Below are 65,369 nucleotides of genomic sequence, written 5' to 3'. Positions count from 1 at the left end.
CTAATCATGAGTACTAATACTAACTTTCTTGTAAATTACAGTATCAGAATATCAATCTAAAAGTATTTCTTCCCTCCTTTAGTTTTACACCCCAAAGTCTAGGTAGGGTCCCTTCTGAGATGCTTTCTCTACCCCTATCCTTTCTTTGAATTGAAATTATATTTATCAGATGTCTGTCTAGACTGCAGCTCTTCTTCCTGTCTACCAAGGTAATTCTCACATACCATTATACCAGCTCCCTGATAGTCCATAATGGTCAGTAATACATTATTTCAACTTGTGTTCCTCTCCCTGAATTTTAATCCCGAATATTTATCTGTTTCACTAAATCACGCCCACCAAAACATTTAAAGCAATTACAAATACAGGGAGAAAGAGGACACATTTGCCTGATGCTTTTAAGTCTTGAAAAAATTGTGGAAAGTGTTCCATTTAGTATCCTCTTTGCTGTTTGCTGTTCATATGCCCTCCACCCAAATTTTAAATCCTACTCCTGGATGCATGTTTAAAAATGCTAATAAGAAAGATAACGCCAAGTTTTCTGTACTGAAAAATATTGCTGCTCCTTCTATTTTCTATTGTTGACATATTCTACTGTAGTCCATTTATTATATAAATCTAATGTTGCCCTTCATTTTCCTCTTAGGAATGTAACTAATTCAGTTTGTATGTATTATTTCAGAAAAGCACTTTCCTGAAATTGCAGTAAATAGTTCATAGTTGGCATTTAGTTTAGGAATTGGTCCATTTGATTGAAGTTTCTCCAGATCAAAAGAAAGGTCTTTCATTGTAGAAAGATTGATTGCCTTTGCAAATTGAAAATCCTTGAGCTTTCTGCTTCCCCTACCATGGCTGCCAAGGATGTTCCAGGCCACTTAGGAGGAACCAAAACTTTGAATGGAGATGTTTCTCTGCCATTCCGTTTGGAAAAATACAAGTTAGTCCCATCAGTGTCCCAGCAATGTTCCTACAAGATACTTTCTCAAGTTTCCCACTCAAGCCAAGAGAATAGCCAGTCCATCGAAGTTGCCACAGTCAATGGGGAAGGATCAAGGACATGGTGCATAGGGCAAATGGCTGGCAAGGGATGCCAGAAATGAGCCTGGTCTTTATTATCTGATCATAACAAATCAGGATCTGGTCAAACCAATTGTTCTCCACTTTAGACAACACCCCATGTACAGGTAGTTTTTGACTTACAACCACAAACTGAGCCCAAAATTTCTGTTGCTAAGTGAGACCTTTGTGAAGTGAGTTTTGAACGATTTTAAAACATTTCTTGCCATAGTTGTTAAATGAATCATTGCAGTTGTTAAGTTAGTAGCATGATTGTTAAGCGAATCTCGTTTCATCATCGACTTTGCTTGTCAGAAAATCACAAGAAGTCGCCGGGAAATTGCAATCGTCATGAATATGAGTCAGTTGCCAAGCATCTGAATTTTGATCCCATGGCCATGAGAATGCTGCAATGGTTGTAAGTGTGAAAAATGAGCATAAATCACTTTTTTCAGTACTGGTGTAACTTTGAATGGTCACTAAATGAACTGTCGTAAGGCAAGGACTACCTGCACATTCCAAGCTAGCTGGAGTAACGGTTATAGATGGAGGATATCAAGTTGGTGAAGGCTGTGGTGGAAGCTTACTGCCTTTCCTCATTGCTAAATTGAAGGGTTGTCTAACTAGGGGTGGGGTTCAGCTGATTCGGACAGGTTCATGCGAACCGGTAGCCCGGCACTATCCTGTCCTATTTAGCTGCATTTTTTAAAGCCACACACATGCATGCAAGTGCGCGTGCAGAGTGCATGCGCAGAAGGCCATGCGTACACTCACATGTTCAGTGCTGGGGCGAACCGGTTGTTAATTCATGTGCCGCCCACCTCTGTGTCTAACCATCCTTAAGCTGGCAAAATGCTATGCAGTACTAACAATGGAACTTGCTAACTTACCTGGACATCTCGCTTCTGCCTCTGTTGCCTCTATCCCCATTCATTGCAATCTCAACTTCAAGATAATGGGTGGGAATGCCTAACAGATGTTACCCACTTCCAGGTTTCCATCAGGAAGAATCAAAATAAGAGGGGAAAGTGCTACTTTTAACCCTGCTCTAGCTAAGGATGAATTAGGCCTGTCTCACCGGGTTAGAGAGGAGATGAAGAAACATCACAGGGAAATGGGGTGGGGTGGGGTGGAGGGGAGAGATATTGCAGGCCCATGTTAAGGGCAGGTAGAAAAAGGTTGTAGGTATTGGCCCACCAGCGGAGCTGGTGGCAGACTCAGACAGTGAGGAGATTGGGGAGGAACATGGGCCAATCCTGGAATACGGGGAAGGCTTTGATGAGTGCTCTGCGTCGGAGGCAGAGATGGGGCCAGGGCCGTCTGACAGTTGTCAGCTGCCTTCGAAGTCAGACATCAGGGGGGCAGAAGAACAGCTGGAACCTGTTCCCAGTGTGCGCATGCGCAGAGCTGTCAGGAGAAGGGAACAGCTAAGGAACAAGGGTCGACTCAGGAGTAAAGCCACAGATGGACGGTGAATGGCCCCTCCCATAGGGAATAAAGAGGAGCAAAAGGGGAGTGGAGTTTGCAGGAGACAATCAGTTCACTTAATTGGTTCATGACTCTCAGAGACTTCATGCCGAGTTTTGAAGATATCAGCCTGGCAGCTCTCCAAGCCAGATAAGGTTTGTGACTGTAAATTCTCCCTTGAAAGACTTTGCTGAATGTGAATGAGAAGAATTCACAGTAACTTAATAAACCAAATGACCAAAAGTGCTCATGAATTTGCAGCTATTCTATCCATTGACTGCAGGGAGGCTCAATTTATGACCACAAATTGAGCCCAAAATTTAAGTTGCTAAGACAATTATTAAGTGAATCACTGCAGTTGTTAAGTAAGTAGCATGGTGGCTAAGTGAATCTGACCTCCTCATTGGATTTGTTTGCCAGAGGGTCGCAAAAGGAGATCACATGACCCTGGGATACAGCAACTGTCATAAATATGAGTCAGTTGTCAAGTGTCTGAATTTTGATCATGTGACCCAGGGGTGGGTTCTACTTACCTTTACTACCGGTTCTCAACAGGGCCGCATGCGTGTGCTTTTCTGCACATACGCAGAAGGGTCCTGATGACATCGGGGTCGATGGGCGGAGCCTCCTGCCGGTTTTACTACCGGTTCTATAGAACCAGTCTGAACCGGGGGCAACCCACCACTGATGTGACTGTTGGGATGCTGCAATGGTCGTAAGTGTTAAGAGCCTGTAGTACAGTGGACTAAAGCACTGTTATTAACAGATTAACATCTGCTACTTGCAATTACTGCAAGTTCAAATCTCACCAGGCTCAAGGTTGACTCAGCCTTCCATCCTTTCAAAGGTAGGTGAAATGAGGACCCAGTTTATGGGGGCAATAAGCTGACTTTGTATAAATATACAAAAGTATGAAGGCTGTTGCTTAACGCATTGTAAGCCGCCCTGAGTCTCCGGAGAAGGGCGGCATATAAATTAAAAACAAACAAACAAACAAAAAAAAAGTGAAAAACGATCATAGGTCACTTCTTTCAGTGCCATTGTATTGATTACATTTCTAATAACTGAACCACACTCTCTCTTTCCACATACAGTAAAGACAAGACTCATTCATTTAGACCTTTGTGAAGTTTTATTTCAAATGTAATTTTCCCCATCGTTTGAAAAAAAAAAATCTTTTTTTATTACAAAAAGGAAAATTTGGAGGGAAAAAGAGAGAGAGAGGCAGGTCAATAAATACTTGGAAAATACTCAAAATAAAATAACATTATTAATAATATTAATACAATAATAACCACAATGACAAAAACAATAATTAATAAAATGACCCAGACTGGGAACAGATAAATAAAAAATAATAACTTACAAGGATGAATTCTAACGACTTTATAAATATTAGGGATTATGAAGTATAGGGTTATTGGAAAAAGAGAAGAGTTAATAACAATTTCATACAGTAATAGGGAGCCAAATGTTGATGGAGAACAACTACTATTATCCCTGATCAGTGGCCATACTGCCCAGGGAATGATGGGAGTTGTAATCCAACAATATTTGGAGGCCATAGGGGCCTATTCTTGCATTAAAGAATATTAAACAAGAAAACCCTATTTAAAAAAAAAATATTATTATTCTGAAAGGAAGGATTAGACTTCTGTTCTTATTTCTGTGTTGCACGATCCTGTTTGAATTCAACTGTGTAGTGTGGGATATTATTGCAATTTTTAAAATTCTTCTGAATTTGAAGCAAACTTATTTGGTCTTTCTGCCCAGTTAACTTTCCGATGCTGACTAGCCTAACAGAAACACAATTCAGCCAGCAGGCGGTGCTGCTGCTAAAGGAAAGCAGGAATTCTCTTATTTATCAAGGTTTTTATTTGGAAAGTGGAACATAATTTCCTATAACCTCAACTTCACTTTCCTCATTCTCAGGTAAATTCCTTTGAAGTAACAAAAGAAGAACTGCATATTTATGTGTAAGAGGGTATTTTTAGAACGAAAAGAGAAAACTCTGAGATTTAATTTTATATACTTCTAAACAAATATCTCATTAGGAGAAAAGTGACCCAAATGCCTAAAAAAAGTTTTTTTTTCCCTTATCCTGTTGAACTCTTTCAACTTTAATTGCTTGTCCAGTTAATTGAATCTCCATAAATGTGCATATGAGTAACGGTATAGTTGCTTTTCTAAAGGGGGAAAAATATTTTCTTTTGGTAAATGCATGTTTGAGAGAAACAGAGCAATGTCTCTCCATCTTGTGCTTTTCTTTAATGGATTTATATTTGTAAATTAGTCCTCCCCTCTCAAAAAAATATCTTGCCAACAACCTTGCAGCTGCTCTATTAATTTTGTGCGAGGAGCATTCTTTTAAGGTTAATAGGATCAAAATGCTAACTAACAACAGGCTGAAGATATTAATTCTCTGTTGATTATGGCTACAGGTTTTGACCTGCATTGGATATCCTGTAATGGATACAGAGAAGTCAGTAGGGGGTCTATTACTGAAATGAGGATGACAGGTTGAGAAGGTCCAGCCTCTCCAAAAAGAGCATTCTTCTTCACTGCAAGACATACCTTTCCTCCCTTTATGCTCCAGAATCTCTTTTGAGGTATCCAGTATGCCTTTATGCAGGTTCTTATGGAGGAGCCCTGGCGGTGCGGTGGTTAGAATGCAGTATTGCAGGCTGATTCTGCCCACTGTCAGGAGTTCGATCCTGACCGGCTCAAAGTTGACTCAGGCATCCGTCCTTCCAAGGTTGGTAAAATGAGGATCCAGATTGTTGGGGACAATATACCGCCACTGTAAACCACTTAGAGCAGAGGTCCCCAATCCCCTGGCTGCGACATACTACTGGGCTGTGAGCCGTACGGAACTGGGCCGTGGAAGCGGCGGACAAGCACGTGCGCACGCATCCCCACTTGGGCAAGCAGAAGGCGAGCATGTGTGTGCACGCTTCATTTGCACAAACGGTGAGGGGGTGTGCCCACCGCTTATGCAAATGGAGCTGCATGCATGCGCTTGCTGATAGTTCACTTGGAACTACCCCCTCTACCCACCCACCCCGCCAGAAAGATTGGGGAACTCTGTAAAGCACTATGAAGCGGTATATAAGTCTTAGTGCTATTGTTATTCTCAATTAGCAGAATAGCAGTGACTTTCCATGGAAAAGCTACCCCTAACCTCATGCCCTCCGCTTATGTTGAGATTAGAACTTCCACAAATCCCAACCAACATGTACCTGCACGTCAGAAAGGCACCAGGGTACATATCAGACTAGACATATGGCTCCTCCTCACACCACTCTTCCCAGCATAAACTGGGAGGGCAACATAGATTGTGTCCCTGCAGGCAAGATCAATAATGGCCCCAAAGTTGTGTCTGAAACAGGGATTCCATCACTATTATGGATAATACTGCAAGGATTCGTAAATGATATCCTCCAAGATGGGTTTCCCTCTATTTGTCACAGTTCGATGCACATGTCCGAATGAGTTATATTCTATCAATGGAGAGCAGGAGGGTTTAAAAATTTCCTTGAAAGGGGGGGTAGCATGCTTTCCCCAATTATTTTTCCAAGCCTGCAGGGAGAAGATAAGATGATCATTTTGAGGGAATCGAAAAAGCTGTCTCTTCTTCCACAACATCCCCACAATGTGGAAAAGTTATGAGTGGGTAGGCAAATCTTCTCTTTTCCCACTCCACTGCACCTGCTAAAAGAGGAATCTAGTCTCATTGCTTTTCTTTCCTTCTTTGAGCCCTCCTCCATAGGGGATATGCAGCTAAGAGTTCCTGGTCTATGAAGAACATCTCCAAAACATCCTGGACAGTTTTGTTTCTTGGTTTTTCACAACTTGTTCCGGATCAAGACCAGCACTCGAGCTGCCCAGTCTAAATAAAGGTGAAATGAGTGGACAATGGCATGTCCAGCCTGGACAACAGACCAGTGGGTCCCATGGGTTGGGAGGGTTGGAAAAGCGTCATTGGGTCTTGTGATATTGAGTTTCGTCATCTGGAGAGGAAAACAACAAGTATGAGATGAATTGTCCACAGGAAGAATAGCGAACTCAATTTAGACAACTGTCCCCAATGATCATACAGCTAATTTAGAGCTGGCATATCTGGAGTGCAAAGATTCAGGAAACCACTAGATGGCAGCAAAATGATACAGAAAAATCAGAATACTTTGCTGCCACCTGATGGCTGCCTCAAGGTTTGCAACGCAGATATTATTGTTCTGAGCACACTTATTCCAACCTTACCAGATGTTCCAGTCTTCTAAGGAGGCGTTCAAGCCGAGTGTGCACTGTGCCAATATCATGTTCCATGGGCCGCAGCCATGTTGCTGACTTTTTCAGCCACTCAAAATGCCGTTGGTAGCTTTGAAAATCGGAGGCAAACCGGACTAGACCTGCAGAAACCTGGAGGAAGGGAAAACCGGAAATTATGAAGGAGAATGATATCGCTGCCTTATTCTTGCCTCGCAATGGAGAAACTGAGATGTTAGGGACATGGGACAGCAACTGGTTTGATTTGAATCTCCAAAGAAAATGGGAAAGTTCTCCAAGGAAAAGTTACCAAAAGGAAAAGAAAAGTGGAATGATGATGAGGCAGCCTTTCCCAGCATGGTTCCTCAAATTCTCAGCAATAGCTATGCTGTTTGAGCAATTCTGGGAGTTGAAGTTCATATATCTGAACAGTGTCTAGTTCAGGGGTGTCAAACTCAATTTCATTGGGGGTCGCATCAGGGTTGTGTTTGACCTTGGGTGGGCGTGGCCAGGGTGGGTGTAGCCAGCTTGACATCACTCATATCAAGGGTGTCTATGGCCCGAGTGCTCTGCCAGAAAAAATGGGCTCCCAAGCTCCATTTTCAACTGCGATGGCTTCCTACAATCTTCTGCCAGCAAAAATGGAGCTCAGGAGTACTGCATGGGGCCCTCATGAGCTCCGTTTTCGGCTGCGATGGCCTCCTGCAATCCTCTACCAGCGAAAACGGAGCTCGGGAGGGCTGCACACGGAGCTCCATTTTCATTGGCAGAGGCATCGTGGGCCAGTCCTTCCAATTTTCAGGGTGGCCCCGCAGGCCAGATTTAATCACCCCACAGGCCAGATCTGGTCCTCAGGCTTGAGTTTGACACACCTGGTCTAGTTAGAGAAAGCTGCTGTGAAGCATCTGAAATTATCACCCACTGGACTTTCTACAAGTGCTTTCCAGAGCTTCCAAAATTATGTTGGAATACAATTCACCCCAACTTGGAACATAAACAGAACCATTATTCAACATATTTGGAGGGACCATGGTGAGAAAATCAGAATTCTCACTGAAATCCTTATATTCCAATCAGACAGAAGATGAACCAAACTGATGCCCTCTAGATATTTTGGACTACATTACTCCATCCAGGACAGTCAGAGTGCATCAAACTGGGAAAGACCGGCTTCTGGAAACAAGCTATTATGCCCCAAAGAATCTTAAAGGGGCACCAGAAAAAAAATGGAAGCTGTTTTTACCTGAATGTTGGCAAGTTCTACAGCATTCATGGATAAAACTGGCAGCGTTTCAAGCTTGTGTTCACCATCTGCTGGGAAGTGTTTCTTCTGTACAGGGAACACAAAGAGAGAGAACTATGAAGGCAATGAAGGCAAGAAAAGGAGACCCTACTTTTAAAAGGAGGACTAATTTAGCATAATCTAAACAATAACCCAAACATCCTCCAAATTTAAGATAACTGATTTTTATTAGAGGCTAAGTGGCGTTTTCTCCTTATTCTTCCTAACACATCTGCCTGCTGATCCATCAGTAGAACAAGTCTCTGGAAAATGAAGAGAATGGCACCAAATTTGGTATGATGGGAAAAACCAGCAAAAGAAAGATTGAGGTCAAAAATAGGCTGAATAAGGCTACAGGAAGGGGAGAAAAACAATGCAGAAAATGTCTCTCCAATGCACCTCTATAGGAGAGGCAGCTGGGCAGTGGCGCAGAATGCTACCAACTGCTCCATTCTAAGTCTACCCACTCCCTGGTCATATGATCCAAGAGTATATGCAGCCTGTTCTGGGTTTCGTTGTGTGCATGCACAAGCACACATAGGCACAAGGTTTTTGTTGCACAGAAGCAAATATTGAAAAAAAATCCAGACACAGTCTCTGCAGTTTTTTGTGTACCTCAGTATTTCTCAATCCTAACCCTACCTTCAAGTTGCTACAATTGAGAAAAACTACCCTGTCTTAACAAACTCTGTCTACCTTTCTACTGCTCTGTGAACAATTTCCTGCCTTTATAGAAGGCAACATTCTTTCTTATGTTTGATTGCACAATCAGCCAGATGTTTACACTGAATTTGGCATTTTCATCTACCTATTGAGACTTTCCCAAAGAGCTGGGATAGGCAGATGTTGTTTGATGGTGTTTGAAGAATCGTCGCAGGATGGAAGCTGTTCCAAGCAAAGCTGCCTTTTGCAATTGGCTGATGGTGAGTTTGTCAATGCTGATGGTGTTAAAGTGGTGCGCCAGATGTTTTGGGATTGCACCCAAGGTGCCTATCACTATTTGGTACTACTTTTGCTTTCTTTTGTCATAGTTGTTCTACTGTGCTTTCATTTTCAGGATTTGTATTTTGTGATTGTCTCAAATTCTTTCTCTTCTCTTCTGCTGTCTCCAGGTACGGCAATGCCCACTATCCAGATTTTTATATATTTATAAAGGCTGCTTCCACTGTTATTATTATTCCATTGTTGTTATTATTGTTATCTCTTCACAACAATGTGAAGTCACAACTGCCACTTCTTTACTGGTGTTGGTCTTCATACGCATTGAGTGTGGATTAGAAGACCTCCAAGCATGTCCCTTCCAATTCTGTTATTCTGTAAAAATGGTTCTGTAGAATTCTTCCCCATAATTTAGGATGTCATAATGTATCAGCATAGCATATCTGCAGATCCAAGCTGTGTTGCCTTTTGCAATTGACAGATGGACATTTTGTCAACCTGCATATTGTCTAAGTGCCATCCAAGATGTTTTTGGTATGGCATCCAGCGTGCTGATAACCACTGGGCTCATCACAGCCAGTTTATACCATAGTCTTTCAGTTTCGATTTTCAGATCTTGATACTTTCCAGTCTTCTTTGTCTTCGATTCTACTACTCCCTGGTATTGCCACATCAATTATCCATGCTTTCTTCCTCTTAACCAGTTATATTTAATCTGGTGTGTTATGACCCAAGATATTGGGTTATAGACCCAAGTCTATAGTAGGAAATCCCACAATATTTTAACCTGTTCATTTTTTACTATTTTTTCAAGTGATGTTCCCATCAATTTTTCATAATTGGTACATGATAATTTTTATAGAGATGTTCCAGTGAATCATTTTGGTCACTGTGTTGGTTTATAATCAATGTATGGAATCTTGCATGACTTGAGTACAAGATTTACTGGGTTTTTTTCTGCTTCTTTGCATCATCATCATCATCATCATATCCAATGGACTCTAATAGGGAAGGCTTCTGGACTTACAAAGTGATTGGAGAGGGTCTTGGTATCAGTTAGCAGGTTTCTGGTCAAGGCAATAATGGAATCAAACTCCATCCGGGGGTCTGTGGGCTTTAGTCTGGGGTTAGGTGCAGCCCAGAGTCCTTCATACAGACTCAGTAGCATCACTACAATCTGACACACACCGTCTGCAAAGGAAAAGAGAGAGAGAGAGAGGCCAAGGATGGCGGTTAGAAAGCCAGTGGCTGAAAACCAACTTTTCCAAAACATCACCTGTATGTATATATGGGACTACCATCTCTGGATAAACCACAGGAGAGACAGTCAGTGGTAATGACTCATAAATTGGGACTATTCATGAAGCTATTGTTGGGTGTGACACAGACTTTCTTGTATTGGTGAGCTGATTAACATTTGTAGAGTGATGGGAAACTTCCATTTCTGAATTCTTGAGAGTGTGAAATTTACTTGTAAATTCTTGCTCATTTCTTTTATAGGGGAAATCTGTTTTTCTGATTCAGCGGGGAACAAGGGGCAGCCTCCTCTTTCCCTGAGAGTTAGACTTTGAAGTGTGTGAGAAAGAGAACAAAGGAATGTCTATACCTCTGTGAAGGGTATCCATACCTTCCTTTTAAAAGTTGGAAAACATTTTAAAACTCTATCCTGATTAGCACCTTGAAGAGATTCCATTTATTTATTTATTTTACTATTCTGGACTCTGCTAACTCACTTTTGACTGGTTCTCATGGCTTAACATGAATCCTTAAAGTCAGAGAATTCACAAATAAGGAACTATCCAGAAGCTTGGGAAGAGATCTTTGGCTGGGGGCAGATTTCTAAACTTGTTGACCTAAAGTTACTTTTTCAAAAAGCAACTGGACTTTCTTTGTTTTTTGCTTGAAGAGGTTTTGCTTTTCATCCAAGAAACGTCCTCCGTTCTGAAGAAGCTCCTTGGATGAGAAGTGAAACCTCTTCAAGCAAAAACAGAGAAAGTCCAGTTGCCTTTTGAAAAAGCCCTTTTGAGACAACCATGACCTGGATGACTGAGAATCTCCATAGACATAAGACTGTTGACATTCATTTTCAATGCCTCCACTTCTGCAGCCCTTGGATTGCTGGCTGTGTTTGCTCCAGACGCTTATTCTGAATGAACATGATTGAATCCGCTCTGATTTTTACATGCTACACTGAGTGGTGAGTTTGCAAAACAGAATACAGGTAATTCTCAACTTACGACCATTCCTTTAGCAACTGCTTAAAGTTACAATGGCATTGAAAAAGTGACTTACAACCGGTTCTTGCACTTATGACCATCACGGCACCCTGTGGTCAACTTATTGTGGTTCGGATATTTGGCAATCGGCAGATATTTATGATAGTTGAAAGTCCCAGGGTCACATTATTGCAACCTTCTCAGTTGGCTTCCAACATGCAACGTGGAAACAAGCAGAAGGCCATGAGTCAGCCACTTGTTGTCTCGCTTAACGACCATCAGAAAAAAGGTTTCAGTCATGTGACGTCTCACTTAATGCTAGCATCGCTTAACATTGAATTTTCCGGTCTCAATTATGGTTGTAAGTAGAGGACTATTTGTAAACCACAAATAATGAACTAAGGTTAGTGTTTTATCCGACTGACACTCTTAGGCTTAAAAATGGATCTGCAAGGTAGGTTTAATGCATAGACCTGTATGTGTACTTCTCCATTCATCTAAGGCCCCTTTCATCCTCTAAGGCTAAAGGATCAAGGCCCATCTCCGTATGCTTTTGTCAAATGAAACTGTTTTCTAGTCCTGTCCTTTTCTCTGACACTTTGATGGATTAACATAGTGCCTGCAGAATTTGATGTTAGTTTATACACATTTTTTCTCCTGGAATCTAACCCCCACCCCTGCACCGACATTCCTTCTTCAAAAGATCTCTTTCTTCCACTTGGTGAGAGAGAAGTGTCAAGGAATATTTTAAAATATTTGTGTGTTTGTCTGGGGCCTTGAGGTGATCTAATCCCTGCAGCCAGTTCCTGGTTCAAAATTTTTTAAGCTCCTAATTAAGTCTACTCAAAATAAATCCTGTGATACTGCTGTATTCTATGGCTAAGTTCACCCAACACCCTTCATCAAATCAAATCAGTCTTAGCAGGTCCATTCACACAACACCTTAACAGAGTTAGCCTTGAATATGTGGTTGCGTGTCGCTTTGCCCTCTGGGTGAACCGAGATCATTTTGGTGAGTTTAGGGTGCAAACCTAGACTGTGGTTTAATACAATAGCCAAGTTAATGCTGCCTATTAATGTCATTTTATAGATAGGTCACAGTCACACTGAGGTTGGTTGATCGCAAATGAGGTAAAGAAATGTGAAAAGACCAGAAAATGGAAGAACAAAATCTCTTATATGATCCTTTCAAAAGGTAACACCATACAGGGAGGCCTTCATTTACCACCACAATCGGGTCCAGAATTCCTTTTTGCTAAGCAAGGTTGTTAATTGAGTCATGCACAATTTTATAACTTTTTTTGCCATGGTTGATAAGTGAGTCAATGTGGTTGTTAAGTGAATCATGCAGTCATTAAGCAAATCTAGCTTCTCCTACTGACTTTGTTTGTCAGAAGCTACCTGGGAAGGCCTCAAGTATGATCCTGGGATGCTGCAATTGTCATAAATACATGCCCGTTGCCAAGTACCCAAATTTTGATTCATGTGATTGTGGAGATGTTATCAGTGGTGGGTCGCTCCCGGTTCTGTCCGCTTCTGTAGAACCGGTAGTAAAAGTGGCGGAAGGCTCTGCCCACCCGCCCGGATGTCATAAATGACTATCAGCGCATGCGCAGAAGTGCGCGCGCACCCGTGCTCCCATTGCGAACCGGTAGTAAAGGTAAGTAGAGCCCACCCCTACTGGTTTCAAATTTTTTTACTACCGGTTCTGTGGGCGTGGCTTGGTGGGCGTGGCAGGGGAAGGATACTATAAAATCTCCATTCCCGTCCCAATCCAGGGGAAGGTTACTGCAAAATCCCCATTTCCTCCCGATCAGCTGGGACTTGGGAGGCAGAGAATAGATGGGGGCGGGGCCAGTCAGAATTTTTACTACCGGTTCTCCGAACTACTCAAAATTTCCGCTACCGGTTCTCCAGAACTGGTCAGAACCTGCTGAAACCCACCTCTGGTTATGATGGTCATAAGTGTAAGCCTTACATTACTTTTTTCAGTGCCATTGTAATTTCAAACGGTCACTAAACAAATAGTTGTAAGTCGAGGACTACCTGTACTGCAGTAATGTGAAACTGATGACTTTTCATAGTTTTCTAAACTTAAGCAAGAACCCCCCCATCCCATCCCACCCTCACCCCAAATCCTGCTTCTCTCTGAGGTGCATTTCACTGGAAGAGCATCTGCCAAGACAGAGAGGGAGCATTTTAAGACTAAGGGTGTCTATGTTCAGTTTGTGGAGGTTGGGGGGCCTTCAGGGGACTTTCTGAGGGTTAGGCTAGGTGTGAAAACGGCCTGCCTGGGATGTGGAGGGAACTCAGGAATGGCCTAGAGGTGCCCCTCAAAAACATCTGGCAGCGCTTCTGAACATATGTCTGCTGGACAGGCAGGGCAGAGAGAGAAGGATTGTTAGGTTAGGGAATTCCTTTCCTGCAAGAGAGTCATCCCGGCGCCTTCAACATGAGGTAAGGAAAGAAAAGGTCTCTTCGGAAACAGTGATGCTGGGTCAGGAGGGAGGGTGAAGGAGGGGGTGAGTCAAGGTGTTTTCATGGAAAAGCTATCCGGTGTTGTGTTAGAGAGCAAAATGCATATTTTCCCCCTTGCCAGGAGCAAAGGCATCGGCCTGGATTTCAAAGATGGTTGGGGTTTTTTCGTGCCCTTTTCTCCGCCCGGCCCTGGAGCTGAAACGCTTTAAAAAGCATGCTTCACGGCAAGGCAGATTAACCAATGCAAGTTGGTTGCCAAGTGCCCCAATTTTGATCTCGTGACCATAGAAATGCTGTGATGGCCATGAGACAAAGGATTGACTTTTCTTCAGTAACTCTGAATGGTTGTTAAACGAATTATTGATAGTCATGGACTATCTGTACACTTGAACGCAGGAGGAAATTTCTTATGCCTCAAAAATCTTTTCCTCTTTATTCTCTCCTATTATGCAACAGGAGAATCAGCCTCCCTTTCATAATATGTTTAGGTACCCTGTTTCCCCAAAAATAAGACATCCCCTGATAATAAGCCCAATCGGGCTTTTGAGCGCATACGCTAAAATAAGCCTCCCCCTGAAAATAAGCCCTCCCCGAAAATATTTAAACGCAGAGCTGGAAATCAGGTAAGATGGCAAGAGGAGCCCCATCTTGTTCCACGTGCCCCAAAATAATAAGATCTCCCCGAAAATAAGGCCAAGCGCTTATTTCGGGGTTCAAAAAAATATAAGACAGGGTCTTATTTTCGGGGAAACACTGTAGATATAAGTAGCACTTTCAGCCTGCCAGTTAATAAAAGAAACTGCAAACTTCACCCAAGTGCAAAGCACTGGGTGAAGACAGTCTGGGGGGAAAGCATGGAGAAGGGATGAGGGTTGGCTCCAGACAACATCTTACCCAGGTTGCCAACTCACCCAGCAGTACTAATTAAAGTGGGATCCACAGCAGGTGGAATAAAAACACGATGGCCTCAGTCCTCCTGAAGTTTTTTGACTCCTCTGATCCTAGAGAAATTTGGCTCAAAAGGGATTCTCTTTCCACACATGCCATGTTGATCTTCTCAATATCTCCTCTCCCTCCCACCTACCATTCTGGGGTAACAGCAGGCCTTGGGCTAATCCCAGAAAAGCAGTTCCTCTTACGGCATCGTGGTTTCTGACGTCATTGTCTTTACACTATGTCCAAGTGGAGGCTTTTGGTCCCTGTTTTACAGTTTTGCTGGCCATTGGATTGGAAGGAGACCAAATTGCTGAGCTTTATTGTAATCTGCTTGGATAGAATAGTTAAGAAAGGCAAGGCGAAGACGCTTTAAAACAAATAGATACTTGAGGGTAACAAGAGTAAATTCACCCAAGGACCTGGCCAGTTTGTGTTTACCCTGCAAACTTAGGAATGAGCAGGCCTCAATCCTGCTGCTGGCTGCAGGACTCAGCTAAATGGCTTTCTTGAACACCGTTAAAGCCACTGACTCCCAAACAATTTTCTTGAGTCAAAACGTTAATGGGTATTAAAAGGTTGCATTATGCCCCTTTGCTCATCATGGAGACCTACACATAAATATGATTGTGTTTGCATTTAGAAATTAATAGGTAGGATGCATAAAATCAGACATCCAGGAAGAAGGGTGTTTGGATTGAGAGAAACAAAATAGACTTAGCCAAACTGGGCAGCTATGGCAAAAGAAGCAGTTAAAAGAAGGGTTGAGAAGTATGGTGAGTATATTCTAGTTTAATGAAAAGAAGGACTAGGAGTGACATGATAGCAGCATTCCAATATTTAAGCGTCTACCCCAAAGTAGAAGGGGGTCAAACTATTCTCCAAAGCACCTGAAGGCAGGACAAGAAGCAATGGATGGAAACTAATCAAGCAGAGAACCAGCCTAGAACTAAGGAGAAATTTCCTAACCTTTACAACAATTAATCAATACAACAACTTGCCTTCAGAAATTGTGGGTGTTCCAACACTGGAAAATTTAAAGAAGAGATTGGATAGCTATTTGTCTCAATAGGCTTCCTGCCTGAGCAGGGAGTTGGACTAGATAGAAGACCACCAAGATGCCCTCCAACTCTGATATTCTGTTAAGTATTGCGGCCAGATTAATCTCAGGTAGAATAGGATTATATCTGACAGGATGGCAAATGTAGTCTTTTCACCCGATCTAATTTACAGAGACAGCCAATTGCAATTCCCTGGAGCAAAACATGTAGAAATGCAGTTGCTAAGATATTCCTGTTTGGTGCAACATGGGCATGTGAAACTCTGTAGGTGTTCACCTTAAAACTTTAAATTTGGGTGGCTCTCTAAGCAACGTAAGGTTGGAAACATAACAAAGAGTTGCTGGCACTAACGGATTAACACATTTTGTGGCTGTTATGAGAGATCAGTAAATGAACAGACTGGGCCTGGACAGTGAGTGGCTGTACAGATGTTCTGGACCTCAAGTCTACCCAGAGTTGGTTAATGGTTAAGAACTAGGTATTGGCTGAAGTACAGTACCAAGCAACTTGAAGCCCCTGGTTGTTCTCCTTCAGAAGACATGGACAAAGAGGTTCCCACCATGCCAAGACAAACCCAAGATTTTGTTTTCCATTCTCCCCAGGCCAAGAGACAAAGACCTAGCAGCATGGGACAGAAGAAGGTGGCATCATGTGGTGCAGCTCTGAGACCTCAAGGAAGGAAGGGAGGGTGATTTTTCCCAGCATTGGGATTTATAGGCCTGGCTTAGCTGGATGAAGTCTCGTAAAGAGGATCGAAGGAGTGAGGGAAGGCGTCAGAGGCCCTGAGCTGATGCAGCAGATGGCTGCACGAGCAACTCCAGCTGGGCGGGCACAACCCCTCCCTGCAACAGCCATGTGTGCAAGGCTCAAATGTGCATGTATTTCTGGATACCTTCCTTTTTTTTAATGGAGACAGGCAGACATGCACAGAAGGAGCCACAGAGAAAGGCACACAGCCACATAGGAAAGCACATATACCCTGAACCAGCTCCTAAGCTATACATGCAAATTACAAGTAGTCCTTGATCTAAAACCACTCATTTAGTCACCGTTTAAAATTACAATGGCACTTAAAAAAGTGATTTACAACTTGTCCTCACACTTGTACTCAACGCAGGGTGCCCATGGTCATGTGATCAAACTTCAGATACTTGGCATCTGGCATATATTAAGGATGGTTGCAATGTCCCAGGGCCACGTGATCCCCATCTGTAACCTTCCCAGGCAGCTTCTGACAAGTAAAGTCAATGGGGAAACCCAGATTTGCTAAACGACTGCATGATATACTTAACTGCAGTGATTTGCTTAACAACCAAGGCAAAAAGATCGTAAAATCGGATGTGACTCACTGAACAACTGCCTTGCTTACTAACAGAAATTCTGGTCTCAGTTGTGGTCATAAATCAAGGACTACCTGTATAGCTGACTTGGCGTCTTTCCTTGCAAGAGGCACACTACCTCACACACACACCATCATTGCACAATTAGCACCTTTTGCTACCCAGGTATGAGATGCAGGGGGGAATTTTAAAAAATCAAGATTTACGTCACAATCTTCCCCTTCTTTGACATATGTCAACGCATGTAAAACAGGGTGGTTTGGGCAATGATTATAGGGGTCTGGCCACTATTTAAACTGTTTCCCCCCTCCCCTCAACACAGGTGGTCCTCAATTTATGACCACAATTGGAACCAGAATTTCCATTGCTAAGCAAGGTTGATTTAGCCAATTGTGTCTGACTTTACAATCTTTTTTGCTCTGGGTGAAAGGAACCATCTTTATTTTTAAAAATGTAACATGACTCAGCCTCCCATCCTTCCGAGGTGGGTAAAATGAGGACCCAGATTGTTGGGGGCAATAGGCTGACTCTGTAAACGGTTTAGAGAGGGCTGTAAAAGCACTATGAAGCGGATATAAGTCCAAGTGCTATTGCTATTGCTATGTGCACACATATACACACTTAGCACACCTACCCATATTCCCTTACCATAGGGTTGTTGGGTTGTTGTTTTTTGCAACAATGGTAGGACTATTTAAATGTACTTGGACTATGTAAATGTCTGCAGGGAGGGTTTGAAAAAAGAGAAAGAAAGAAGATAGCGACTCTGATGTTGCCATTGAAGCTTCCTCTGTTTGTCATGTGTGTGGCTGAGCGATAATTGCAATGTCACAGCTGCCACCTTGAGGGTTGTTGGGTTTTTTCCTACTTTTTTGACCCTGCATACCCTGCAAAACACAATTTTTAAAAACTCCAATATACCCATCAAGCACGTTCATTGAGAACTGAGCTCCTCATTACACAGAAGCAGTAGGCAGCACAATTTAGGTTAAGTCAACGTGGTTTAAAGACTGTAGCAGTTGCCAACCATCAGAGGGAAAGGACAGATCCTAAAGCTATTAGTCAGTTGGGAAGGCGACCAGGGAGAGAGAGGTGAGCCAGGGAGAAGGATTGACATTTTTAACATCTATTTCCAGAGGCTATGGTAACAGGCAGCTGGAAAAAACACACAGTTAGGCCTCTTTTATGTTGCTGAATTCAAAGGCAATTTTTGCATTTCTTTATGCAACTACAGACCAGAAATGCAAACAGAAAACAGTTTGAGAGGCAAGTGAAATTAAAGGTTTTTTCCTTATTGATTTTTTTTTTAAAAAAGAAGATGTTATCTTTTGCTTCTAATTTCCTGATTGAGGGTGATGGGGAAAACCGAGGACCGGATGAAGAGTAAGTTCAGGCTCTACAGGTTTTGAACTAATAAAAATTCTGATAGCTGCTCCATCTTGGACAGATAAGGTCACCCTTGGGAGGGCACTACAGAAACCTTAGTCATGGTGTGAAGTTACAACTTAGGGCCCTTAGGCCTCCAGGTAACCCATGGACATCCTCTCCCTGCCCTGCAATCTCTTTGCCTGTAAATACTTATCAGAGAAATAAATGGGAACCAATTTTGCAAAACTAGCAGAGGGATTGTGGGAATCCAATTCATCTGAAAGGCACCAGGTGAATGAAGATTGAAGAGATGATCGAATGGGTTGCACACAGGGAATTCCACTTTTCTATCGTACCTGGATACTAAAATTCAGACAGAAATGTTTCATTCTGAAGTTTAGTTTTATAGTTATGAAGTTTTAAAAGTGCACATAAGAATGGAATCTTTTACTATCTCAGACTTTTGATAGTTTCCTAACCTAGTTCATTTTTGATTACTGTATTTGCACAGTGTTAGGCCAGGCCAAAATGAGGGTGAATTGTTTGAGGATTTGTGTGCTGCGTAAATCTAGTCCAGTGATGGCTAACCTTTTTGCCGTCGCGTGCCAAAAGCGGGGAGAGCGTGGGGGGGTCACGCACGCACGTGCCCACACCCATAATTCAATGCGCCACCCCCCCATCATGCATGTGCACGCGACCCCCCACACTCCCCCTGCTTTTGGCATGTGATGGCACGGTGGGCCCAGTAGGCCCATTTTTCGCCCTCCCCAGGTTCCAGGGGCTTTCTAGGAGGTTGGGAAGGGCAAAAACTGCCTTCCCCACCCCATCTGGAGGCCGGAAAAGGCCCATTTCCTGACTTCCGGTGGGACCAGAAGGCCCATTTTCGCCCTCCCCAGGCTCGAGGCTTTCTAGGAGCCTGGGGAGGATGAAAACAGCCCCCCCTGCCCCCGTGGAGGCTCTCCAGAGGCTGCAAACAGCCCATTTCCCGACTTCCAGAAGGTGCTGGAGCTGAGCTAGGGCAAGCTCGCGTGCCCACAGATATGGCTCCGCGTGCCACTTGTGGCATGCGTGCCATAGGTTTGCCATCATGGATCTAGTCCATGTTCTAAGAATCAGATCTCAGAAATATCAAGGAGACCAACTCCAACTTGATCTTCTCCAGCGTTTCAGTAGAAATAAAGGATTACTATTTTTATTATATTGTTGGTCACACAGTCAGCTAAATGCTTAGACTGGATTTGGCATTTTGGTCCACCTATTGAGTTTTTCCCAAAAACAGGTAGTCCTTGACTTACGACTGCAATTGGGACGTGACTTCCCATTGCTAAGCAAGGCTATTGTTAAGTGAGTTGTGCCCAATTTTACGACTTTTTTTTTACCATAGTTGTTAAGCAAATCACTTCAATTGTTAAGGAATCACATGGTTGTTAAGCAAATCCAGCTTCCCCCATTGACTTTGCTTGTTTGAAGCTCACAAATCATGATCATATGACCCTGGCACACCACAACTATTGTAATTATGTGCCGGTTGCCAAATGCCTGAATTTTGATCATGTTACTATGGGAATGCTGCAAACAATCACCAAGGCAAGTTATAAGACAATTCCATGTTTCAGAAACAGAGAAATCACTATCTGCTATTAAAAAAAGACGGACAAATTTCAGGGGCTGAATTAATGGAAATCAGGCTCTAACTGCAGCATGCAAACTTAGTACTCTCTCTTCTTCTGGAAAACTCAGCAACATGCCCCTGTGGTTGTGTGGGTGTGTGAAAGGGGAGAAATGAGTTGGTGCAGTTTTTATTAGACACTTGCTAGACTCAGATGTTTACAAGGGGCCAGATTATATCCTTCTCTGAAAGTATCTCAAAGTTCCTACCTAGGTTGCTAATTGCAAAATGACCCAAAGCTTGATAGAGTCCTGCATAATGCCCTTTGAATGGGGGTGCCAAGAATGGGGCAAACTCACTTAACAACTGTCTCACTTTGCAACAGAAATGTTGGGCTTAATTGTGGCCATAAATCCAGGACTATCTGTACTCACCTCCCCACACATTACTGATCTACCAGCCAAGGGCGGGTTCTACTTACCTTTACTACCGGTTCGCAGCGGGAGCACGCGCTTCTGCGCATGCGCAGATGACCCATAATGATGTCATGGCAGGTGGGCGTAGCTTCCCGCCAGTTTTACTACCGGTTCTATAGAACTAGATAGAACCGGGAGCAACCCACCACTGCTACCAGCAAACTACACTAAGATTGAAGGTGCAGATAAATGACAATGCACACTCTTAATTCATCTTGTTATCTTGAGGTCCCTCTCTTGTGTCTTCACATACCAAAGGCAGTTTTGTATTCTCACCCAGTTGACTTCAACTGATATTTCATTCCATTCATAAAAGGAAGTAAATATTCCCTTGAGCAGAGATCCTTATGGGTTTTTTGGACGGGGGAGGGGGTGACAATAATTTCCCATAGTTTTATTCAGATATGGTTTTTGTTTGTTGTTTGACTTAAGTCTCCTCAACAGCCCTGGAATTTTTGCTAGTCTCCCATCTAAGTACTTACTAGTATCTTAGAAGGCTAAAGGGGCATTTTAATCTTTAAATTGCCTGTAATGCCCAGTTATAGGAAGACCTATAAATGACTCCCCAAAAAGGTGCCAGGCTTTGCAATACCACGACAGCAATGGACAATCCTAAACAGAATTTTGCACCTCACATGGCATCTGTTGGGACTCTCTATATAAATGGGGCATAATATCCTCCCCTCAGTGTGACTGTGGATCCCACATCAAACTGTAGATTGCCTCATGACCGGCTGCAAACTGAGGGCATATACCGATCCAGTATCTGATTTTTTAAATATAAATGATCCTGAGCTTCAATGGTTAGATGGCCTAGACATTGATATTTCAACGCCGATCTTTTTGACATTTATATTTTATTGGGTTCTGCTAATCTAGGTGAAACGCTAATTTATATTGCTAGCCCATGTACTATGATATGCCGTATGTTAAATAAAATAATAAATACATCTTTAAATTTCCTGTTGGCTACCTTTTAAAAGGTATTTGTTATTTTTTGCTGTAGCTTAATTCTTGCTTTGCCTATATAAACAGAAGCTGCATCTTCTCATCAAGGCTACTTTCTTCTCAGAATATTACTTAATGTTGACCTGGCACTTTTAATTCCTAAACCGCTTAATGATCCTTAACTCATTCAATTAAACCCAATTGTCTGCTAGGAAGTCATCACTCTACCTACCTCCCAAGGTTGTTGTGAGCTAGTAAATGAGATAAGGATTGTAAAAATGCCAAGCCATTAAAAATGTCCATAAATATTCAATAAACATGGCTGGATCCAGACAGCTGGTGCCAGCAGAAAAAAAGATAGAGAAAAATAGATTAGGTAGGTTTTATCACATTTTTTGTCAGGATGGGATTTTGTTTTCTTTCATGTGTGGGGGAGAAGGTGGTAGTGTATAGTGTAGTTTGGTGTCAAAGCTTACAAGCTTATAAGCTTTTCCCTACATAGCATTCTATAACTTGATTTAGTGGACTCTAAAGAAACAGAATAGAAGAAATATCAAGCAGTGATGTTTTATGAACTTCAGTGTTGGAAAAAAACTCCTGAGAATAGTGTGAACAACCAAGAAAACAAACAGATTAAAGAACAAATCAACAAATCCATCCAGAGTTCTCACTAAAGGCACAAACTATGGCATAAGCTAAGGATCCAAAAAGATCTTGACAAACTTGCACAAGTTTGTCCTATCCAACAAAATGAAATTTAGTGTGGGGAAAAGCAAGGTTTTACACTTAGACAGGAAAACCCAAAGGTACAAGTACAGATTAGGCGAGACCAGCCTCAAAAACAGAAACTGTGAGAGGGATCTTGGAGTCCTAGTGAACAATCACTTAAATATAAGCCAGCAGTGTGTGGCAGCAGCCAAAAAAGCTAATACAATCTTTGGTTGCATAAACAGAGGCATAGAATCAAAATCACATGAAGTATTAGTACCACTTTATAAATCCTTAATAAGAGGGAGTTAACTTATTTTCCAAAGCACCAGAGGGCATCACAAGAAACAATGGATGGAAACTAAGCAAGGAAAGAAGCAAAATGGAATTGAGAAACTTCCAAACAGTTAGGACAATCAATCAATGGTACGGCTTGCCTTCAGAAGTTGTGGGTGCTTCATCACCTTGAGCAGGGGACTTCTAGCTCTATTCTGATTGAAATGACCATTCTCAAATTATCTTACTTTGGGGACCTTATATGAAGACCTAACTCTCTGGAGAAAATCTGATGCTGGGAAAGGTAGAAAGAGAGGAGGAGAAGAAAAGGATGACCAGCCGCAAGATGGATGGTCTCAGTTAAATAAATGATGGGTACATTGTTGGAAGATCTAAAAGTTGATGTTAGGATAGATCCCCACGGAAAAAATCTATACTGTGCTCGCTAAGCGTCATTACTGACTTGATATCATATTATTGTTTAATCAAACTTCTACATACAGGTAGTTCTCGACTTACAACCATTCATTAGTGAATGTTTGAAGTTATATCGGCACTGAAAAAAAGCGACTTACGATCATTTTCACATAGAACCGTTGCCACTTCCCCAGTGCAGTGGTTCACTTATCAACTGGCAAGTAGTCATAAAATGAGGCAAAGCTCACTTAATAATGATCTCATTTAGCAACAGAAATTTTGGACTTAATTGTGATCATAAGTCAAGGACTACCTGTATTCTAAAAACTCACACAGTTTTTAGAGAAGAAGCTGCAGGAAAAAAACCCCAAGGAAAATGAGAATAGCTATCTTTAGATGTCATTCAAAGCCTCATTGTGATGGATGTTTATGAGTTTCTTAACACTGTTGAGGAAAGCTGCTTAGCGGTGGTTATGGGATAGCCTTTGTATGAACCATCCAATTGTGGTTCCTTCTACAAACCCCAGTTAAGGAAAGCAAGGTTTACCTCCCTGAACCTAGTCAACATGTAGCAAGGGTGCAATCTCAGGTACTCCTTTCTGACAAGAAACTTCTGACCTAGTTTCTATTGCTGAAGGAGAACAAATAAGCATTTTTGGAATTGTTGGGTCGATCCATACAAAGTTTCTCCCTCTCTCAGTAGAGATATACAGATGACCATCAATCGCAAAGGGGACAAGAGGGAGGAAGGGGGGGGTGGGAATTCTTTTTGTCTGTTTGCTGAGAAAACAGCAAGAAGCTCTGGATTTCAGTGGGTTTAAAAACTTAAGATGTTAGCAATGTCATTGGGGCAGGTGTGTACCTTCAAGGCAGTGTTGACTTCTGGCAACTGCCTGGATGAGTCTCTGCAGTTTTCTTGACCAGGTTTTTCAGAGGTAGTTTGCCTTTGCCTCCTTCCTAGAGCTGAGAAAAAGTGTCTGGCCCATGGTTACCCAGCTGGTTTTGTGTGAAAGGTGAAATTAGAACTCATGGTCTCCTGATTTCTAGTCTGGTGCCTTAACCACTACATCAAATTGGCTCTCTGACATGTCATTAATACACATTTTTCTAATGTTAACAGCACCTTGAATCAAAGAGGTTAGGATGTACCTCTCCCACAAACCTAAAAAGGAAACAGGGGAAGACCAGAAAAATCCTGGAAGAAAGTCAAAGGTTTATTTGCATGTATTTTCTGAAACCTCAGCAATTTTCTCCCTTGTTAACAGAAGTAAACTACTGTCCTTTTTTTTCCCCCCTGCTGAGAGGAATTCCAGCTGCTGTTCCCCACTTTATCCTCAGAAGAAAAGGTTTTTGCAGTTTCCCACATTCTGCCCTTCAGCAGTTAAAGGAATTTGGGAGATTTAATATATTTTTGGCAGGATGAAAAAAGTATCTATACTTTTTTATTGAACCCATCTTCCCCAACTTGGTGCTGTCTTCAGCCTCCAGAAATCCAGGCCGTACAAGAGTACAACGTTGGGGAAAGGTACCCTACACTCTTTGCCACTTCAGATATTTTCTTCAAATAAACTTAGTTGGTTAGGGTGCTTTTGTAAATCTGCTCCACCAACATTGATGGAGGTGAAAAGGCTTATGTTTTGATAGGATCCTTTCCATCCTTTTAGCAAAGCGTCTGTTTATTCGGAGACAACATTTTCATCTCCTTGATAGAGCATTTTTGATGGAGCTGGTTCAGACATTCAAGTAGTGAAGTATGATAAGTATGCATATTTGAATTAATCTAATAAGTTTACGAAATTTAGAGTAGCTAACTATGGAGTCCTTGTGTTCTCTGAGTTTGGATGTTTACTTGTAGACATTTCATTACCTCACTAGGTAACATCAGTATGAGTGAGTGTGGACTTTGCTCCTGATATATATATGAAGGGAGTTCCTTGATTAGGGTATTGTTTTTCTAGCTTATCTGGGTGTTTTCCACAAGAGAGGTTGTATTCTGGTCTTTTTATTCCCTTCTTAGCTTTATAGAAGAAAACAGGGCCTGGTGGCTCAGCAGACTAAAAGCATTGTGATTAACACCAGCTGTCTGCAGTTACTGTAAGTTCGAATCTCACCAGGCTCAAGGTTGACTCAGCCTTCCATCCTTTCTAAGGTGGGTAAAATGAGGACCTAGTTTGTGGGGGCAATAAGCTGATTTTGTATAAATATACAAAATATGAAGGCTATTGCTTAACACATTGTAAGCTGCCCTGAGTCTCCGGAGAAGAGCGGCATATAAATCAAATTTAAATATATATATATATATTGTTTCTCCAGCAACAAGGATTAATACCAGACAAATAATCAAGCAGAAAACAATACCGTAATGAAGGAACTATCAAAGAGAAAACCACAAGTCCACCAAAACAGGGCAAGTTACTGTATATAAACAGAGATCAAAGCTCATATTCACTACTACTGATGATGTTATCTAATTGGGTAGTGAGCAAACAACGAAGCTCAGAGTACCAAAGACTCCACAGTTCAATCCTGAGCATATATTCTCTTCTATTGGAGAGCAGATATGCATCGATCAAGGCATAATGGAAATATTCCAAAATAAGGTGTAAACATTTGGTATAAGTTCAGAGGGTAGCTCCTTCAACAGGAAAGCAAAGGTATAAGAAATAACCATGTCTTTCTAAAACTCTCTTAGTCCCACTTTTTACATTTTTACATTCCTAATCTGTAAAGCACTTTTCTTGAGCCAGATGTTCTCCAGTTGTGTTGGACTACAATACCCACTTTTGGTGAGGGAGGGTGTTATGGGCATTTCCCAATGCTGAAAGGTGCTGGGTTGAGGAGTTAAGCCTGTTGTTGTGTGATTCAACTTGAAGGCAGATGTGAGCAAATTGGCTCTTGAGCAGATGTGGAAATGTATTGTTCAGAGGTGATGGGTTGACAAAACAGGGTTATCGATAGTGCAGAATTATCTTTACATTCTCTCTATAAGAAGTATGTAGATAGATCTGCCTATTTAGTCTTACAATCAGCAAGGTTACATGAAGCTGAGACAATAACCCAAATTTTAAACCTAAAAGTTAGGAATTGGACCCTGTTCTTGCTTAGCCAGATAATAGAACTTAATCTGAAATTAGCAAAATCTAAAATAAATATAACCATGCACTAAAAGAAAGTCTACGGAAATCCATTTTTCTCCTTGAGGGTTTCTGTGTATGAGAACGAGGGGAAGGAGGGGGGGGGAGGGAGGGGGGAGGGAGGAAGGAAGGAAGGAAGGAATCAATCAATCAATCAATCAATCAATCAATCACAGGGCAACACTGAAGATTTTGTGTCCTTGCTCACTTCATACAGAAATTGTAGCAACAGCATTAAGACTAGTGTGCAATAAGAGTTCAACCTTTTGCAGTTCTTTTCTCCAGGTGCATATTAAAATAGAAGCTTACCCCTAGCAATTTGATTGGTCACCACCTCAAGTTGCATTACTGTCTAAAAACAGTGAGCCATTTCCAAGTAAAATGCTTGGTCAATGTAGCACTGCAATGTACCCACAGACCTTGGTTTCACTGATGAATTATGAATGGAAAAAGCATTATGATATGCAATCTTGAGTCCTCAAGGAAGAGGAAGTCCCCTTGCTCAACCCTAAGAGTACATCTCCGAGTGAAGCAGAGAGAGGAATGAAGAGATGCCAATTCTCCCGTCTTCCCTTTCCATCCAACAGAACTACTCCAAAGAAAACAAACAGTTTACAGTAGCGCAATCTAACCCAAGCTGATATCCCCAGATATGTGGGACCGAACTTCTGCCATCCCTAACCAGTGGTAAATGCTGGTTGAGGATGATGGGAACTCTGTTCCCACCTATTTAGAAAATTTCAAATTGGAGCAGGCTAGGGTAGTAGATAGAATCTAGACATTAAAAAAATTAGTGCAAACACAATCAAAATTAAGGTGGCTTAATCTTTAGCAATAGGAGATTTAACTCTCATCTCTCCCCATAGTCCCACTGTCACACTCACACAAATGCAATTGTAAGAATGTCCTTTTGATCACACAAAGTCCAGGATGCTTAAGAAGCCACATATTTAATCAGAACAGAATCCCTGAGCCAAAGCAGAAGACTCTATGTTTTCCTCCTGCCTGCCCACCCAGGCAGCTTAAGATATGCAAGTATTTAGTTCTGCAAAATATAGGTGAATTCATAAGCAAAGCCAGCCCCGTCTCTGCTCGCAATCACATTCCTTGCTCCCCATCCAATCCTCCACTTAAGTTCCAAAGACAGATCTCTTCTCATCCCAAGTAATAAAGATTCAGTCCTTTCTATAAGCAAAGGATAACGAAAACATCTGCCTATCTAAAACAAAAATCAAGCACCCCACCAAAGGCAATAAACTTGGATTTACGACACCGTAATTCATGCAAAGGGAATGAGATACAGCTATTATCTGTCAATATGTACATTTTGAGATAGAGCAGTGCTGCCAAGAAAGGAACTTTCAACATGTCAAATTAAGCAATATCTATCATACCAAAAGTTGTTTTTTTTTTAAAAAAAAAAAGAGAGTAAAACTTACTTTTCATGTTTTGCAGAAGATTTGAGGGTTACTTTTCCCTGAGTTAAAATTCCCTCTTCTTGAAAACAAAAAGGAAGCAAACAAAAATATCTTCTTTGCTTATATTGTTTGTGGAGTATTTTTTTTTCTGGGGGGTTGGGGAGGTGAGGGGTATGGGAACTTAATATGAAATTGGTTTGGTTGGGTAAGGGGGTTGATTTTTTTTTCCTTAAAAAGTTTTCTTTGGGTTGTAAACTTCTTCCAAACCACACCTGTCCTTCGTTTCTCAGGAGGCTTGGTATTTGAGGTAGATGAACTTGTACATACACAAACTCAGGAAAAAAAATTCCTCAGACAGCCCCCCCCTCCAACAAAGTGACAATATTCTCCAATTGATAAATAAATAAATAGCCAAATAAATAAATAAATAATAATAAAAAGCACCAGGCGCAGCCAATTTTCTTTTGTTCTTGTTGTTTGTTGCTTTTGTTTTTTTTTGTTTTTTTTAAAAAAATCTGCAATCTCTCAGCTTTGCCTTTGTTCAGTTCAAAATTTTCTTTTTCTCCCTCTCTTTAAAAAAAAAAAAAAGTAATGGAAGAACCCAAAATTATTTTTTTTTAAAAAAAAGAATTAACTTCAGAGCAGTCTTGAACTGTTCAGATTTGTATATGTGCAAGTGTGTGTTTTACATCACTTACAAATTGGTCTTTATATATACACAGGTCTTGTCTAGGCGAGTGTTTTTTATTTTTTTTTCAAACGGTGACACATCTTGACTCATACACTTTTCCATTCAAAAAAAAAAAAAGAAAGAAAAAAAGAAAGAAAGGATAGGTCATAAGCAAATGCTGCTCCTCATGCCCCTGGATGACACATATGCTTTGTAATGTGGTACTGTCCTTTTAAGATGAAGTTTTAAGGTGTATGTATCTGTGTGTGTGTGTGTGTGTGTGTGGTGTATACATCTCCGTATATATGTGTGTGTGTGTGTGTGTGTGTGTGTAAGAGAGAGAGAGAGAGTGGGAGGGGGAGGGAGAAAGAAAAAGAAAGAAAGAAGAAAGAAAGAAAGAAAGAAAGGGAGGGAGGGAGGGAGGGAGGGAGGGAGGGAGGAAGGAAGGAAGGAAGGAAGGAAGGAAGGAAGGAAGGAAGGAAATATGTCATGTTGCAATTGCCATATTTCCAAAATTTAATAGAGCGTGCATTGTTTCTGAATCCCAGTTTTTAAAAAAAGCACACAGAGACACCTTGACTTAGGCAAAAAAAAAAAAAAAAAGCTGGTGAATTTTAGTGGGGAAAAAAGTAAGATGGAAGACGGAAAAAAAACCCTGGGGTTTAACGGAGAAAAGGGAAAGTTATAAAATGGTAAACCTGGAAAGCCATCACAATCAGGGATGAATGGCTTTGACCCCCCAGTTTTGGATATACAAAATTCCCAAGGTGTGACATCAAATCACCATGATTGTCCACCCGGCACTTTGTCTCTAGAATAGTGTCCAATTGGTGCCACAGAACCACCCCTGAATGTCAAGAGATTGTTTCACTTGCAGCCACTGGTGAGCATGGATTTCTCATCTCCTTCAAAGTAGCTGATTCCTCTTGCCACCTCCAGAGGCAGCCAGACCCACATTTTAATCCTGCATCAGCAGCAGTATGTCATACTGGGTTTGCCCCCTGTGTAATGGTTTGTACGCATATAATACATTGATCGATCGGTCAGTTGGCTGATTTATTTCATATGAGTCCAAGGTGTCACTATTTTGACAGAGGCTAGGTTTCGGCAAAAGCGAAATGTTTTTTTAATTCAAAGGCTATGTTTATTATAAGGTCCTTGTTTGGGATTTAAATTGGCGCAATTATTTACAAAATGATCCCATTGATTTTAAGCAATGGATGGAAATTAATCAAGGTGGGGCAGTCTAGAACTAAGAATAAATTTCCTGTCAGAATAATTAATCAGTGGAACGGCTTTTCTCCCAGAAGTTTTGGGTGCTCCAACACTTGAAATTTTTTAAGAAGAGATTGGACCACCATTTGTCTGAAATGGTATAGGGTTTCCTGCTTGATCAGGGGGTTGGGCTACAAGACCTCCAAGGTCCCTTTCGACTATGTTTTTCTATTATTCTGATATAATAGGAAAATTAACAACCTGCTTAAATCATTCCACTTAGTCAGCGAGACTTCAGAATGCTTTAGCCTTCTTTTAACTGAAAGGAACATTCAAAATTTTCCTAGCATCGTTAAATAATACCAAAGGTAGTAACTGTTTTGTTCTTGTATTTCCTGATTATGACAATGATGGTGATATTTATTGGATTTATATTTCATTTTTTTCTAAAGGAACTGAATGTTAAGAGTATGAAAACCAACAAAGACATCTGATAGTATCTCCCATTTCAGTTTACAATTGTAGTCTTTTGCATTTCTTTTCCCCTCAGAAAACTACATTAAGACATTATATTTTTTAAAAAAAATTCCCAGTAAAGGACTTTATTTGGGCTATAGATATTCCTCGTTTAGCAACTGCTGTTTTTAGTAATTGATCAGTTACGTTTCAGTGACGAACCAATAATCTTAGAACCAAATCTTGCAATTATGACCTTTGTAGATCTGCAAGTTGAAGTAAGATCATAAGCATGACCACAGTTTCACTTAGCAACTGCTTCACATAACAACAAAGTTGCTAATCAGAACCATGATCGCTAAATGAGGACTACCCACATGCTCACTTCTTGGATACTCCAAGAATACCCGTCATATTGGGTTTTCTGAAGTTTAACACTACCACATAATTTAGTTAGTAACACGGTTGTTAAGTGAATCTGGCTTCTCCATTGACTTTATTTGTCAGAAAGTCACAAAAGGGACACATAACCCTGGAACACTGCAACTGTCATAAATATGAACCAGCTCCCAAGTATCTGAATTTTGATCCTGTGACTACGGGGATGCAGCAATGGTTGTAAGTCTGAAAACTGGTCATAAATCATTTTTTTCAGTGCCGTTGTAACTTCAAATGGTCACTAAATGAATTGTTGTAAGTCCAGGACTACCTATATTAGTGATGGCTAACCTTTTTGCCATCATGTGCCAAAAGCGTGGGGAGCATGGAGGGGTCGTGCATGTGTGTGCCCACACCCATAATTCTATGCGCCCTATCCCCCATGCATTCACACGCGACCCCCCCCCTGCGGTCCCCCCGCTTTTGGTATGCAATGGCACGGTGGGCCCGTTTTTCACTCTCCCCAGTTGGGAAACGGCCCGTTTCCGGCCTCCGGAAGGCCTCTGGGAGTGGGGTGGGGAAGGCCATTTTCACCCTCCCCAGGCTCCTAGAAAGAGTCTGGAGCCTGAGGAGAGCAAAAAATGGGCCTTCCCCACCCCCCACCCCCGAGGCTGGAAATAGCATGTTTCCTGACTTCTGAAGGGCACAGAAGGCCCAAAAATCAGCTGAGCTCATGTGCCCACCGATATGGCTCCGTGTGCCACCTGTGGCACACGTGCCATAGATTCACCATCACGGACCTATATAAAAGGGTTTTTTGCATTTTTGGCTGGTATGGCCAATTGTGAAGGGTGACTGGACCTGGAATGTAGCATCTGCTATACTGCAGTGTTTTTCAACGTAGGTCTGTGAACTTCAATTCCCAGAATTCCCCAGCCGGCCATGCCGGCTGGAGAAGTCTGGGAGTTGAAGCCCACAAATCTTAAAGGGCCCAGGTTGAGAAACACTCTCTTTCAGGATTACAGGTATATACCCAAACATAGACAATATCCATTTTCTCTCTCTTTCTTTTGTTTTAAATGGGGCCTTGGCTCCAATCATGCCTTTGTAGGTTGACTGCTATACAGTCTAAAGGTTACCTATGAAAGGCAACAGAAGCAGGAACTTTGAAGGAGAAGACATGTTAGTCTACAATGGCAAAACATCAAAAATCTGGCAAACCTTTTCATAAACTTTAATGAGCTGGCACAAATTTCTTCCTCTGGTTCTCAGATTAAAGGAACTAATCCTCCCTGCCAAAACCTGTGACATAAGCACACTTTTCCTAATGTAAATGTATTACAACTGTTCCCACTCTGGCTACAATTCCCATCACCACATACTGACTGTGAATGATGGAGTTTGTGATCCAACTTGTCTTCAAGGCTCTTGCGCGATTCTTGTCGCGATTCTTGTTATTATTAAATTTGCATGCCAGTGAATCATTCCAGCTCTGGGCAGCTTGCAAAAAATAAAAAATAAAAACATCCCCTGTATGAAGAACAGGAAACAAGTATAATTTATTGTACAAATCTGACAGTCTGGGTGTTCAAATCCGGGTCCTGAGTAAACTAAGTGGTTCATTTTATTATACCACATCACAATCAGAAGAGGAGAAGGAAGAATGCAGTCAGGAAAGACCTTACCCAACTACAAGTTGAGACAAAGTTTGGAGTCATAAAAGCCCCACAGCAAATCCAACACCATGAGTGTGAGCAAAAGGTCTCACTTCAAGCAGCTCCGTGTGGTGATCCGAAGCTCGTGACCTGAGCAGCTCGGCAGCTCCATTTTTGGCACAAAGAATTTTAAAGGGGAAAGATGCTTCCTTGTTCGCATTGCCTGGAGCAAGAGCAAAAGCTGGGCCCTGCCACACGCTTCTTTCACGTAAGGCCAAACTCGACAGACAGGGTCCCGGCCAGGCTGTTAGAACAGGATGTGTTCTGGGTCAGGGGGTCACATCCATCCCTCTCCCGATTTCCAAACCACATCATTCCTGCCCACCAGCAGGCATATTCCACAGGAGGATTTGTCTCTAAGGGAAGGGAGGGACTTCCTCTGGGATGCAGCAGCTATTTACGCAGACAGTATCCTTCCACTGAATCTGGGCCGCAGCAGCTGAGTTTGGGGGTGAGGGGGGAAGGAGCTGCTTATATACCTCTTGTCCAAGCCTGAGCATCAGCAGATGAGGGCCAGTTGTGTGTGGGCAGCACCAAAAAGCAGCATCTAAAGAAGACGGTGCAGGCCTGTTTGTTCCTGTGCAGGGCATGCAAAGAAAAAAAGGGTGAGTTGCTACATGTTTATTTAATCCATTTATAAGCTGCTTTCTAGCCCCTCTGAAACAGTGCTTACAATAGGGGCATGTACACTGTATAGGTTTGAGTATATTGAACACACTAGGAATCCTTCAATCCAGGTGGGACCAACAACAGAGATAATCCAGAAAGGAATTCTTAGCCACCACCAAAAAGGCCCTTCTCCCATATAGTCTGATTGGATAAATATACAACAGGTCCTAATTTTGGCCTTGATAGGTCTTGGAATGAAGTAATGGCTCTCCAAGCACCAAGCTTTCCCACTGGGCTTGAAAATATGCTGATAACTGGTTTTTAAAAAATGCCGGCTCATCTTCTCCCAACCTGATCTCCATGTTGGACTATGACACCCATAATCCTTGGTTAGACAGATTGAAGGGGCCCAGGGAGCGAAAGCTGAGTAGTACGGTAGTAATTTATTCTTCCAGGAAATAAAATAGAATGCTCCTGTTTTGACAGTTTTGCTCCACAGTTACATGTGGGCTGGCAGTATTCAGTCCTTACTAAGAAACTGGTGCTTGGTACATGTTCAGAGGGATTAAACTGTATTATAGTTCTTGTAATCTTTCCATTATACCAAGTCAGTCCACTGATTCTTTGCTTGCTCATTGCCGAGTATTCTGGTTGCATCTCACCAGGATTGTAAGGTATTTCCCATTTCTTGCTGCTGAATTCTAGGTTACACTCAGATATTTAGTTCCCTTAAAGCAAGAGCAAACATGGATTGCAGACTGCAGACTGCACTGTGAGATGCTGAGGGCAGGAAACGTACGTGACACATATAAAATATGAGCTTAAGTGCTAATCTTGAATTCTTGGACTATCTAAAGGTTAAGCTTTAGGTTTAGAACACTATTCTCCAAATTGGGGACCATCTACATGGGCAGACTCCCAGAATTCTTAGCAGTGGCTACACTGGGTAGGGAATTCTGGGAATGACCCACATATAGGAAGATTAGCAGGATAGCGAGAGTATAATAGTTGCCAAATTCAGCGCTCTTAAAGATCCCATTTCAGTTAACAGCTCACATTACCAGAAGATTGGCAATAGATCTAGCTCAGATTCCTACCATTCCCTTGCTTAGTGGATCTGACCACATTAGAACTAATACGGGACAGCCTGTAGATTCTAATGTCAAATTTTGGGGATCTATATCTATATTAATATATAACTTACTTCTAACCTGAAATTGAAAAGTACTAGCGAAGACATATTTGAGTTCTCTGCTGAGTAGATATATTAAAGGGGTTTATTAATGTTGGAAGAGCAATGTAAATCTTTAGATAATAACTGCCATCAAATGCATGCATTTTAAGCATATTTACTTGAAAATCCCAGAGGATGGAGTGGGGCCTACTTTAAAGAAACATGTGTTGTGCTGGGATATCAGGAAAACCGTATCTCAAGAGAAGAACCAGAATGCTATGTAGATTGAATTGTATTTAAGAGGAGTCCCTGGGAACATTTAAAAATAAACAAGGTATTTATGAAGTCAGATTAACCACGCAAGCTTGGCATTATGGGAGCTGAAGTCCAACACACTCGGAGGTGTCTGTGGAGCAGGGAAGGGGGCGTGTCAAAAAAAAAAGATGAAGATGATAGCCACAATCATACAAGCCTTATTATCCCCAATGGTACCCCTGGATATACAGAGAAAATAAGGCCGAGTTGCAAATAACCAGCCAAAAAAAAAGAAGATTTGGGGAGTGGGAAGTAAGTTATGCTTGGTGGGATGAAGTTATCAGTAGCAGCAGCAGCTGCTCTTTGATTCAATTCCAGCATCATTTACTTTTTTTTGCTGTTGACATTTTAAAGTTTATGTAAAATATCTCCCACCCTCCAACAGTCATTCCAAAGCCTTATACGAGAATGTCTGTTTCTAAATCCAGATTCTTCCAGATTAAATTGGGGAGGGGACATATATTAAAAGAATGCTGTTTGGGATTGCCAAAATCCTTGAACCAATACTTAAAAAGAAAACTTGGGGTGGAAATGCACAAGGCCTTGCAAAGAATTATGGGGAGTCATGTGAGACATTTAATTTCCCTCCATGTATGTATCCTGCTCTTAAATCTCCCTGACTTGGAATCTCAACCCTAAATTCAGGAGAATGTTCTGGGACCGGCCTTGCTCCTGATTGATGAGTTTGCACTCTGTACATGCACGAGTGCACTGAACATACACACACACAAACCCCCAAATGGCTTAAAGAAGAAAGCTTTAGAAAATGCAGATGCAGCTGACGACTGCCGGAAGACCACAGTCCCAAATTTAGCAAGGGGGTGGTGGTGGTATCGTGCTCCTCTCAAGGAAAAGAAGGGGGGGGGAGAGAGAAAGCCCCCCCCCCCGAGCCAAAACTGCCCCGGGTGCCATCCTGTCCCTGAGTCACACCAGGAGAGTCCCTGAAAGAAGACGAGGTAGCTGGCTCAGTCACCTTTCCCTGGCCGCGGCGTGGTTTTGAGGCTAGCAAATGAAAGTTTGCGGAGACTTTGAATCTGCAACTCTGACTCCACACGGGAAGGTGGTTGCACAAGACCTCCCCACCACCACCACCACCCCCGCCGCCTTCCTCCCCGTATCCAGCTGAGTCAAGGCTGGGCCACCAGTTCGCACTCGCACGAAGCGGGGCTGTCACCCCTGACTCCTCTGCGAAGGCACGCGCGCGCACGCAAGTCGGAGACCGCCGGTCTTGCGAAGGGAAGCCAAGGCAGCGTCAGAAAAACGACGCCCACCCCTCCTCTCCCCGACCACCTCAGGCTGCTGACACGTAATTTGGAGGCCGAGGTCGAGGCGGGAGGAGCTGCCCTCCTTGGCTGGGAAGAGGGCGGGATGGCTCGCCCCAGGGAATGAAATGTCACGAGGCTTCCTGGGGGCTTCTGTGAATTTTCCCGGGGCCAAGACGGCAGAGTTGCAGGTGCCTCTTCGCTTCCTGTGTGCCTGGCAGTGATGAGGGGCTGCGGGGAGGGAGCCGGGCTGGCTGGCTGGCTGGCTAGCTGGCAGGCAGGGAGGGCCTGGGGGTGAGGAAGCGGGAAGGGAGGATGATATTTGGGAGCCACGGTGACACAAACTGCGCGCGAAAAGTGTGCGGTCATCGCAGCGCGGGGAAAGCGTGCCTCTTCCCAAAATGCTCTGCCCTATGCCGGGAGCTCGCATTCCACTAAAAACGGGCGGCACGGCTCTTGCAGAATCTCGCCTGGAGTCATTTCCGTCCCAGGAAACAAGGGTGGGGTGGAGGGGATAAATCTGTCCCAAAGGTGCTTTTTCCAAAAGACAACTGGGCTTTCTTGGGGTTTTGTTTTTTTTCCTTTGAAAAAGTTTATTGGATGAGAAGGTGCAGGATTTAGGTTTGGCTAGTCTAGAGAAAAGAAGGACTAGAGATGACAGGATAGCATATCCCAGTATTTGAGGGGCTGCCACAAAGAAGAGGGGGTCAGCTTGTTTTCCAAAGCACCAGAAGGCAAGACAAGAAACAATGAATGGAAACTAATCCAGGAGAGAAGCAACCTGGAATTAAGGAGAAACTTCCTAACAGGCATTCTTGCGTTACAATCATTCACTTAGTGACTGAAGTTCAGCAGCATTGAAAAAAGTGATGACCGGTCCTTGCATTTATGACCATCATAGCATACCCACAGTCATGTGATCAAAATTTGGGTGCTTGGCAATTGGCATATATTCACAGTGGTTGCAAAGCCTTGGTGGCGCAGCAGACTAAAGCACTGTTAAGATAACACCAGCTGCCTGCAATTATTGCAAGTTCAAATCTCACCAGGCTCAAGGTTGACTTAGCCTTCCATTCTTTCGAAGGTAGGTAAAATGAGGACCCGGTTTGTGGGGGCAATAAGCTGACTTTGTATAAAAAACGAACACCGCTTGGGGGGTGGGCGAAAGCTCTACTAAGCAGGTATATACAAAAGTATGAAGGTTATTGCTTAACACATTGTAAGCCGCCCTGAGTCTCCGGAAAAGGGCGGCATATAAATCGAACCAATAAATAAATAAATGTCCCAGAGTCACGTGATTGCCATTTGAACCTTTGCGGACAGCTTCTGACAAGCAAAATCAAGGGGCAAGCCAAATTTAACAACTGCAGTGATTTGCTTAACAGTGGCAAAAAAAGGTTGTGAAATCGGGCACATCTAACAACTGCATTGCTTAGCAACAGAAATTCAGTTCTCAGGGTTATAAGTTGAGGACTACCTCTAATGATGCTTTTCTCATTAGAGCATCCGACACAAAGATAATCTGCACCCATTAAATGTCTGCCTGTTTTTAAAACTGAACCCTGGGGGGAAAAAAAGATAAAATGTGTGTGTGTGTGCATGCATGTGTAAAACAACCCCAAGCAATTTTTACACCTCAACAGCCTAAATGCTTCGTGGGATCGCATGAAATAAAAAGTAAAGTAAGCTTATCTGGTCATTTTGAATACCTTTTTTAAAACCACAGCTTGGCAAGAGAAGATGGGGGAGCCCAGCTGCAATGCCTCCTGTTGGAAGCAATCACAACCTCACCAAAAAAAAAAAAAAAAAAAAAAGTCCTGCTCCCCAACAGCCTTCAAAGGAAAGAGATTAAAAAGGCCAGGTCTTTGGATGTAGCTCTGGGGCCATGAATAGGGCCTGTGTCAACCCAGGCTTCATAAACACTCCGTTCCCCATAACAACGCGGGAAAGCAATGGAAAACTTGGGTCAGATATATCTGTGCCAGGGTGGTGGTGGGGAAGGGCAGGTGCCCAACAGGATGAAAGACAAAAGTCCCCCACAAGTGAGCCCCCGAACAGTGGGGAATTAAGGGACCAAATGAGGTTAATGCTGAAGCCCTGCATGGGGCATTTAAGTGGACTCAGAGAGGAACTCACTGACCCTTTGTTGTTATAAGCAACAGCAGACATTTCTAACCTGTCTTCCACATGTGCTGGAGACTGCAACTCCCAGAATTCCCCCCACTGGCCAAAGTTTCTGGGAATTGCAGTCCCAACATACCTAGAAAGTATGTAAGCAAAGAAGATATCTCCATATGGAAAATCAAGTGGCACATTTCTATTCTGGTTCAAAGGCATTTTTTCTCCTAATTCTTCTTTCTGTTTTTGCCCCTGGCCAAAGTATGTAATTCTATGAATAAAGTTTACATCCAAGCTCAGAGAGCATCACGGATGCCTCACTTCAATCCTGAGCTACAGCTTCTCTCTTCTCTTAGAACCTCTTTCTACTGCTGCTTCCCAGCAACCCAAATTTAAAGCCGAATGCCTATGATTCAAGAAGTAATAAACAGCCATCGATACAAGGCGTCATCGATAGCCTGATCCTCCAGGAATCTGTCCGGCACCCTTTGAAAACCATCCAAATTGGCTGCCATCATCACATTTGCTGGCAGTGGACTTGACACTAACAATGTGCTGTATAAAAAACACATATTTCATTCTGTCGGTCCTAAATTTCTGTCAGTTGATGTCCTTCACTTCTAACACTGAAAGAGGAGAGTGAGAGAAAATATCTTTCCTCATTATGGATGTCATGCATGAATTTTTATGCCTCTGTCATGTTTCTTTTCTATCCTTCAGACTAAAGAGCCCACATCTGCTTTGTAGTCTTTTCTTTCCAGGAGCCATTTCAGCCCCCTAATAATTTTAGTTGCCTTATTTAGTTCTATCTCATCCTTCTTTAAGAGTGGTGACTAGAAGCGTGCACAATACTCTGTAATGTCATCCTGGCTCTGCACCAGTCATTATTATTATGTTACTTGTATTTTCAGTATCCTATTAGTTCCAAGAAGAGAATTTGATCAGTTTTCCCAAGATCTGTTTTCCAGACAGTTCCTGCCAGCTCAGATCCCATTAATATGTAAATTAATACGTAGAGGAAGTTTTGTATGTTTACGGGAAGTTTGTACTGAACTGCATTTGCCATTTGAAAATCCATTTGTCCATTTTGGAAATATCCTTTGAGAATTTCAACAGAAGACATCTGTAGCTCGGGTTTGAGAGAATTGGGTTGTCCGTAGCAGACATTTTATGACCCACTGATGGTGTTACTTGGAACTGGCTAATGAAACCAATCTTGGAGATCATAAAAAACTTCTAGAATTCTTAATAGTTTCTTCCAGTGGTGAAATCCAATTTTTTTTACTACTGGTTCTGTGGGCATGGCTTGGTGGGTGTGGTGTGGCTTGGTGGGTGTGGCAGGGGAAGGATACTGCAAAATCCCCATTCCCACCCCACTCCAGGGGAAGGATACTGCAAAATCCCCATTCCCACCCCACTCTGGGACCAGCCAGAGGTGGTATATACTCAAAATTTCCGCTACCAGTTCTCCAGAACCTGCTGGATTTCACCCCTGATTTCTTCCTTCCTGACTTTACCTCTAGAGAGCTGTCTCTAGAGAGCTGTCCAAGAGACCTTTAATCCTATAGATCAGGGGTGTCAAACTCGCATCATCACATGATGTATTGGGACTCTTTTTCCCCCTTCGCTAAACTGGGCGTGGATGTGGCCAGCGTGCGATGCATCTGGCCGTGGGTTTGACACCCCTGCTATAGATCATCCATACAACTTGTTGAAACGTGGTTGGATCTGGTCTGGGATTGTCTTGTTGTGTTCCACAGCATACGACGCCACACCATCTATGACCCCTCAATTTGGGGGGAAGGTCTTATCAGTGCAAAAGGGAGAACCCTTTTTCTTAAGGTCCATTACTGCATGGAGAAGAGGAGAAAGAGTTGGGGAACAAAAGAAAGGACGTTTAGCTTATGGCAGAAAGGGAGGGGGATGGATGGATGGATGGATGCTTGATATGCCATTAAGTTGGTATTAATGCTTACCAATCACATAGACCAGTGTTTCTCAGCCTTGGCAACTTGAAGAGTTGTGGACTTCAACTTCCAGAATTCCCCAGCCAGCCTTGCCCTCCTGCCAACACAGCTGAGCAATGCCTAAAATGTCCAGATAGCAAAGGGGAATTTAACAGTAACAGAGTTGGAAGGGACCTTGGAGGTCATCTAGTCCAACCCCCTGCTCACACAGGAGACCTGTACTAAGGATTCGAACTGCTGACCTTTCTGATCGACAAGTTCAGTGTCTTAGCCACTGAGCCACCTAGTCACCAATTTGGCTTTGGATGGGACAGTATAACCTTTCTGTGTTGAATGGGGACTGACCAGGAGGCTTGGTGTGTGCCGAATTACATTTTAATGCTCATCCCAAGCTTTTGCGCTAAAATCAATTAGCAATATGAACATAAGGGAACCATCACTGTAATTCTACATTACATCTGAAATCACATGCATTTTGCTAGAAGGTTGGGGCAGAATACGCACTGGTGAATAAAAAGATGAGGGGTAGAATTCAGAGTGTCTTGGAAAAAGACAGGTTTTTTTTAAGAAGCCTGTATCCTCAAATGATACAGTAATTATATGGCTTTCCTTGTTTCCTCCTTTTTTTTATTGGCCTCTTTATTCTTTCCTTCCCTCCCAGTTCCAATGCTTTTGGCTGCTACTCCTTATTGATTGACATGATAGAAGAAACTCCGGCACCATCTTCATTCAATCTGTGCAATGTTGAATGCCATGCTTCCTTGGATATTTTGCAATGGAAGGCTGGTGCTGTAAGGAAGTTGGGGAATTCTGGGAGTTGAAGTCCACACAGCTGAAATCTGCCAAGATTGAGGAACACTGATTTAGAATCTTCCACAGCCTACAGGAATCACCACTCTCAAAAGCTGGCAACTTGCATTCACTAACGTTTGAGTGAAGGAGCAGAGTTCAAAGCCAAAACCTCCAGTTTTCACCACCATGAGAAAACAATATGGTAGGTTTGGGCTGAGGGAGTGACTGATCTAAAATTCCCCTGAGAGCTTCTGTATCTCAGCGGGATCTGGAATCTGGAATCCTCCTGGTTGAACAAGGAGGAAGGGATTATATGGTTTTACTGCCTACAGTCTACTGGATCATTTCAAATACTGAAACATACAGTACTTAGAATGCCAGAAGGAGTCCTGAGCAGTAGTAGGATTCAAATCCCGTCGCTACTGGTTTGCTCGTGGGCACGTGCGTGAGACGCCCAGGCGGGTGGGCGGAGCCTCCCACTGCCGCTACTGGTTTTTCCGATCCAGGGCGAACCGGTAGCAACCTACCACTGGTCCAGAGACAATTGGCCCCTCTATAACAAGGATCCTAACCACCTTATAAAATTCTTAGCTTTCAGGGTAAAATCCTGCTGTGAAGAGCACAGCCTCAAAAGAAGAAAATCAGATGGATGTGAACATGGAGCATCAATAGGGATTGGATTAGAGCAGTGTTTCCCAACCTTGACAAATTTAAGATAAATGGACTTCAACTCCCAGTATTCCCCAGCCAGCATACTGGCTGGGGATTTCTGGGAATTAAAGTCCACAGGCCTTAAAAGTTGGACTAAGAGATAGGCACCTCTGTTTCTCAGTCCAGCTTCTCTCAGGTTGTTTACTTTCAGCTACGCAAATCTGCCATTCCCAGAATGCCAAGCTAATATGGCTGGAGGCTGTAAATTCTGGAAAGTGCAGTCCCAAAGTTTCTGCAAGAGTGCCAAGTTGAGGAAAGCTGCAGTGCCAGAATAACAGAAAACTTTGTCTTGGAGGAAAACCGAGGAAAGGAGTTGATGCAATCTGGGCTTTTCTAGGGCTGCCCCCAAATTCAGCTCCTTGGAAATGTCAATGGAGTGACCAACCACTCTGCTAGAGTTTACAAAACAAAAGTTTGGAAATCTGAATCTTGGCCAAGGAACCAGAGCTCACGTCAGCACTGTATTGTAAACAGAAGTACTGTCTGAGTCCACTGTAACCACAAGGTATGGGGCTCAGGAAAGTCCTGACTAGCTTCACTTAAGTGTCTTCTGGTGGGAATGGAACAAGACTTTTGCCTTGGCCAACATTCCTTCTCATGGCTACTTAATTCCAGAAGTCCCTTCAAGGTCATCTGATGATGCTTTAATCAAACAGTCAGTTCTTTTGGGGATAAGATGAGCTGGGAAGTTTCTTTTAAGACTCATAGGGGAAAATCCTTTGCAATGGGGGCAAATTCCACCATTGACGCCAAACATTTGTTCAGAATTAGCCAAGAAAGCTGTGAAACTCAGAATGTTCCCCTTTGTCACATTTTGGAGGCTGAAAAATTGGCAGTTATGTCGAATGGTCCGGGCATGTGTATGTTTGAATCAAAGGACATGAATATGCTTACACAAACAAGCAAATAAACACAAACACCTTTGCTCTCCCTTTCTCAAATCTTCCCAGCGCCACCGATTTCTCAGGTAGACGGTATCTGTCAATCCACTGGAAAGCTCTCTGTCCTTCAGTCGGGCGGGACCCAGACATGGAGTTTCCCCCACTGTGACTCAGGCATAAACACAGCTCCAGGCCAAGGTGTGTGTGCAGGGAGGTGTTGTGAAGATATGTGTAAGCATGTATGCATTTGGAAGTTTAACATCAGCAGGCCGCCCACCCGAGCAAGTGTCACCCTTAGGGGCATCTGAGATAAAATTGAACGGTCATAGGGGCTTGCCTACAACTTTTATATTAGAATGAGATGGAGAATTATCTTTCTGAACCCCTCTATCCCAACATGCACTGCTCTTTTTTTTAAAAAAAAAAAATCCTATACTTGGAGCGTCCTTTTCCATAACATTGTAAATAATGAGTGAGATTCAAGGTGCTGGTGATTACCTATAAGGCCCTACATGGCTTAGGCCCAGGATATTTGGGGGACCATCTTCAGCCAGCAATAGCTTCCCATCGCCCGGTGCGTTCCCACAGAGAGGGCCTCCTCAGGGTGCTGTCGGCCAGACAGTGTCGGCTGGCGACCCCCAGGGGGAGGGCTTTCTCTGTGGGCGCACCTACCCTTTGGAATCAACTGCCCCTGGAGCTCCGGGTGGCCCCCGACCTCCGCTCTTTCCGCCGCGACCTGAAAACGTGGCTGTTTTGTTTGGCCGGCCTGGACTGATGGGGTTTTAATTCTAATGTAATTTTAACTTGTTAGTCTTAATTGTACTTTTAACAGTTAAATTATGAGATTTGGATTTAATTTTTAATTTTTTATTAAATGTTTCTTAACTGTTGTGAGCCGCCCTGAGTCCGGCTGGACATAGGGCAGCATATAAATCTCATAAATAAATAAACATTCATAAAGCATCCATGGAATGAAAAAAAAGCAATTGAATTTACGTAGCTAAACCTAATTCAAGTCAAATCATCAGCCCTAACTGCAAGGATGTGGGTCAGACCTCCACGGTGTTTGTCTGTGGTTTAACCCATGATGTAAGTTCAGCCCATCTTCCTGAGATTATTTTCCTTCGAGAATCTGTTTAATAATCCCTTTACTGCTTTTATGACTTCTCCTGGGCAATCTCAAACCTTTGTGTGCTGGTGAACATAAAGGGTTTCAGAGTTGTGGCATTATCAATTTCACTTGTGGGATGCTTCTTAGGAAAGCAAGACACTGTTTATATGAGCCGGGAAAAATCAAGACAGGCGGCTTTTTTTTATGGGCATTGTGAAAACAACGAGAAGGCATTGAGATTTGGGTTGCTGATAGGGTTGGTTTTTGCAAAGTCAGGGAAAGATAGGGGAGGATGGGGGAGAGAGCGTGAACGGGGTCTGCTCCTTGGTTGGTCATTTGGCCTTTGGAAAAATAAAACTTGTATCAAGAGGGCAGGACCTGAGGAATTATGCTTTGAACCTTACCACATTTACAGACAGGAAACTGGACTTTAAAAAAATGAATATATAAACCACATTTGTAAGATGCAGCTGCAAAATCGTGGGTCAGCCAAATCACGGGCATTTCTGGCATATAGGTAATCCCCAATTTACAGCCACAACTGGGACTAGAACTTCTGTTGCTAAGCAAGGCAGCTTTCAAATGAGTTGTGACCTTTCTTTTGCCATGGTTAAGCAAATTGGTACAGTTGTTAAGTTATATATGTCATTAAATGAATCCGGCTTCTCCATTTGACTTTGCTTGCCAGAAACCAGCTGGGAAGACCACAAATGGAAATCTCATAATCCTGGGATGCTGCAGCTGTCAAAAATACATGCTGGTTGCCAAGTGCTTGAATTTTAATCATGTCACTGTGGGGATAATGCAGGGGTGAAATGCTCCCGGTTTGGACCGGATCGCCTGAAAAAAAAAAGCCTCTGCCGATGATCCCAGCTGAGTTGCCTGATCGGCAGAGGCTTTTTTTTCTTTTAAAACCATTTTTTCTACCGAAGAGGTTGTGAAAAAAATGCTTTTAAAAGCCTCTGACGATCCCAGCTGAGTTGCCTGACCAGCAGAGGCTTTTTAAAGCATTTCTTTACAACCTCTTCGGCCGAAGAGGTTGTAGAAAAAATGGTTTTAAAAGTAAAAGTAAAAAAAAAAGAGTTGGCCACGCCTACCCAGTCACATTACCTCCACCCACTAAGTCACGCCCACAGAACCGGTAATAACAAATGTTACATTTCACCACTGGGATAATGTGACAGTTGTAAATGCAAGGACCAGTTGTAAAGTAACTTTGCAACTTCAAATGGTCACTAAACAGGTGATTGTAAGTTGAGGACTACCTGTATAATGTTTCTCTTTGACCCTATTTTAGAAGGGTAGCATTTGTCCATGTATCTTAGGGATGGGGAGCTATGACCCTTTTATGACTTGTGGACTTCAACTCCCACAAAAGAGTTGAAGTCTACAAGTCATAAAGGAGCCATAGTTCCCCACCTCTGATATGTATCTAATGAGCAGCACCTACATTATAGAAAACATCCAGGGTAATGAAAATTTGACCGTCATAATTTTTTCTGAGTGTCTCAACCATGAGCTCTTTTTAAAAACAACCCTTCCAGTCTGGTGCTCCTCAGAAATGGAAAACTATAATCTTCTTAATCCTTAGAAGCCCTAAACTTTTCCCCAGCATATGCTGCTCTGTCTGAGGTTCAGGGTAGTCCCAATTCAACCTTCAGCATATTCTGGAAGCCCACTACATCTCCTTTGCCTTGAATAACAGGGCTGAGAAATCTCTCTCTCTCTCCCCACTCTCTCTCATTTCTCTGTCTGAAATCCCTCCCACTCCCTCCCTCCCCCTCTCTCTGAAATCTCTCTGTCTGAAATCTCTCCCTCCCTCCCTCCCTCTCCCTCTCTGAAATCTCTCTGTCTGAAATCTCCCTCCCTCCCTCTCTGTCTGAAATCTCTCTGTCTGAAATATCTCCTCACTGTCTCCCTCCCTCCTTCCCTCCCTCCCTCTCTGTCTGAAATATCTCTGTCTGAAATCTCTCCCTCCCTCCCTCTCTGTCTGAAATATCTCTGTCTGAAATCTCCCTCCCTCCCTCTCTGTCTGAAATATCTCTGTGTGAAATCTCTCCCTCCCTCTCTCTCTCTGAAATCTGTCTGAAATATCTCCCACCCTCCCTCTCTCTCTCTGAAATCTCTGTTTGAAATATCTCCCACCCTCCCTCTCTCTCTCTGAAAGCTCTGTCTGAAATACCTCCTCACTGCCTCTCTCCCTCCCTCCCTCCCTCTCTGAAATCTCTCCCTCCCTCCTCCTCTCTCTGAAATCTTTCCCTCCCTCCCTCTCTCTGAAATCTGTCTGAAATCTCTCCCTCCCTCCCTCTCTCTGACATCTGTCTGAAATCTCTCCCTCCCTCCCTCTCTGTGTGAAATCTCCCTCCCTCCCTTCCTCTCTGTCTGAAATATCTGTGTGAAATCTCTCCCTCCCTCCCTCTCTCTGAAATCTGTCTGAAATATCTCCCACCCTCCCTCTCTCTCTCTCTCTGAAAGCTCTGTCTGAAATACCTCCTCACTGTCTCTCTCCCTCCCTCCCTCTCTCTCTGAAATCTCTCCCTCCCTCCTCCTCTCTCTGAAATCTCTCCCTCCCTCCTTCTCTCTCTGAAATCTCTCTGAAATCTCTCTTCCTCCCTCCCTCCCTCTCTCTGAAAAATCTGTCTGAAATACATCCTCTCTGTCTCCCTCCCTCCCTCCCTCCCTTCTTCTCTCTGAAATCTCTGTCTGAGATATCTCCTCTCCCTCCCTCCTTCGCTTGCTCTCTGAAATCTCTCTGAAATCTCTCTCTGTCTCCCTCCCTCCCTCTCTCTGTCTGCATTCTCTCTCCCTCCCTCGTTCTCTCTCTCTGAAATATCTCCTCTCCCTCCCTCCCTCTCTGTGAAATCTCTGTGTCTGAAATATCTCCTCTCTCTCCCTCCCTCTCTCTCTGTGTGTCTGAAATCTCTCTCTGAAATCTTCCTCCCTTCCTCTTCCTCTCTTTCTCCATCCACCCATCCATCAAATTTTTAACTGCCCATCTCCCTTCCAGAGGGGCTATTAAAAGAAGACATTCCTAGAGAAACTGCTGAAAAATCAATAAATTAGCACCCTTTGGCGTGTTATACTTGGCTCATGTGAGTAATCCTTTTCCATTCTTTAGATTCTAGAGTTGGGGATCTAGAATTCTGGATTGGACAGTGTTGTTTTTCAAGCTTGGCAACTTTAAGATGTGTGGACTTTAGCTGGGAAATTCTGGGAGTTGAAGTCCACACATTTTAAAGTTGCCAAGTTTGAAAAATAATGCTATGCAATCTAGAATTCTGGTCCCCAATTCTATAATCTGAAGAATGGAAAACGATTGCTCACATTGGTTGGTTATCACCTTTAAAGCGCTCCATGGCTCCATGGCTTAGGACCTGGTTACTTACAGGACCGCATTCTGCCACCGTTTTCCTCCCACAGAGCGACACGCTCCCACAGAGAGGGCCTCCTCAGGGTGCCGTCGGCCAAACAATGTCGACTGGTGACCCCCAGGGGGAGAGCCTTCTCTGTGGGGGCTCCTGCCCTATGGAATGAATTGCCCCCGGACATACGAAGGATCCCCGACCTCCGCGCCTTCTGTCATGCTCTGAAGACCCTATTATTCCAGCAAGCCGGTCTGACGAGATAAATGATTTTAAATTGGGTTTTAAAAGTGGTTTGGTAGTGTGACATGGAATTTCAGTGGTATAATTTTAGAAAACTGGAAAAAAAGAGAAGTGGGTCAGGTTGTAAATTGTCTTGTTACAGGATACTCTGTTGATGCTCAGAGGCCTTTTTATTGGTCCTTTGTATGTGAACATCTTACTTATTTCTCAAACATATTCATTGCACTGTACCAACCTATCTTCTGCATAGCCTGGTTAGGATTATTTCTGCATAGCATGGTTAGGATTATTTTTAATTGGATTATGAGGGGGGGTGGGGGTGGGAAATCACAGAATGGGATATAATTCAACTTCTCAACAACCCTAGCTTCATTTTAAAAAAGAAAAATATCTTATGAGCACAAAGCTGATCTTGAAACTTTGTTGACACTGGCAGAACTTATGCTAGCAGTTCTCAAACATTTTGATCTCAGGATTCCTTGACATTCTTAAAAATTATTGAGGTTCCCAAAGAGTTTTGGTTTATGTGGGTTATATCTATCGTTATTTACTGTATTAGAAATTAAAACAGAGAAGTTTTAAAATATTTATTTTTTGGACTTTGTGGATCTCCTTGAAAGGGTCTTGGAGATCCCCAAAGGTCCTTAGACCACACTTTGAGAACCGCTGCCATGCCACAGGTCATTTTATGCCTTCTGAAGAGCATGCTGGTTTCAGAGCAGCTTATGAGTAAATGATATATAATAGCAAAATCTGGGATGAAATATCAAGGAGCTGGACGGGTGCCAAAAAACACACAAGCCGGATAGATAAATATTTGGCCATGAGGTGATGGGGGAAACCTTCCCTCTCTGCCTTTTGGTTACAGACCATCAAGGTTTTTCAAACTATACACAACTCATGGAATGTTAAAATACGATGCCCAGATTCAGAAGTTGGGAACAAACCCAGCCAGAGAAAAGGGCCTGGCAGAGGCAATATGAATGGGTATCCTTTGCCTTTCTGCCTTAGTGCCACAGATTTACCAAGCAGAATCTGATGGCACCATCACTTTGGCCTGAGTGGCTTGCAAAAACAGTGCTCTGAATGTGGCAAAAAAAAAAAAAAAAGCCGCTTCATTGTGCAAATTGTGTAAATCATGTATGTCGGAAGTGACTCTGGTGTTTTTTTGTGTCCATGTGTAGGGTTTATCATTATGATGCCCAATAAGCCCACAATTTAGGAATTAAAATGAAAAACAAATATTTTTTTTCCTTTAGTATTTTTAATCCCAGCTTGTTATATAAACAGGTGACTTTTAAAAAGTATCCTTTCCTAATATCTTGCTCCTCGTTTCTTAAATAAATGCAATTAGGAGTTATTTCATAGTCAGCAAGTGAAAGAAAGATTCACAAAGGGTGAGAAATTGTGCATGTAGAAGGTTAATTGGCTGCTGAGCACTAGTAACATATCTACACTCCTGGTTTCACACAATGACCCTCAAACCACAAACCATGATTTACAGACAAGACTGGCTTCAAATCAAACCCAGCATTCAATATCTTAACATGTTAGCGAGTCTGCCTATCCCATTAAACCATAATGTGAATTCTTAGTTTTCTCCGTGATGCGAAGACTGCCTTTGTGGTCTGTTAATTGTGGTTTTACAGTTTATAGTGTTGTGCACACATTGTCATAGTGGGTGCATTTCTCAGGGAACTCCAAGCATGTCCCAAAGACTGTGTGAACTCAAACATATTGTATGAAAGCTTTTGACAAGGAACAAGGAAGAATATTCATGGTCAACTATTATTTGTCTCCTTATATAGCTAATTCTCAAGTTCAGATCACAGTGGAGCCTGCCCATGATGGTAATGGTCATAAAATGACTTTTTAATGTATTTTGCTGTGATCATTAAAATGGACGTGGCAATTGTAAGTGCGAACACCATGGTCATTAAGCATATCCCATGGTTATTAAGCGATCCCATTGTTTGCTAGGCATGGTTTTGCCAAAAACTGGAAGTAAATTCTGGCTTTTGGCAAAACTGTTGAAAAATGTGGTCCCATGAGCACAGGATGCTGCAAATGGGCCCTAAATGCAGCCATGTTGCCAAGCGCCCAAAGTCATTCATGTGATCACGTGGGGAGCACAACCGTCAGAACTTCAGATCTGGCCCCTAGTTCCTCTTTTTCAGGTATCTCAAAAGGTTAAATCATGGCAACTGGACCAAATTTTATTAAAACTGAGGCGTTTCATTACTCATCCAAGTAACTTCTTCAGTCAAAGTTACTTGGATGAGTAATGAAACGTCTCAGTTTTAATAAACTTTGGTCCAGTTGCCATGATTTAACCTTCTGAGATACTTTTGGCCTGGATGATGGAGTCTTCATTTACATCTTTTTCAGGTAGGTTGTAACTTCAAATGGTTGCTAAGGACCTAGCCATAAATCGAGGACTACTTGTTAGAGAGAATAGTAAAATGAAAATGATGACATGATGTACAATTCAAGAAGGACTCTGAGGAATTGAAAAAGAGTGCAGAGAACAGCGACAGAGATGATGTAAGGGGCTTGGAGCAGGAGTGAAATCCAGCAGGTTCTGACAGGTTTTGGAGAACCGGTAGCGGAAATTTTGAGCAGTTCGGAAACCGGTAGCAGAAATTTTGAGTAGTTTGGAGAACTGGCAAATGCCACATCTGACTGGCCCCAGAGTGGGGAGGGAATGGAGATTTTGCAATATCCTTCCCCTGGAGTGGGGTGGAAATGGAGATTTTGCAGTATCCTTCCCCTGCCATGCCCACCAAGCCATATCATGCCCACCAAGCCACGCCCACGGAACCGGTAGTAAAAAAAAAATGGATTTCATAATTGGCTTGGAGGCTAAAATCCTATGAAGATCAGAACTGGATGTGTTAGGTTAAAGAAGAGAAGGTGAAGGTGACACCTGATAGCAGTTTTCAAACACTTGAAGGAAAGAAGGTGTGAAGTAGGATGAAAAACAACAGATGGAAACTTAACAGAGCAGGAATGGGCAAATATGGCCCCTTTACAACATGTGGACTTCAACTCCCAGAATTCCTGAGCCAGCCATGTAGCTCAAGAATTCTGGGAGTTGAACCAAGAGTGAAATGCTCCTGGATCAGTCCGGATCTCCCAGTCCGATAGCATCTTGGCCGGTGGTTCGGCGATCCGGTAGCGATGGTGGAGCGAAGCCCTGCCCACCCGCCCAGGTGTCATTACTTCCTGGTTTTAACCAGGAAGTAATGTGTTATTTTATCGGAAGCGGTGCATTCGCTTCCGAACCGGTAAGGAAGGTAAGTAGATTTCACCCCTGAGTTGAACCCATTGGTCATAAAGGAGCCATAATTGCCTACCTCATTATAGTGGAAATTCCAGGAGGGAATTTCCTAACCATAAGAGCTGTTAAGCAGTAGGCCAGCCTTCTTACTGGCAGAGCTGGTTTTAGGTTAAGGCAAAATAGGCACTGGGCTAGGGTGCCAAAGCTGAGAGAGTCCCAGTGCTGTTCTGAATCATTCAAAAAAATGCAAATATTTGCATCGGCAGGAGGTGGTGTCATCAGTTAATGTGGCCTGGGAGTGCCATATACCCTTGAGCTGCCCCTGCCTCCTCATGAAGGCTCCATTCTTGGAGATTTTTAAAGCAAGATTGGTCTGGGAAGGTCTTTCATTGCTGTCCTAGGCAGGGTGAAGAGGTCCAGACTTTCAAGATTCTGTTATTACAGTCAATATCAATAAAAGTAATTTTTGCTTATACATGGGCATGTGAGTGTGTGTGTGTGTGTGTGTGTCTGCCTCTCTCATTCATTCATTTATTCATTTGCAGAGCACTCTGCTTGTACTGGTGTCTGGACACAATAAACAGAATTGATTGATCGACACACCTTCTTGGTAGCAGCCCCTATTTTATGAAACAGCTTGCCCCTGATATGGGTTACCCCATGGGTGGGTTCTAACCGACTTTACTACCAGTTCTATTTGTGTGCGCACTTTGCGCGCGATCGCCTTTTCGCTTTGCGCAAGCGTGTTGCGAATCTGCCCAGCTGAGGTGCGGCAATCCGCTCTGCCGCACCTCTCAGCTGGGCAAAAAAAGAAGAAATATAAGGTCGGAATAATGCGGGGGCGGGCGGGAGGGCCCAGCTCCTGAAGAAAGAGAACCGTTCGGTGACGTAATAGCGTCACCGCTACCAGCTCTGCCGAACCGGGCCAAACCGGGAGCAACCCACCACTGGGTTACCCCCTTGTTGAATCTGCCAAACAGTAAAACTATTTAGTTCTGTTGACTTCTGGAGGAGTGACAGAGCTGGGTTGTCTTTTTATAAATTATAAGAAATGGTTTTGTTATTTCCTGGTTAGTCGTCTTTTATTTGTGCTATAAAATAAGCCACCTGAAATCTTTGAAAGTAGGGTAACATAAACACTTATATAATAGGAATGGATCATTTGCAATCTAAATCTTTCAAAATATGAAGAAGCTAATACAGTGCTGAAATTTTATTTGAGTCCTGCTTTTTTTCTAGGGGCTCTGGAGAGAACACACAATGTCCCTTCCTCTCCTTCTTGCCCACAATGGCAACCTGATGAAGTAGGTTGGGTTGAGCGAGAGTCATTAGTCCAAAATCCCACAGTGAGCTTTGCTGGCAAAGGTTGGATTAAAATCCACATCTCCCTGATCCTTCTTTAGATCTTAATCACTACATCTCCCTGGCTATAAATAAATATTATCCGATTTATGGGACATGGCATTGTTTGAAAAATGCCAAAGCAAGAGACAAAAATCTCATGTATCACGCTATGAAATTAATTGTAATTTTTTTAAAAAATATTTTTTATTAATATTGTTTTTGATTTGTCAGCTGGTTTGCTGTCTGCCCCAGCAATTGGCACCAGAGTCAAATTTTTCTGACTTTTTTGTCTTTGATGCAAACCTTGCAGGGCAAATGTTACTACTGATTTCAACATTTTATAAGTATGGTTAGCTAAAAAGATCTTTATATCGTGAGTAAAAGATAATGAGGCTTTTCCTATCAGCAGGGGCTCCACTTTTGCTATCTGAAAAGCTGGTAAGAAGGATAATAAAAAAAACACAAAGGAGAAATTAAATCACTTCTTGTTCCCAGAACTACATGGCAAATTAAAGATGAACTTTCATTGTGGTGGCATTGCTCTCCTTAGAAAATCTCATTTTGTACTACAAGTGGGGAGTTTATAAGATTGCACAAAGAGAAAATACACCAAAAAGACAAATAATACTTCATTATTGTAATTTATTTAATTACCCATCACATGGTTTATTTTATTCATCCCTCATCTTTCCATTAAACAAGGAGATCAAAGCTACAGGCAGCTGCAGCTGTGTCAACAAAACCAATTAAAATCAAACCAACAGCTCAAATGTCATGAAAAGGCACAGATAAAAATATTAAAATACTAAAAATTAAATATAAAACTCCATGCATATCAGTCAACTCAGCTCTCGGATTAAATAAGATCTCTTCTTTTAAAACAGAGATGGAGAACTATGCCCCCTTTATGACTTGGGGACTTCAACTCCCAGAATTCCTGAGCCAGAAAAATAGTGTGTCCCACTATTGAAAGAGGAAAGGCATCCCAGAATTGTTTTGAATGGTCATTGAGCCTGGATTCTTGGAAACACTGTGCAAATATCACACAGAGGAAGATGGCATCTCCTGCTTTCGGCACCATAGCAAAAGGCAGGGTCTTAAACTTCAACAGCTTTTGCTGATAACTTCTTTGCAACATAGAAAAGCCCATTCACTCTAGCTGTAACTTTCCTTATCCTCTGAGGCTTGGCAAAATCAATGCTTGAACTTCTTTTGAAAATGATTCAAAGCTTTCCTATTTGGACAATTATTTATATTTGGCAATGCATTAAAAAAAAACAAATGTTCTCAATATAAAAATTATCTTTTAAGATATATTGCTCTGTTGCAGACAAGTGTGCTGCACATGTGTGTTTTTTTAAAAATAGAAATACGTGGTCCTCTAGGCATTCAAAAAGGCTTGGCCAATATAATTTTAATACGATCTCAATTGCAACCACGCAAACAGATCAGGACATAATAAAAGATCTACACTATAAACCTGTCCTATATACCATAGTTTGGGTCCCACTTATATTAGTTACCATTGAAATCGATCAGATTCAAGGAGTAACTGGTTTGCACCATGAAACCCAAAGGCAGGTCCATTCAGCATTCAGTTAGAGTGATTGCAGACATGATTCTGCCTTCTGTTGGGTGGCAAAATGCAAAGGACAGCATTATGTTTCGTGCAGCTCTGAAAAATTTGGCTGGTTTATGGATTTCAGTAATGTTGTATAGGCTGCTTTTCATGGGATTTGGTTGGCTGCACATCACTTGTCCTTGGTAGACTTTGGGGAGTGGGTAACCATGAGACTGGAATGTATGAGTCTTCTCTTGCACCAAGGACGATCTGTGTGGTTCTTTGCTTCGCTGCTGCTCTGTGCCTGAGGTTTTTCCTCCGTGGGCAAAACTTTCACATGGTGTAATCAGATCTGCACATATGTGTGTGGCACTCTGTCGCAGCCTTTGCAAAGGTGCCCATCAGAGTCAGAGGGCAGGCTAGGAAGAAAAAGGAAGAGAAAGCAGGTGAGTCAGTTGGCAGCTTCTCTGTTAAATGACAACTCAACCCAGTTGGGGAGAAATATGGGGAAAATATTTTCAACATATTACAAGAAACTCCACCTTAATGGCTCACTATGATGGAGAGTGGGAAATTCTCAGTAGAGATTCCAAGGTTCTGCATTTATCCCAGATGGGCTTTAAGGCTACCTTAGGGAAGTCTGCACAGTTCTGTCTGGATCGTCTTGCCCCGTTGCATATGGGGTGATTAGAAGAGCTGGCAAGGCTTTGTGGTTTGACATTTCATTTGGTGCATGGAAGTCCCCCTCCACTGTGCATTAAATACTCCTTGGATTCCAATATTGGAAACAATATTGTAACTATCAAATGGTATCTCAGTGAGTTCCTTTCCTCCAAAGGCAAAATGGGGGCTCAATGCCGCACAGTGCCTCGTGTGAAGCACGGGAACCTCCCTGGTATATCATTGCCTATTTCTATACCAGGTTCAGGGGTGTAAATCTTCTCTTGCTTTCCTCTGAGAGCACCGTACCTGCCTGTGAAACTCAGTGGAAGTTTATTGTAGGCATCTTGGGTGGGGGAGTCTGAGAGCTCTGGGAAATGTAATTCTGTGTAAACGGTTTGCTAGATAAGCATGTGCAGAACCATACGTGTGAACTCCTGCTGCCTTTAAAAGACACTTCCCAGGAAACCCCGTCATCAGGAAATGCCTCGTCCATTTCCCTTCGCCTCATGTGCTCCATAACAGCTGAATTTCACATTGCGAAAGCTTCCTTTAACGTAATAAGGATGAGCCACAACAGGTCTGGGAGGTCGTGTGATCTTCTCCAGGAAAGCCATGTGGAGAAAAAATGGAAGAAACGATGTTGCTGCTTTTTATTAACTATGGCCAGAGCCCATCCCAAACACAAGGCAGTATCTGAAGTCATCAATGCTGGAAGACTAAGGGATGAAAATAAACTCTCTGTTATTTCAATGTTTTAGAATGCTCCCCACCCACTCCCGCTTCCTCGGTCACTGAGGACAAAAAGGGAGAAAAGAAATGATGTTGACAGAGCAAGCCGTGAAAGAAAAGGGAGGACGGAAGCTTGTGCCCCTGGACGCCTCAAAATTTTAAGAAGACTCCAACCACAGATGGATATAGGTGGCAAGCTGTAGCAAATTTTAACAATGACTTGTTGAGATAAGCCAGCTTCCAATTACATTTACGAGCCTGATGGTTGCAACAAGCCAACCAGAGAGGAGATGAAAGATTAGTGCAAGGAGAGGCACTCCAGATGTGCAAAATGCTCCTATCGTGGATCACACTGGCAGAGGCTGCTGGGAATTGTAGTTCAAGGTCTACCATTTGTTACAAGCAAACTCTTCCTTCAGGCACAATTATGATAAGGCGACCAGACTAACTAACGGATGTGACTTTCCCTTTGCATAGATGTTTACTCATGCGTTGTGGGCATGATAATACAGCCATTTCCTCAAGAGATGTCACCAGGTTATCCTTTGGATTGTGTACTTTTGATGATTATCTCCTCCTCTCATTTGGAAGAGCTGCCAAGAGGAAGTAGCCATGCCACGTAAAGGGCAAGGGAGCTATTAATCGGGATCAAATGGCAGCGGGGTGGGATATTAAAAGTGGAGGGAGTAAACCCCCCTCCCCCCCTCCCCCCCAGTCTGGAATATCAAGGAAAGAGAGCAAAGCCTCCGGCGCTGTGTGGTTGCCTTGTCAAAAGGTTGATGCGGTCAGCCTCTGAGTTGGTTTTGTTGTTTGCATTTGGCTCAGACACTGCCACAGCAAAAGACTGTGATGAGTCTCAGTCCTGGCGTCATTTGCCCCCACCCCGGCGTTGACCCCCATTTGGGGGAAATGGACTCACTATGAAAATATCAACCCCTAGAAAAAGAAACAGACCCCGGGAAGGGGGGAAAAAGGGATTCACGAGGTTTTAAACAGGAGGAGATCCATGTGAAGGGGGTATGTTGTTCGTTGTTTTCCCCCCCACCTCCTTTCCCGCTTCCCACGTCTGGAGGCTTCCCGTCTTTCAAAATCTGCTGCAGGCACTTCCAGATCAAGGGGATGTTTTCGAAATTCATTGTTCCTTTTTTTTTTTCCAGGCGATATAATTTACTACGGGAACTTGGAAGGCATTTTATCGGCTGGGTAGGAGCCAGCCTTGGGAGTCCGCATTCTGAAACTCGCTTGAAAGACCAGCTTTCAGATTCAAAACACATCATAACTTTCCTTTTTCGTTAATAGGAGCCAAAAATCAACCAGCAGTCAGCAAATGAAGAAAATAAATTACCATCACAAATTGAGCACCACTGAATGTCTGAAAGAAGAGCAAAATTCTTACTGGCTCCTAAAATGTCTCCTTATTTCTAGAGATTCAGCCTAGAAATAAGGAGAAATTTTCTGACGGTGAGAACAATCAACCATTGGAACAGCTTGCCTCCAGAAATTGTGGGTGCTTCATTGTGGGAAGCTTTTAAGAAGAGACTGGACAGCCATCTGTCAGAAATGATATAGGATCTCCTGCTTGAGCAGAGAGTTGGAATAGATGACTTACAAGGCCCCTTCCAATTCTGTTATTCTATTCTATTAAGTGCCAGGCAGAGGTGCCCAGAAGTGATTTCTCTAGCCTGGGCACCTTCCCAATGAGTGGATTTCAACTCCCAGGACCTTTACACTATCATGGTCAATGCTGAATATATTAACCCACCTGGAAGACAACAGGTTGGGGGAGTGGGGGTGCTGTTCTGGAAGCTCCCAGAGAGCTCCTGGCTATATCTGCTTGGAAAGATATATTTGCTTGGAACATGCTTTTGGGTTGCTATTAAAGTGTTACATCTCCAAAGAAACCCTACTCTGTTTTTTTAAAAATAAGAACACAGGTGGAGGCCACCTTAAGGGAGTAATTTTCCCTTGCGACCTCTAGTTACATCCTGTCTAGCCCAAAAGTCTCCAACCATGGCCACTTTAAGATGTGTGGACTTCAACTTCCAGAATTCCCCACCAGCATAGCTGGTTAAGGAATTCTGGGAGTTGAAGTCCACACGTCTTAAAGTTGCCAAGTTTGGAGATCCCTGCTCTAACCCTTTTGGGCAAAGTCTTGATATGTTTGTATAGGTCTGGGAGAAGGCATACACAAATTTTGGGATCATGTGATGGGCCTTCTTATGACCTGGTGGCCATGGGAGAATTGCCAGGTCAGCACCTGATTTCTATGGTGGTCATGGCCAATCATAAAATTTCAACAGGTAGTCAGTGGTGGGTTTCAAATTTTTTTACTACCGGTTTTGTGGGCGTGGCAGGGGAAGGATACTGTAAAATCTTCATTCCCACCCCATTCCAGGGGAAGGTTACGGCAAAGTCCCCATTTCCTCCCAATCAGCTGGGACTTCGGAGGCAGAGAATAGATGAGGGCGGAGCCAGTCAGAATTTTTACTACCGGTTCTCCGAACTACTCAAAAGTTCCGCTACCGGTTCTCCAGAACTGGTTAGAACCTGCTGAAACCCACCTCTGCAGGTAGTCCTTGGTTTATGACCACAATGGGAACCAGAACATCCATCACTAAGCAATGTGGCTGCTAAATGAGTCATCATGTGACCACACTAATTTTATCACCCTTTTTTTGCTGTGGTCGTTAAGTGAATAATGCTGTTCTTAAGTGAATCCAGCTTCCCCCCTTATTGACTTTGGTTCTTGGAAATTAGCTAAGAAAGTTGCAAATGGTGATCATATGACCACGGGACTCTGAAACCATAGTAAATAAATGCCAGTTACCAAGTACCCAAACTCTAATCATGTAAACAAGCAAGGTGCTGTGATTATCATAAGTGCAAGGACTTATCATAAGTCACTTTGAACTGTTGCTAAACAAATGGATACGAATCAAAGACTGCCTGTAAAGCTAGTGTGGAATGGGGATTTAACACAGATATATTCATTTAACATCCATAAGGATACACACCTTCACATAAAATAAGCTACAATGCACTGTTGCTTTAATGCAAGATGATATATTTGCATCCACAAATGTTTCATTTTGCAGGCCTTTAAATGGCAGGTTGGGACAAATGACTGGTAGGACCAGAACTGAAATCACATTTGATTCAATCTAATTTACATTGGAATTTAATTAGGATGGTTAAATATATCTGATAAGATTGTCTCCCATATATTTACAGTAATTATAAAGGCAAAGGTGTCATTCCTGGAAGCTCTGTTTTAATTGACTCTGAAGACTACATAAATAGAATAACAGCTGGAAAAAACCTTGGAGGTCTTCTAGTCCAACCCCTTGCATAAGCAGGAGACCCTAATGGCTGTCCAATTTCTTCTTAAAAACCTTCAGTGATGGAGCACCCACAGCTTCTGAAAGCAAGTTGTTCCACTGATTAATTGTTCTCACTATCAAGAAATCCCTCCTTAGTTCTAGGTTGCCTCTCTCCTTGATTAGTTTCCATCCATTGCTTCTTGTCCTGCCTTTTGGTGCTTTGGAGAATAGGTTGACCTCCTCCCTCTTTGTGGCAGCCCTTCAAATACTGATAATATTATCAGAACTGTATGCAGTATTCCAAGTGTGGTCTTACCAAGCCCTTATAAAATGGTACTAACACTTCAAATGATCTTGATTCTATCCCTCTTAATGCAGTTTAGGATTGCATTGGCTTTTTTGGCAGCTGCAGCACACTGCTATCTCATATGTAAGTGATTGTGCACTGAGGCTCCAAGATCCCTCTCGTAATTACTGCTTTTGAGCCAGGTTCCACCTATTCCACCTATCCTATTCTACTTGGGTAGATCCTTGAAGTTTGCTTGGTCTCCAATACATTTGTGATTTCTCACTGCCTTCTTCCAGAATGTTTGTTGGCCTTCCCAATCTAGCCTATAACCATGAGTTGTCCATGTCTCATCCATGTACCGAATATCTACTGATGCTCCTTGGTTTCTAAGCATGGGCAAGTTGTTGAAGTCCTGTCACCTCCTGAGACATTCAGTAACAGACATTGTTTATCTCATTAAGAAGCATAAATTTTTGGGAATCTCTGGAGAAACTTTTGGGGGTGCAGTCAAAGCTTACTTGAGCTTACCCTGAGCCACAGGGCCTGGTGGCTCAGCAGACTGATAGCATTGTGATTAACACCAGCTGTCTGCAATTACTGTAAGTTCGAATCTCACCAGGCTCAAGGTTGACTCAGCCTTCCATCCTTTCTAAGGTAGGTAAATTGAGGACCCAGTTTGTGGGGGCAATAAGATGACTTTGTATAAATATACAAAAGTATGAAGGCTATTGCTTAACACATTATAAGCCGCCCTGAGTCTCCGGAGAAGGGCGGCATATAAATCAAATTTTTTAAAAAAACTGTATATGGCCTGACTGTCAGGTCCCACATGCCAGATTGAAAGACCATCAAAGGTCACCATAAACGGAGTGTGTGAAAACAGTCCTGATATGAGGAAAACACCTTTCAGCTCCAAATCTTCTGTTTGTGGATAGGAAAACAACTATAGTTTGGAAACAGGATGAAGGCTTGAAAGGAGTTAGCAGATTGGGTCAACTTCTCCTATAAGCACAAAAATATATTCACTTGATGATAATCACTGAATCTCAAACCCTGGTGAACACTTTATTGCTTCTACACTTTGCTGGATTCAATTAATCCCACACTTTATCTACAGTTTGTATGTGAAGAGACATGTTAGCTGAATGGCATTTTCTGGGCTTCAAGAAAGTGCTTTTTAAGATGCACCCCAAGAGACAAGAAGAAAAAAGACAAAAAGGCAACATCCATTTGCAGAAGTGCCATTTGGAAGGAAAACATCTGGATCCAGCACATGAGTAATGACTGCGCATTTGTTTCATGACATAAGAGTTGTGTGGGATAGTTCTGGAAAGACACACATTAGTGTGCAATAGTGTACGCAGGCTTCTTTCGAAGCTTGTCTTATGTGTAAGCATGTGTGCGCGCGCGTGGTTGTTATTTGTGTACTTTTCTGAGCATTTATAGCATATTTCCTGTGCGACATTTGTTGCTTGGAGGGAGGTGTCACTGTTGGGGAGTGGGTGGTTGTGTAGAAATATCTCTAGGAGCACATGTTTGGAGTGGGGTGTCCCCGTGTGTTTGTGTGTTTGCGTGGTTATTTTCCTGGAGATCCTTTCCCTCCTCTGTTGGGAATCCTCTTCTTCTCACAGCCTTAATGACACAAGATGCCCGGATTACCACGTGTGCTGCTGACGGCAGATGTTTGCTCCTATCTAAACATCCCTTAGATTCCTCCTGCCACGTCAGAACTACTAGGAATAGAGGGAAGGGGGAGCTAACATATCCAACCACAGAGTTATGATTCCCTGGGTCTGGGCAAGATAACTCTAAACCACAAGCAGCAGTAGCCAACATCCATGAGGGCATAGTCTAGATGATCGCTAGCTAGCTAGCTAGACAGACAGATCAATTGCAGGGAATCAACAAAGAAGAAATGAATATCTCAAAAGTTCAGGTGGAAGGGAAGCCCAGCTCTGACTTGTATTATGCATTCCAAAATGTATTAAATAAGCACTGAAAGCTTTACCCAGTGACTTATTGGAGCATTTTAACAGACTGATTATATCAAGCCGTGCCAAAATACCTACAGTAAAAGGACCTTTTCTAAATCACAGGACACCCTCCTATAATTGGAAAGCAGATGCAGAAATGGACATTCCACTTTCTAATTTGGACTTGGCAGTCCCAAAGCTTTTCCAAAATATATCCAAATCAAGTTCTATTGTCGGTGATGATCTATCATTATTTAAATTGCAGCTTGTCTTCATATAGTCATCAGGGATTAAGCCTAGTGAATAAACTTCCTAAGGAGGCTGTGATAAGGGATTTCTTCCTCCCCGTTTATTGTCCGAGCAAACCTGTGAGCTAGGTTTGGCCGAGAGGCCTCTTACAATAAAGAGAGTGTCTTAATGGGGTTTTGAAAGCAGGCTTATCTGGATGGAAACTAATCAAGGAGAGAAGCAACCTAGAACTAAGGAGAAATTTCCTGACAGTTAGAACAATTAATTAGTGGAACGACTTGCTTTCAGAAATTTGTAAATGCTGTAACTGGAAATTACAGTTGGAATTATACTGGTAATATTTATTTATTTATTTATTTATTTATTTATTTATTTATTTATTTATTTATTTATTTATTTGTCATATTTCTATGCCGCCCACTCTCCAAGGACTCTGGGTGGCTTACACCAAAGACAGTATACTAAATAGCATATTGCCCCCAACAATCTGGGTCCTCATTTTATCCACCTCGGAAGGATGGAAGGTGAGTCAACCTTGAGCCGGTGAGATTTGATCTGCTGATCTGCTGAACTAGCAGTCAGCTGAAGTAGCTGCAGTACTGCACTCTAACCACTTCGCCACCTCGACTCTTATTAAGAAGAGATTGGACAACCATTTGTCTGAAATGGGTTGGACTAGAACACCTTAAAGGCCCCTTCCAACTTTGTTAGACTGTTATTCTGCTTATACACTCTAGGAATGTGATGGCGAATCTATGGCACAGGTGGCACGCAGAGCCATATCTGTGGGCAAACGAGCGTTGCCCTAGCTCAGCTCCAGCATGCATGTGCGCACCGGCCAGCTGATTTTTGGGTCTTCTGGGCCCACCAGAAGTCAGGAAATGGGCCATTTCCAGCCTCCCGAGGGCCTCGAGGGGGGGGAGGCTGTTTTTGCCCTCCCCAGGCTCCTAGAAAGCCTCTGAGCCTGGGGAGGGTGAAAAACGGGCCTATCTGGCCCACCGTGCCATCACGTACCAAAAATGGAGGGAGCGCAGGGTGGGAGGTGTTGCACGCAAATGCAGGGCGGAGTGGGGCACATTGAATTATGGGTGTGGGCATGTGCGAGAGATACCCCCCCCATGCTCCCCACGCTTTTGGCACACGACGGCAAAAAGGTTAGCCGTCACTGCTCTAGGAGAAAGAGTGGCAGAGCCCAGAGCGGAGTCAAAAGGGGAATCAGCTTAGAGTCGCTATGTAGCCACAAACAGCCTAAATCCAGCCCTTCTTGTATTCTGTTATCTAGTGTCAAAATAGTGCTAACCATTAGTTCAATAGATTCCTGTGCATAGACATGAGTACAGGTAGTTCTTGATTTACAATCATTAGTTTAGTGACTGTTTGAAATTACAATGGCACTGAAAAAAGTGACTTATGTCTGTTTTTTCACACTTACGACTGTTTTAGCAGCACTGTGGTCACGTGATCAAAATTCAGACACTTGGCAACTGGCATGTATTTATGATGGTTGCAGGGTCCCGGGATCATGTGATCACTTTTTGCGATCTTCTGGCAAGCAAAAATCAATGGGGAAGCCAGATTCATTTAACAGCTATGTTACTAATTTAACAATTATAGTGATTCACTTAGCAATTGTGGCAAAAAGGATTGTAAAATGGGGCAAAATTCACTTAACAACTATCTTACTTAATAACAGAAATTTTGGGTTCCATTGTGGTCGTAAGTTGAGGACTACCTACAGTAATAAATCAGTTTTATTCGAACTTCACACGTGGTCCTGTTGTTTCATGCCTGACAAATACCTTCTTTACTCTACCTAGAGATGCCACAGAATCTCCAGATTTCTTCCTGGTTTCCAGAGAATTCCCCATCTGATATTTCCAGGGATGCAGTGGTGGGATTCAGCCAGTTCGCACCAGTTTGGGAGAATTGGTTGTTAATTTTCTGAGCAGTTTGGTGAACTGGTTGTTGGAAGAAATCATTAGGGCAGAGAACCGGTTGTTAAATTATTTGAATCCCACCATTGCATGGATGGCTAACTAGGCACATTGTAAAGGGAAATTCAGGCCCCTTGAGGGCTCTCCTATTTTTATTTTTCCCAGCAGCCGATAGTAGAAGGCAGCTGGATTAATGGCTGTAGTGATACAGATAGTCCGTGATGGAGCCTGCCTGTCACAGATGTAAATTTTGAAGGTCATCAAACGAGTCCCCCGCAGGACCAACCAATTTAATGAATTTTTTTGTGGTGGTCATTAAGTAAATGCATGGTCATAAAGCAACTGCTGTGGTTGTTAAAGTTAAAGCCTACACACCTTCAAGGTTGGGAAACTCTGCTTTAGAACATCATCCTCCCCATTGCCTCAGGTTAGATTGACCCAACTTATTGGCCATTCCGAAAGGCCCTGAAGACCTGACTTTGCCACTAGGCCTGGGATCAAGTCTGATCTGGAAAATGGTTATGTTGTTGGTAAAATGGATTGGACCCACTCCACAGTTTACCCTTTTTTTATTTTAATATATTTTTAATTATTTTTGTTTTTTAGTTTTGATTATTTATTAGTTCTCTCTCTCTCTCTCTCTCTCTCTTTCCCCCCACTCTTCCTCTCCCTCCCTCCCTCCCTCCCTCTCTCTCCTGTGTGAGGTGCCCAGAATAATATATGTGATATGGGTGATTATACAAATTGAACAAACAACCCAATAAATAAATAAGCATGTGGAGAGGTTGAGTTTGAAAGCCTGTTGGCAGGCAGATAGAAAAGTAATGAATAGGAATTGAGCTGATGAGTGAATCTGATTAAAGTCGATTTGGATATGATCTCCTTACTAATTTATAGCAGTGAAATTAATTGCGAGAGAGCCAGTTTGGTGTAGAGGTTAAAGTACCAGGCTAGAAACTGGAAGGCAGCGAGTTCTAATTCCGCCTTAGGCACAAAGCCAGCTAGGTGACCTTGGGTCAGTCATTTTCTCTCAGCCTTAGGAAGGAAGAAGAAACCTGTCAAGAAAACTAATTGTTTAGGCAGTCTCCAAGAATTGGATACTATTGGATGGAAGAAAAAAATTAATAATTGGGAAGGAATTTATTTAGAAGCAATTTCAGCATGTTCATGGCCTTGTCACCTATGAAATAGGAAGCTAACTGAAATAGAAATGTTGGATTTCAAGCTGTTTACCAGCTGTCTGCATGGAATATAAATTCCTCCACTCCCCACCATCCTGTCAGAGCTGAAGAAGCTTCTTGGATGAGAAGTGAAATGTCTTCAAAAGAAAAAACAAGAAAGTCCAGTTGCCTCCTGAAAAAGCACCTTTGGGACAACCATGACCTGGATGACTGAGAATCTCTACAGACGTTGGATTTCAAGGAGTTTGTTTGGAGGCCTAGATGAAATCCCTGTCTTGTATTCAGGTGCTTGAGCAAGTTACTTGCCTTTTAACATTCTCAGCTCAGCCTTTGTGAAATGTTTTGGAGGAAAGACAGTAGAACATCTTGTGGTAGGCCAGCATCTCATGGTAGACATTTTGCAACTGGATCTGTCACTCTGAATTCAAGCGCGGGCGCAGAGTGCGGCCGCACGGGTGGTGATGGGAGCGACGTGGCGCTCCCATGTAACGCCTCTCCTGCACTGGCTCCCGGTGGTCTTCCGAGTGCGCTTCAAGGTTTTGGTTATCACCTTTAGAGCGCTCCATGGCTTAGGACCTGGTTATTTACGGGACTGCCTGCTACCACCAATAGCCTCCCACTGACCAGTACGCTCCCATAGAGAGGGGCTCCTCCAGGAGCCGTCGGCCAAACAATGTCGACTGGTGGCCCCCAGGGGGAGAGCCTTCTCTGTGGGGGCACCTACTATCTGGAACGAGCTCCCCCCAGAGATACAGAGGATCCCGGATCTGCGTACCTTCCGTCGCGCGCTCAAGACTTTCTTATTTCATCAAGCTGGCCTGACCTAAGTTTTTCCCCTTTTTAAATGGAAATTTTAAATTTGGTTTTAAATTATTGGGGTTTTAAATTTGTTCAGCCAAATTATTTAATTCGTTTTATTCTATTTTAAATTTTGTAATTATATGTTTTATTCTATGGCTGTTCACTGCCCTGAGTCCTTCCGGAGTAGGGCGGTATACAAATTCAATAAAAATAAAAAAAATAAAAAAATAAAAAAAGCTCTGCCCACAGAGAGGGATACCTTTGCACTACACATTTTAGATGGGGATCTATTTATGTGTATGTAATATGCTTACTCAAACACTGGGGTAAAACTGAAATGATAAAAGGGCCTATCCCAGAGAGTGTTTTGTTAAGCAATACAGGTAGTTCTTGACGTATAACCATAATGGTGCCTGCCCATTATGAATGTTAAGTTGTGATAGTTGTAAAATAGATCATCCACGTGGCCAACCCAATTTTTATTAGCTTTTTTGTGGTGTTTGTTAAGCAAGCACTGTAGTTGTTCAGCGAACCAATTGTTTGCTCTGGACCAGTTTTACCAAAACCAGAAAATAAATGCTGTTTTTCAGTGAAAATTTCATAAATTGTGGTCATTATGATATTTATGGCCAAAGGGGCCATAAATATGCGCTGGCTGCTGAGTGCCCAAAATGCAATAAAATGAACATGGGTGTAGGTGTTTGTGTGGCCATTGTAACTTCGGAACCGGGGAATAAATATTTCTGGGGAGGTCGATAAACGACTGATTGTAAATCAAGGACTACCTGTATAAAGACAAATTTCAGAATTCAGAATTCTCTTTCAGTTTACGGCCCAATAATCAATCTACATTTCTTTCAGAAAAAGACAGTCCTTATGCTGGAAGTAGAAAGAAGCTCTGTTGTTTTTAAAGCAAAGAGGAGAATTTGTTTGACAAGGCTGGGAAGAGTAGGCTTTCAACAGAGAAGGTATCTGTGATTCAGGACTGAAAGTGGAGTCCTTGATATCAAGGCTGTTTGCTTGTAGATGTTTCATTACCTGACTAGATAACATCATCAGTGCCACTGGATACTTGGCTAATGAAGCATCTGCATCCTGCAAGCAAACAAGCAAGCATAGAAAGCACCAAGAACTCTAGAGTCGGATTTACATCTTCCAGCATGCTCTAATTAAAATTTAAAATTTCCAAGAAATGAGAAGGCGAGACAAATTGCAACAGAGGAAGAAATACTTCGGGGATTGTTATTTCAGCAGAAATAGGTAAGTCAGTTTTTTGCAGACTAAATCCATCAGTTTGTTGGCAGCTTTACAGAAGCAAAAGCTGCATGCTTACCATGCTCTCCAAAACCTTCTGGAGAGACCTTTTACCCTGAATGCTGTAATAGCACAATGGTGTTAATTTTTGCCTTGCAAATAAATAAAGCTGTTAGTTTGAAACTGGCAGGGCTGCTTTTAAAAAACGTTGTTTTCCCTTTTCCTGCTTTCTACTTTTCCCTGTGCTCTTTTTTCTTCTTCAAAAAAAAGTCCAGCAGTACAGTGTTTTATTATTTTTCTAGTCACCTCAGCTCTTGAGAGCCATATATTTATTTACTAGATAACATAGGCTATCTATTTCAGTGACTGAGAAACAGTTGAAATGGTACGCCTGCTTTTTTAAGAAAAGAAAAGAAAAAG

General features: G+C 42.6%; 1 protein-coding gene across 1 annotated transcript; it reads right to left on the bottom strand.

Annotated features, from left to right (window-relative positions):
- Positions 1 to 6,329: 6,329 nt before the first annotated feature.
- On the bottom strand, positions 6,330 to 10,193 carry IL11 (interleukin 11). Its single transcript, XM_060692738.2, has 4 exons — positions 10,038 to 10,193; positions 8,033 to 8,119; positions 6,784 to 6,942; positions 6,330 to 6,533 (listed from the first exon to the last, which is right to left on the bottom strand). Exons 1-4 carry the CDS (start codon positions 10,176 to 10,178, stop codon positions 6,369 to 6,371), a joined length of 552 nt encoding a protein of 183 aa, XP_060548721.2. The 5' UTR covers positions 10,179 to 10,193; the 3' UTR covers positions 6,330 to 6,368.
- Positions 10,194 to 65,369: the final 55,176 nt, after the last annotated feature.

Source organism: Pantherophis guttatus, chromosome 4, assembly GCF_059756535.1.
Source record: "Pantherophis guttatus breed Tessera chromosome 4, ASM5975653v1, whole genome shotgun sequence".
Taxonomy (NCBI): Eukaryota; Metazoa; Chordata; class Lepidosauria; order Squamata; family Colubridae; genus Pantherophis; species Pantherophis guttatus.
Note: the sequence above shows the minus strand (reverse complement) of the source record. Positions and strands in the feature narration are given on the sequence as shown.

Coding starts and splice junctions, on each gene's coding strand:
- IL11 (XM_060692738.2), bottom strand. CDS start 10,178: ATGCTACTGAGTCTGTATGAAGGACTCTGGGCTGCACCTAACCCCAGA. Junction 8,120..10,037: donor AGACCCTCTCCAATCACTTT/GTAAGTCCAGAA, acceptor TTCCCTGTACAG/AAGAAACACTTCCCAGCAGA. Junction 6,534..6,783: donor TTAGAAGACTGGAACATCTG/GTAAGGTTGGAA, acceptor TTTCCTCTCCAG/ATGACGAAACTCAATATCAC.